Raw genomic sequence first — 61,996 nt, 5'->3', positions numbered from 1 at the left:
TTACACTTTCACGTTAGGAGATAGATGTTCTACCTTTTTAGAAAGATGTTTTATTACCTAATCGTCTTTGTTAAGAAAGTAAAAGGTTGAAGAAATAAGTTGGTGATCTTACCGTTGAGAGAGATAGATGTATGGAAGAAGTCCATGATGCTTTTGAGTAATTTTTTTCCATTGAAAGAACTTTAGGCCCCTTCGTGCACCTTGGTTCTCTGGTTTAAAAGGTGAAGTGACTTTTTAAGGTGCAAGTCGGATGGGTCTTTGGCAGAGGCTAATCGGTCTGTGGAGGGTGCTCACAAGAGGAATGATGAGATGGAAATGACTTTGAAAAAGATCCAAGAGAATAAAAAAAAATTGAGGTTGGCCTTAACAACATGCATGAGGAGAACCTTTCTCTTTGTAAGGAGCTAGAAAATCCCTACAAGATGGTTCCACTATGGCTTGGGAAGCTTTTGAGAATGCACTTCAGCGAGTGGAATACTTCTATTCAATTGGTCCTATTTCTCGATCCCAGATCCGTCTTGCCAAGTTATTAAAGGTGGGCAGGTGGTTCCTCTATATGGATAGCAAGTCATTTGCTTCCTTTTTTTTGTATGATGGCGTCGAAGTGTTTGAGTTTGGCCATTATAAAGTGTTTATGCCCTTCACCTGCAACGCACATGTATATATTTTTATTTTATCTTATTCCTTGTCTAATATGTACATGTTTTATTGTGTCATTTATGTTTGAAATTTTATATATGAATTTCGACTCTTTTTCCTTGTTTGGTGCTTGGAGTATAAACCGTGTCTGACCAAGGGTCGGTATCTCTTCACATGCCTAGTTGTAAACCTGGTTCAAGATTGATGTATTGACGGACCTACAACAGGCGCTGGAGTGGCAAGCTACCAATAGGGGGTATGCTAGTTATTTGTCATTTTGAAGTGTGTTTTCATTGTACTTGTGTGTCGATATTTTGGGGTTATGATTAATTTAGTCAAACTCTATTGGAGTTTATGACAACTCCTTGAGTTTGTGCGATCGGGCTCTGATCCTTCTGGTCGTACCTCGGACTCATCGCTACCTTTCATGATAAAAATGGAGAACACAATTTAGTAAAAAAAATATTTCTTTACTTCAATGGTTGTAGTACATTATACATGTCATGCTTTTAATTTACAATAAAAGGAAATACAAAATTTAAACATTTCTAGGTGGTACTAGCACTTCTTATTTGTTACGGGGCTGGTCTTGCATGCTTTCCTTTGAGTTAGCCACTTTTGTTTAACACTCGGATTGTCATGTTTCTCAGGTCGGAGGTTGAATGGCCATACCCTTGAGTTGATTAATCATTGAGGTTACATTGATTTTTATGGTCGTAGCTTTTCCTTCCTTTTGACCCTACTGTAAATGATGATAGTTGCGGGCTCATTATGTGCGTTAGAGTATTTTAACTTCAGATGAACCAGGGAGGCTACTATGTCAATTGTTGCTGCAAATGGCCGACCTGAGATGCAGTTGTAGACGCTTCAACACATGATGAACAGGAATTGGGAATCGACAGTTCTGGTATCCCGTCCTTGTTCTAGGCTAACCATCATCTCGATGTACCCCCAAGGATGGGTTACTGTATCATTAAAGGCTTGCAAATTTCATTCCTCGTATGGTAACAACTTCTCCTTTTTCAATCTCATCTTTTCAAAGAGGTTGTCATACTTGATATTGCAAGAGCTTCCACCATCAATCATAACTCGGGATACATCCAAAATGGTTGTAATGTAAGTATGAGAGGCAATCTAAGAGGGAGTGTAAGTTAGATTTGCTGGATTTTTCTTAATTTTATGTAAAGTTTCTTATCTTTTAATTTTGTTGAAAACAAGTGATTGAATGCAACCTTAATATGAATGTAAAGTGCATAAAATTAAAAGCATAAAGATAAATGACACATATTTCCCTTAACAATCAAGGGTACATCTAGTCCTTATACTCTTTAGAGGATTTTCTACTATGTTTAGATTCTTGTACAAGTCTCACACCAAAACCACATTACAATATTCTCACACATACATAGACACTAAACTCTATGATGAACTTTGAATCACCCAAATTTCAAGAATTTTTTCACAATCTTCAAACATTATGGCGGGCTTTGAATCACCCAAATTTCAAGAATCTTTTTCACAATCATCAAACACTATGGTGGACTTTGAATCACCACAAATCAAAAAACCTTTTTCCAACAAGTTATCACCACAATCTTGATGATTAATTTATATCACATACGCTTTGAATAATCTTGAATAAATTTGACCTTGGTTTGATTCCAATTAAAACCATTTGTTCTTCACTTTCTCAATATTATAATCCTAACTAATTTGCTTTAAGTGCTAAGAATATGAAACTTTTGAATGATTTGAAAGTTATGCACAAAATTTCAGTACTTAAAAAAAATAAACACTCGAAAAAATTATTTGAATTGATATTGTTGTGAAAAACGATACCAATAACAAAGTATAATAGGGAATTAGGGAACAGAAGAATTGGTTATAACTTCTATTCTTTTACTTTCTCTTCAAACAAGATTACAAGTTTACAAGAATAACAAATAACCTCTCTCACCCTAAATTAGGATTTGCAGCATAGCAATGATGAGAGACTAGTATGCTATTTATAATAAAACCTAACATACTAACTAATGGGCTTTTTCAGCAAGGCCCATTACACAAGCCAACTTAATAAACAAGCTAACTTAACAAATTAGGGTTTAAACACTAAAACCTAATTTAACATGCTAACAACCCTAGCATCTTCGACATCTGCATGCTAGACCCATCTTCGACTACAGCATGCACACTTCGACACCAGCATGTGAACAATCCTTCGACTTCATGCTTAACTCTGTCGAACCAAGAAACTACCCTTCGATAATACTAGAGTTCGATCCAATATCTCACAAATCTCCACCTTGGACCTAACTCTACAACGTCAAGGAACAAACTAGCTTTCTTCATGCAGCTTTATCAACTGCATACAGTGGAAAAACTTGCAACTCGGCAATGTCTTGGTGATCATATCAGCAGCATTGTCTTCAGTCGAAACCTTCAGCACTTGGACTTCTCCACGCTCGATTACTCCTCTGACGAAATGCAGCCTCACATCAATGTGCTTAGTTCGCTCATGATAGGCTGAATTCTTTGACAGGTGTATTGCACTTTGACTATCACATTTAACAGTAATACCTCGACCTCAAGTTTCAGCTCCTTCGCAAAACCTTCAAGCCACAATGCTTCTTTCACAGCTTCAGTGAGAGCAATATATTCCGCTTCAGTGGTTGATAGAGCAACAACCTTCTGAAGAGTTGCTTTCCAACTAATTGCTGTGCCAAACATAGTGAAAACATATCCAGAAATAGACTTTCTAGAATCCATACAACCTGCATAATCAGAGTCGACATATCCTTCTATTGCTGTTTTACTATCTTCACCCAAGACTCCACCATAAATTAAGACTCTGTTTAGAGATCCATTTATGTACCTTAAAATCCACTTCAATGCTTGCCAGTGAGCCTTTCCAGGATTCACCATGTACCTGCTTACAAGACTTACTGCGTATGCTATGTCGGGTCTAGTACAGACCATAGCATACATCAAAGAACCAACTATATTAGCATATGGGATGCTATTCATATAGGCTCTTTCGACATCAGTACTGGGACACTGATCAATACTCAGCTTGAATTGAGGGTTTGTTGGAGTCACAACTGGCTTCGAATTCGACATACCAAACTTTTCAAGAATCTTTCGTAGATATGCCTCTTGAGATATGCATAACTTCGACTTCTTTCTATCTCTTCGAATGTCAATTCCAAGAATCCTGGAAGCAGCTCCCAGATCCTTCATATCGAACTCCTTATTGAGTTCAGCCTTCACCCTCATCACATCTTCGACATTGTTGCTTGCTATGAGAATATCATCCACATAAAGCAACAAAATAACAAATGAATTACCAGGTCGAAATCTGAAGTAAACGCAGTGGTCGAACTGACTTCTAATGAAACTTATGCGTGCCATGAACTTGTCGAATCTCCTATTCCACTGTCGAGGAGATTGTTTCAGCCCATACAAAGATCTCTTTAACTTGCACACATAATCTTCCTTCCCCTTTTCGACATACCCTTCAGGTTGCCTCATCAGGATCGTTTCATCTAGATCACCATACAAGAACGCAGTCTTCACATCCATCTGTTCTAGTTCAAGATCGAACTGTGCCACCATGGCAAGCAACATTCGAATGGACCTATGCTTCACAACAGGAGAAAACACATCATTGAAGTCGACACCTTCTTTCTGAGTGAAACCCCTTGCAACTAGCCTTGCCTTGTATCTTTTCGACGTCACTCCTTCAATTCCTTCCTTAACTTTGAAAATCCATTTACAGCTGACTAACCTTGCCCCAACAGGTTTCTTGATCAGTTCCCAAGTATGATTATCATGAAGAGATTTCATCTCATCATCCATGGCCTTCAGCCATTCAGTCTTATTTCGACTCCTCATAACTTCCTTATAGTCTCTAGGTTCTTCGTCTAGAACCTCACTTGCAGAGATCAAGGCATAAGCTATAAGATCTGCATATCCAAGTCTTTGAGGTGGCTTGATGACTCTTCTCGACCTATCTCTCGATAATAGGTAGTCATTGTCAGTTTCCTCAACTTCAGCATCTTCTGCTTCTTCTTCGACTTCATCTGGGATATGCAATTCAGCATCAACATGCTCCACCTCAACAGGAATCTCTACCTGTTCCAGCTCTTCGTCAGATGTTTCTGTACTTCGACCAACATCATCAGTTTTCTTAAAAGCCATTTCAGCTTCATTGAAAACTACATCTCGACTGGTGATACACCTCCTGTGACCTGGCTCTAGGCACCATAGCCTATAAGCTTTGACTCCTTCAGGGTATCCCATGAACATGCATTTCAGAGCTCTAGGTTCGACCTTGTCTTGCCTAATGTGAGCATAGGCTACGCAGCCAAATACTCTCAGTTTGTCGAGATCTGGTGGATGTCCCAACCAAACTTCTTCAGGTGTCTTCATATCTAACGTTGTCGAAGGACATCTGTTTATCAGATATGTTGCTGTCGAAACAGCCTCAGCCCAGAACACCTTCTTTAACCCCGCACTAGTCAACATGCATCTGACTCTCTCCAAAATAGTTCGATTAAATCTTTCAGCCAAACCATTTTGCTGTGGAGTACCTGCAGTAGTTCTGTGCCTTGCAATACCAAAGGCAGCACAAAAACTGTCAAATGCCTCATTGCAAAATTCAAGGCCATTGTCAATTCTCAACCTCTTGACCTTCCTGCCAGTCTGATTTTCAACCAGAGTCTTCCAACTTTTGAAATTCTCAAAAGTTTCATCCCTAGTCTTCTGGATGAATACCCATAATTTTCTGGAATAATCATCTACTATGGATAGAAAATACCTTGCTCCTGAATGTGATGCACACCTTGCAGGCCCCCAAAGATCAGCATGGATGTAATCAAGGGATCCATGTGTTCTTTGTTTGCCTTTGTTGAACTTCACTCTGCAAGATTTTCCAAGTACACAGGGTTCACAAAACTTCAGCTTTTCGACTTTGTCTCCACCAAGCAGATTTTGTTTCCCTAATTCGACCAGACCCCTTTCACTGACATGGCCCAATCTCATGTGCCAGATTTCTGTCTTCGACAAAGGTTTCGTGGATACAACATTTGTCGAACCACTTACAACTTCAGCCTCAAGGGTATACAAGCCTTGTTTCTTCACGCCTCTCAAGACTTCCTTCGACCCCTTCATGACTCTTAGGATACTTTTCTCTCCTTGGAAAACATATCCTTTCTTGTCGAATTCACCAAGAGAAAGCAGATTTCTCTTCAAATCAGGAACATACCTGACTTCAGTCAACAACCTTATTGACTCATCATGGAGCTTGAATCTCACAGATCCAACACCTGCAATCTTGCAAGCCTTGTTGTTTCCCAGCAATACTGATCCACCATCTTGATCACATAATTCCTCGAACAAGTCTTTGTTTGGAGTCATGTGCCAAGTGCAACCTGAATCCATAATCCACTCTCTTCTCGAGTCACTGCTTGAAACCACAAGAACATCAGATGATTCGAAATCATCTTGAACAATGGCTGCATTGCCATTATCCTTACCTCCATGATCTTTCAGGCGTTCAGGGCACACCTTTCTTGTGTGACCCTCCTTCTTACAATGATAGCATCGAATGCCAGATGCTTCGCCATTGTAAGACTTCGACTGGCTTTTGCCCTTCTTGTCGAACTTACCATTCTTTCGCAAGAATTTTCCTTTAACGGCCAAACCTTCACCAACAGTCGAAGGTTTATGCTCCTTTCGTTCGTTCAGGTCCTTTGAATATAGGGCTGATTGAACTTCTTCAAAGGTCAGGGACTCCCTTCCTTACAAGAGAGTTTCTTTGAAGTGAGCATGTGATTGAGGCAAAGCGCACAATAGTAACAGCGCTTGATCTTCATCATCAATCTTTACATCGATATTTTCAAGATCAAGAATCAGCTTGTTGAACATATCTAACTGCTCAGCCAACACTTTGTCTTCAACCATCTTGAATGAATACAAAGCCTGCTTCAGGTAGAGTCGATTTACCAGCGATTTGGTCATATACAAACTTTCAAGTTTCGCCCATAACCCTGATGTCGTCGTCTCCTTTGATACCTGTCGTAGAACCTTATCACCAAGGCTCAACAGAATTGCGCTGTGTGCTTTCTCGATCATAGTTGTCTTCTCCGCTGCCGTTAATGCAGCATTCATGGCTGTCTCTCCCTTCAACGCTTCCAAACAACCCTGCTGAACCAGTAGGGCTTTCATCTTCAAGCGCCACAGACCGAAATCATTCACTCCAGTGAACTTTTCAATCTCATACTTTGTTGAAGGCATCTTATCCACGCTCACCGCACCAATTTGTTGTGAAAACGATACAAATAACAAAGTATAATAGGGAATTAGGGAATAGAAGAATTGGTTATAACTGCTATTCTTTTACTTTCTCTTCAAACAAGATTACAAGTTTACAAGAATAACAAATAACCTCTCTCACCCTAAATTAGGATTTGCAGCATAGCAATGATGAGAGACTAGTATGCTATTTATAATAAAACCTAACATACTAACTAATGGGCTTTTTCAGCAAGGCCCATTACACAAGCCAACTTAATAAACAAGCTAACTTAACAAATTAGGGTTTAAACACTAAAACCTAATTTAACATGCTAACAACCCTAGCATCTTCGACATCTGCATGCTAGACCCATCTTCGACTACAGCATGCACACTTCGACACCAGCATGTGAACAATCCTTCGACTTCATGCTTAACTCTGTCGAACTGTCGAACCAAGAAACTACCCTTCGATAATACTAGAGTTCGATCCAATATCTCACAGATATGAAAGTGATTTTCAAGAAAGAGGTAAGTTTTGTTTATGATGCATAGAAACTTATATACATACTAAAACACCCTTTTGAAATGATGCATAAGTTTAAAATTAAAACATGAAGCATCGCAATGAGTGGCAAACATTCCGATCGTGAGAAGAGGCACTATTTCAACCTGTTAGTCGAATATCAATAGGTTGTGGAACTTTGTTTTGAAGGTGATATGCTTTTAACAAGAACTTTAACTTTTGATGATGCCAACCAATGTCTTGTGACAAATCAATCATAAATGGTTAAGTGGATAATGATGCAAACCTAATCATTAGAATTCGATGATGACAAGTAAATGGAATATAACTAAAGTCTCATCTCAAGTTACTCAAGCCTCATCACCTGAGAGACTTAACGCCTAGCCTGAGGGACTTAGAGTCTCATTATATAAGCTTAACGAATAACCTCACCTGCGGGACTTAAAGTCTCATAAGACAGACTCAACGTATTATCTCGCTCGAAAGACTTAGAGTCTCATCAAACATGCACATATAAAAGCATCTTTTGAGGGACTTAAATAATTCTCAGAGAGGCTCCTATAAGCTTAATCTTTCTAGATATATCTCCAATCGTACAAGTTGGACTCGAGCTTTATTGAAACTATATATATGGTATTATTCAAATTGGGATGACAACGGGTAGGGTCAGATGCGGGTTTCAGACAACCCAAACTCGCACTTGAAATTACCATCCGAACGCGAACTCAAATCTAAAGGCTATTCGGGTGGACAAATAGCACTCGTGCCCACACCCGTTGGGTTCAGGTTTTTTCACCCGAACTTGAACCCGCAACAAAACACATAAAATACAACAACATTGAAATTTTCCATCAATATTACTACAACTTATATATATATATATATAGGGGCAATTATGTAATTTCAGGTCTAAGCGGGTTTGATTTCGAGTTTCGAGTGCGGGTTTCTAAACCCGCACCTAAAATATCGAGTGACACCCGAACCGAAACTCAATCAACTCCGTTTTTATCCGTTGACTCGGATTCGAGTGCGGAAAGACCCCGCCGGTTTGGGTCTGCGTATCATCCCTATATTCGAACAAACAAAAACCACATAAATGTAATTAGTTTTCGTTAAAAATTGTTTTAACATCTTAGTTTCACAAGGGTGTTGAGTGCTCTGTTATGTACTGTAACTTCATAAAAGTTATCTAAACCCCTGCCTTCCGCATATTGTTGCTGCTGAATGTGTCTCTAGTGTCTCTTTGAATCAATAGCAAATAGAAAGTGAAGCCTTATTCCACTTCAGAAATAGCAACAAGAAACACGTGTATTAATTACCAACTTCACAAAGAACCAATTATCAATGTTGCATAAAAACTAAGAGTGGTAAAAAACAAACATGAGTTAATAAAAACCAATGGCATCACGGAACTGAGATCGCACATGAATGCGCTCAACTGTAGTTAAAGTTTCATTCTGCTTTTAAAATAAAAAGTAAATTATATGCAACTTTTCTAGTAATTTCTAACGCCTCAAGATTCGATTATATTTTCAACTGTTATTATATGAATTTTTAGTTTACTATTATATTTTCTGTTTTGAGAAAGATTCGATTTAATATAATTATTTAGTAAACTTGAACCAGTGCATATTTAATATAATATTTTCCCTCAACAATGCTACTGTAGTTTACTTTAGTACAACTGTACAATGCTTCTGGTTTCTATATGATTTTATATGCAACAACTGGCTCCGCACCTGCAACAACACTAGAATCAACAATACTTTTATTCCCATGACAAAATTGCACGGTGAGATTTATCTGTTGCTTACAAGGAGTAAGCTTCAGGGAAACTATAATTTTATACATAACTACCAAATTATGCATTCGGAGAGGTTAAACAAGGGAGTAAAGAATTTTCAGCCCCTTCAGAAATAGAAACTTCAACATCTTTGTGACTAGTTTTTGTATCATCATTGTTGATTGCAGTTGGAGTATTGAAGAAGTTGGTACAGGTCTTCTGCTGCTGATCAAACATCTTTTTCAGCTGTTTGCCTTGTTCCTCAAGTCGTAATTGTAATGTTCTTTGAATCTGGAGTAAATAAACTATGAATTACTGACAGATACCACACTAACACACGAGACTGGTAATAATTTTAAAGAATAAGTTATTTGAAGGATATGTGTCAGTGTTGTGTCAAGTGTCTGTGTGACACTAACGTTTATCACATTAGACACGCACTTCATAAGAATATAGACATATGCTGCACAAATAATACAAAGTTGCTATAGAAAATGATGGTGAGAGTATATACCTCTAGTTGTTCATGAAGACGTCTTTGTGCTTCTAATTGAAGTTGAAGTGCTTCCTTAATTTGATAGCCACTGCAAATCAAGAGTATTGTAAATTTAGTACATTTATACATTCGCAACATATGAAGTCAATATGAAACTAACTAAGAAGCCTAGTGTAAAATAGTAGTTTAGGTGTTAAAAAAGCATTACGCTTTAACACCAACATGATGCAGATCTTCTGTATGGATTCTTTTGTCAGATTTCCCTGAAATAGAAAACATAACTTAGTTCAATATTGGGAGTGAATATGACAATAACAAAGAAAATAACAACATTTGAAACAATAACTTATGAATAATTGAGTTTAATAAAAAGAGATGATTTAGAAAATTTGTGATTTAGTTGTTAAAACTTCCACCATACTAGTGGATATCAACGCATTTATTCTACATAGCAACTTTCTATATTTAAATCCTATTTAACAACTCACATTATTCACTATGAATAATTTGCATTACTTAATTTAAACCTTATCAACAACTTCGGACTAAAAAACAAAGCCTAATGGAGAAACATATATCCTATCCATTTACAAACACTATAAAACAAAAACACATACTTATCATTTATGGCATGAATGCAAGTAAATTCAAACACACACAAAATATACTTGTTTTGGGCCTGCCAAAATGGTCATCGGCCGACCATCCGAATAAGAGAATGGTTGGCAATGGCTCGAATTGCTCACAGCGCACAGGGGAACTATCCTATGAAAGAGTATAAGAGATCCAAAAACAGGATACATCCAATCTTGCATCACACGCCTACAAAATAGCGGGTTGTTACAACCACCCCGTTATATAAAGGGCACGCACGCTAGTTTAAACAATTTTAAATTCATATTTCATTCACTTTTCTCCTTCAAATAGTGACTTGAGCATTTTAGTGATAATTTTGAGGTCAGTCTCTCCTCACCATGTTTGAAGTTCAAGTCCATTGTTGTCCGTTGCAACTACTGACTCTCCGATCAATTTTGGTTCCATAATGGAACAATACTAAAACTTAAAAAGAAACTAATCAAACTAAAAATTACCTGAAGTCTCTGGCATGAATTTTGCAGTTCTATATTTCTGCAAATGACTTTTCACATGAAATATGGTCAAACCTTCAGAATCCATCATCTTCAATATAGCTTTTGGTGTTGCCTCTATTATCAACAACCCAATAAAGGACTATTAGATTATTTTTAACACTTTTGCTCAATTGACAAATTTTATAAGCTATACTTACTGTCAGCGCCTCCGAGGCGATTCACACACTCAACAAACTTTTCATGAAGATCCTTTGTCCATCTAATTCTCGTTTTACTCGAGACTACATTTCCATTAGAAGAAGAGTTTCCAACAGAATTTGAGATACTTCCTGATGAAATTGTTGGAGATAACATCTCATGTTGAGAAGAGAAATTCAGTTGCTCAACTGATAAATGATATGTTCCGCGAGCAACCTACAAAAAAGATGCAATAATAAGACTATTGAATCTTCAAAGATCTAAGACAAGATAAATCATTCTTTGCGACACATATCCTCTTCAGACTCTCCATCAGTATCTCAGTCATTAGATTAATTTAACGACCGAGAGTTGCTGGAGAGGTAGAAGAGGTCGGAGAAGATTCAGTTTTCAAACGCGCTTACCATATAGTCATGATTTCCTTTGTTACAAAATGATGAGCTTCTGTTAACCGAGGCAAGATCATCGAAAAACAACTTCTGTTGTTCAAATGGAAAAGGCATGATCCTAGAAAAATTCTCACATGAAAATTTATTGTGGTTTTCTGGTAATCTAACACAATGATTACCATTCAATTGAGATTTCACCAATGCTTGCAAAGTATTTGACAACTCAAAGTTGGGATCAGATTGGTTTGATGAATTCAAAAATTGATTGTTTTCCCTTAAAGATTGACATAAAGGATACTCCAAATCATTGATCTTATGCACTTGAGTATTCAAAGATTGATTATTATCAAATTCTGCAAAACCCATGCAAGTTTCTGTTGCATAAAAAGCAGAAGTTGGTGACTCAAAACGGCTCATAATAGTGTTTGTATTAGATGGTTTTTCTTCTTCTTCTTGTTGACTACATGTTCCTATATTCCAAACCTCTCTCATATCAAAATATTGACATGAACTTGCTAAATTTAGATTTTTGGAAAATAGTTTGTGAGGAAGTAAAGAGAACTCTTTGGGAGTTTATTCTTATTAAGGAAAGAAGAAGGTTGAAATGGTGATAAGAATAATTGGATAAAATTCTCTCTCTTATATTCAAGTAAGGCTTCAAGAATAATATATGAATCTAAATGAGGTAATGCAAGGTCAATGACTAATTATTCTTGAATTAAAGATAAGCATGGACAATAATTATCAAATTGACATTAACAAAGTAAGGGTACATAGAAACAAACAAAAAGTTTTGTCTAATGTTGTCATTATGTGAAATTGAACCAAGTGAAAAAGAATCTGTGGCAAAGACAAAAAGAGATGAAAAGTTTGGGTCCATTTGGTTTTAGAAAAATATATCATTTTTCTATACTTGTACTATTTTCTTGGAATGATTTATTCTAAGGCAAGCTGGCCTATAAGAACTAAATTTCAAAGAGGTTGCAAGAAGTCATAGACTATGTAACTTTGTCCTAATATTAATCTCCTAATTTCTAATATAATTTTTATTATATTAGAAATTATGTATTCAATATTTACAAAGCTAAAAATTGTGTATTTTGAAATATAATTTTTATTTGTTGTTTTTGATCTCGTTCAAACTATAATATCTCAACATAGAATTGAAAATCGACAAGATTATAATGTCTAGTGATGCATCGATCTTAAGAGCTCTTTTTAAGTTTATAGGAGTGAAGAGGATAGTACTACAAAACAATATAACGTCCAAGTTAGTGAATGAACAAGATAAATGGTGAAATGTTTTTAAGTTTTCAAAAATGTGTATCGTGGTTCTGGGATCATGCTTCTTTATATATGGGGTGTATTACTGGAGTTTCTTTTCACCCTCATCCTTCGCTTATAATCATGATTGTCTTTGTGACAAATGCCAACATATAATTCGCTATGTCATCTGACAATCATGTGTCTATTAGTTGACGACTTTGCCTGAATCTCGTGCTTTTTTAGGGAAGGTCCATATTTTCTCTATAGGTCATAGAACCATCTACCTTTGTGATTGATACCTAAATATATATTTAACTTTCTAACCTTGTTCATTTGATGTTACCCTTGTCATAAATATATCTGCCTCTTGACCTTAAGCGGCTAAATTGAACTTTCCCTTTTGATGCTAAAACTAATTTGGACTAATTGTGTTTCAGGCATATGACTTATTAAGTTAATGGGGGTAGTTTTATTTCTCCTTCGATCTAGGTAATAAATAATTTCTTAACTTATGTTTTAGAAGATAAGTTAACATGACTCATATTTTAAAATAAAATTGCATAACGAATACACAATCATATTATAAATTTTTATAACACTTGGTATTTTAAGATAAAATACTAAAATTATGGTAAATTTAAAAATTAGAGATTATTTAATTCTCTTAAAATTTGTTAATATTGTTATGTTTATATGGGCATCAATGGTAGAGATGCCAATTTGTATCCATTAGTGGAAATCAATATGGAGAATTTCCTATTTGAGGCATAAAAAATGAGAATTTTTTCCTACGAGGACGAGAATGGGAAACAAGTCCCCTCCAAAATCATTTTGGAGACGGGGACGAAAAACATATACCCGCCCCACAAAATCTTTGCTCTGCCTAGATTACCAATATATCCTTAATTAAAATATAATTTTAAATTTATATATAGATTATTTTTTATTTCATAGAATTTATATAAAAAAAATAAAAAATATATGTATTATTAGTAAAAGAGAGATATTTAAATGATTATTTAAAAAAAAAATTAAGTTTGAAAATTTGGTGGTCATGACTCTCATGAACATATACTAAATATTAACATAATAATAGATTTATCATAGAAGATTAGTTTCTTAATTTCTTGTGGTTATTTATTTTAATTGTTTTTAATGTCTATGGATGTTTGCAGGATCCGTGGGGATATGTGGGACGGAGATGGGGAGAAAATCCCCATGTGGCGGGAGCTGAGACGAAGATGGAGAATAAATTTGAGGGTGGAGATGAAGATGTATCCTCCTCCTTGTCCCATTGATTCCATAATCAATGGTGTTGTAATTAAACATACCAATTGAGATATAAAGAAAAAATCAATTGTAATAAACACTTCCAATTAGATTTACTGGTGTTTAGGGTGTAATTTGAAGGCAAAAGTTAATCTAGTCTAAATATAAAAGAAGATGAAGAAAATCAATTAAAACCTAGAATTTTCAAAACACAAACCCACATCTCAAGTTCTTTTTCTTAAAACACTCACTGCTAGGGGCACATCAACTCTATATTCTTCTTAATTTGTTAGAATTTGAGTGAATTTGCACACTTATTTTGACAGAGTATATAGAAATCCAAAATTCCCAATTTTAAAAATCGATTTTAAGTTCTATTATTGTTTGTTATGTGTGCCTTTGTGATATTGATGTTCTTGATGTGCATCTTTGTGATGTTGGTGCTACAATTAAACTCAATGTTTTAAATTCTATCAAATGAAGTTAGTGTTCAAACATCCCATTTTCAATTAGTTGAGGACAAAAGGTAGATATGACTAAGTATATGACACAGTGGGAATTACAAAGTGTTTGCAAGCTCTAAGCCTAAAACATAACACAAGTTTGCAAGCAACAAATTTGTTAGATAAAGCTCTGGAATCCACCATAAAGAGAAAACTCTCGAATTTTATTATGATAAAATATAATCTTGACGGCCACGTCCCAAAAGTGTTTAAATATTGAAAAGAAAACTTAATGCTAAAAATATTCAAAAACAAAAAATAAAATAGAAATTGCTAAAACTGTGAAAAATATTTAAATGTCATTTTAGGGCCTAGAAAAAACTCAGATGGCTTAAAAAGCCCATATATCAAGGTAAATTTGTGAGTTATGCTTCTTAGCCGATTCTTTTTTCGGAAAGATATAATAAGAGTCATTATGACATCAGCCTCCAAACTTGCGCAAATCTTGTTAAGTCTTTTCGACGTGCGACTTCTTCTTCGATACGCCAACCAACCTTCCCACACCATTCTCCTTCACCACTGAAGAACTCAACCCCGATTTCTCTTCTTGATAAAGAGCCTAATCAACTTGATACACAAGAAACTATATACATCCACCACTATATATCTTATGAAAGCATTTGCCATGAAAACATTTGCTCAAGATAATGAAATCTTGGAACTTAAAGAAGCTTGAAAAAGTTCTCTAGGATAGATTGCAAGTGCAGAAAAAATATTTTCCAATGATTGGAACAAAGAACTTATTAGAAGCTGGATGCATACAAATCATTGAACTTTAAAAGAATGCGCACAAAGGATATGCAACAAAATATGGATAACAACAAACATTTGTTTTTCTCCAAGAATAACAGCGGCGATGATGAATCGAATTTGTCAAAATATGGAATTGTTGTAAAAAATATATTTTACCATTATGTGTAAACAATGTAATTTAAAAAAAAGAAGATTTTTCCCTTGATTTTATCAGAAATTGAGAGGAATGTCGCGCTTGGGATGTAACATAATTCATTGTATTTTTTGTATTTAAAATGTAACACATATTACCTCAATTTTGATTCATAACCGACGAGATATGTAAGTGTGTTTATTGAGTTTTTTCACCATCCTTAAACAAATCTTTATCTTCCATTTAATGAGTATCAACGCTCAAGATACTGCCATTAGTGATATGCGTGAAACCTAAAAGACATCCATTATAAAAGCATTCTGAATATCAAAAATTGATAATGAAAATTTTGAAACGTAAATAAGCTTGGTAAAGAGCAGAAAGTTATTTGGGTTTAAGGTTTATGTTCTTCAACAATCATATAACTGAATATTTATTTTATTTATCTAACCCTTTTTTTTTGTTTTATATCAGAAACAAATAAATGTAAAAGCCATAAAAAATATATTGCATCCAACATTTGATCTTCCCCGAGATTTATATTAAACGAGGATCCATCATTTATTCTTCATTGACGGTGATGATGAATCATATTCAATTTTTTTTAATATATTTTTACTTTAATAATCTATGTACACAATGTAATATTATGTATAAACAATGTAGTTTCTAAACAAATTAATTTATTGATACTATGCGTAAACAATGTAATGAGTATTTAAAAAGAAGAATTTATTTTTCCCTTTGGTTTTGGTTATAAACTGAGAGGTATGTGTCGTTAGTTTTTAAAATCCAAAAAATACAATTGATTGGGATCGAACCCATGACCATTTCAAGTATCCCCTCGGTTATTCAAAAATTGGGGGATTAAGTGGCAAGTTATTATGACGCCCTTTGTTACCTCGTCTCTATAACTGAGGTTAAATCAACTTCGCGCCCAAGGTTAAATGTGTATTTTGTAGTAGTGTATCCTTATTCCCAAAGTTGGAATCCCTGGTTGCTGTATTCTTTTCATTGTCTTCTATTATTTCAAAGTTATTCTAGGTCGAATACCTAGAGGAGATTTCTCCATTAATTTTGTCTTCAAAGCTAGACTAGATGCCTCAGCCACGGTCCATATAAAGTTGCATGTCCCTAATACATTAAGAGGGAGAACCCCAATACAATTTTGGTTGCTTATATTATCGCTTTCGTTTCGTTTAGTATTGTTTACTAAGTCTAATATATGACTGCATATCTCTGAATCAAATTTGAATCAGTTCGTTTTTAGTATGCATAATTAAGTTGTTTGTATTTAAGTTTGATCATGATGCTTTAAGGAAATTGCTTGAGTTAGTGGAACAAGAACCATATCTGTTGTTGGTTCAATTTAGGTGGAAAGGAAAATCTAAAAGTATTTTGAATATCATGAAAAATTGAGATTCTATATGCATGACTTGAATCATTTACATATCCTGACTTGAATCAAATTGAACATAGGCAAATAGAAGTTTTTCAACATCTGTGACTCGAATCACAAGTTGCACTTGATTCAAATCAAATAGATCTGGTCAGCCTTTGCCTCATTTAATTTGAATCGCACTTTCTACTTAACTCGAATCACACATCTTTTCACAAGCTGATGTCGAACCAAGATGGAGTTTTGAGTTATCTATTCCTCAAACCGAATTGGGGTTTTATATCGGCCAACCATGAACTAAATTGAGATTTATACTATGATGATCTTCAACCTACTGAATTTTTATATCGGGTTGAACTCATAAACCAATTGAGATTTTACACCAGGATGATCTCGAACCGATAAAGCTTTTAACCGGAATGAGCTCAAGAACTATTGTGGATATTTTTACTGGTTAATCTTCACGAATCAAAAAGAGAGCTTTTTAAATGATAGAGCTTACAAACTAAACGGAGAAAAATTCCCAACATGCAAACAAGATTTTTTTTCAATACCAACTTCCTAAGGAAGAATTATTTACTCAAGAGAAAATCTACTCTTGGTAAATATATAATTTTTCCCTCACCCAGAGTAATATTCCTTACTAGAATCAATAACACTCTCAAAGCACTATGTCTAAAATAAGTGAAAAATTAGAAGGATTTTTTAGAGGTGATGAGAGAAATGAAAAAGTGGAGTTTTTCTTGTTTTTTATATGTGAAAAAATGATAGATAAGCTCTCTCTTATAGGACAAGACATGGTGTAAATTTGGAAACAATCCATGTGCCAAATTAATGACCTAATCTATTTGATTAATCGATTAGGTGGTGCAAATAGTTGATTATTGTGGACAAAATGGAAGGATTAAATACAGAGTAGTTATCAATTATTAAGAGAATATCACAATTGATTATAGACTCAATTGATTATAGAAAAAGTATGTAAAATGGATATTTCTTCTTGGGTAACAATCTCATATCTTGATTCATCAAAAATAAAATTTGTATCTCCATATCCACTGCAGAAACTAATTACATTGTTGCATGAAGCAATTGCACTAAATTAATATGAATGAAGAAGATACTAAAAGAGTACAATGTCACACAAGATGTTATGACATTATACTAAGACAACATGAGTGTTGTCTTATGTTGTTGAGATTTATTTCCTTTTATATCTAATAAAAGATTTGATTTTAAAGTGTGTATTCTCTTGAAAAGATTTATTCTGAATTCGTTTTAAAAAGACTAGAATTCATATTTCTATCAATTTCAAATTTGATCTAGATCTGTTTCAATAAATATCAATCAAAATTAAGAATCAATATTATAGAGATTAAGAATTTGTGAGCTTTTTGGAATCCAACCGCTTTTACACCAAAACCCTATTGGGCCTTTAAAGTTGAACTATTATCGTTATTTAAGGAGACATTCTCTTTTGTGAAGACTCATATCTTGCATTGTTTAACTTTTCGCTTTTATTTGTTATTGAGTCTTTGTGTTTTGTTTTGTAATTGTATATTCATGGGTTATGTTTAGAAGTTATGAAAATACAGTATTTAAGTTGTAACAATGATGCATCTTTTATATATGTGAATTTTATCCATACTACATAATATATTTGGGTCTGTCCCGGGTGACATGTTGGATATATTTTTGAAATTTCTCTCACAAACACAATAATAAAGTATATTGTACAAAAACCATGTCTTGCACAAACACTATAATAAAGCATACATCTTGGATATAATGTGGATACTTTTTTTTTTCTTAACCTACTATTTTTTAGAGGGATTTTTCATGTCTACGGATATGTGACTAACACTTAATTAAATAAATATTTGTGAAAAAAAATAAGTGATGGTAAGAATAAAAAATCTACCTAAAATATTTTCACAAAGTCAACCATAAATGTATAGAATATATTTAAATTGGCGGAGCACATAATTGATTCTAGTATAATTATGTTTGATAAAATTGATTTTAATATAATTGAGTTTAGCATAATTAATATGTTTGATATATTTATTTAAAAAAATGTTGAACAATAAATTTCAGTGCAAAAATCATACAGGATCAATTCTGGAGACAAGAATTACAAATTACATCTTCAAATAAAATTAATTTTAAAGACAGAATCAATTTTACTTTTAAAAAATCAAACACCTCAAATTCACTTAGAATCAATTCTATATTTTTAAAATTGATTCTAGATGATGTAGAAGTGCAACCAAACATAGACATAGCAAAGAGAACAAGAATTTAAAGTTATTTTCTTTTAACAATGTTTATAATTTGTAGTTGATTAGTTAAGGCCAAAATGAAACTTTTAATTGATTGGTTAAGGCCAAAATGAAACTTTTATTAGTCAATTAAAGGCATAACAACTATAAATTTGTGTATTAAATTATCACAAATAATAGTTAAACTTGGAATCGATTGGTCGAGGGGGAAAATGAAAGTCATTGAATAGACCGGAATCTTTCTGGCTTATTTTTATTCAATCATGGCATGAAGACCGTCCTTTCTTGGCATTTCTTTTTAGACCTAACTAGGAGTACATTATAATATAAATATTTGCTTATTTGGAATCTACACTCTTTCTACAGCCATTGGTAACTGTTTCTAGTTGAGCAAATCAAACATAAATAAATAGCCAAATGATAAATTACAATTCTATATTTTGTTTGTGATACATGTATTCACAAGATTCTCTCTCAACCTCCCTGTTAGGGCTATATTAGTTGGTTGAAAGGGACGACTTTAAGTGACACGTGGCATTTATTCATTCCAAAATTATAGTAGAACTTTTGAACATGAAAACTATTAGAATATATATTGGAATCTCAGAAAGCTTATTGAAGGACAGTGGAGCGTAATTTGCAAATTTTAATTATACAAAATTAAATAGTAGAAACTTAATTGAGTCTTCGTAACATTGTACACTAAATAATAGTAAAGAATGATGAATGAAATTCAAAGTGTATATAATATGAAATGAGATGGACGTGCGAGCCAAAGGCATAGCCGTGACAGCTTAGAAAAGGTTGGAAAATTGCTCTGTTCTATGTTTTGAGTTTTTTAATGTCAATAAACAACAAGAGTGCACTTTTAACAATTAGCAAAAATATTATATATATATATATATATATATATATATATATATATATATATATATATATATATATTCAGATCAAATGACATCAAAGTGTCAAACTTAATAACATGACACCTTTGATATTTCTTTATCGTATATCCGTATAACAAAATTCACTGTTAAATTAAAAACTATTATTATATAGATTATGTCAATAAAATTTAACATTAATCGGAAATTATCTAACATGTCAACGAGGTGCATAAAACTAATGTCTTACAAAACTTCATGAAAACTGTTAATTTTAATAATTATATCTAACATCAAATAATTTTTCTATTGATGTGAAATTTTATAGGCGTGATCTATATGATAATAGCTTTCAATCTAACGATAGATTTTATTATACGAACTTGAGGTAATCCTGACCAATGATGTCAAATGATGATCTTCCTAAATCCTAAATTAAGTCTCGCATGTCTTACATTGACGTAGATGTGCGAGACTTAATTTTGACCTCATCGTTGAGAGTCAATGAGGACCTTCTATCTCAAAAATGGGTATGAATTGTCTTCTTTTTGTTCACTGGTTGCTAGTTTTATATAAGGTTTTTTCCCTCAAAGTCTTTTATGACCAACTTATTGGTCATGATGCTACATGTCTCCTTTTCTAACAGAAGGTAGTAAAGAGGATTTAAAGCCCATGATTCTTTATTTGATACTGGCCAATTAGGACTATTTTGGGTTATTCCTATCACGATCATATTCCGCCAAATAACCGGAACGAGATACTCGAGATGTACATAGTCCCCCAAGCGTGAGACCCAGAGGGGACGAAGCGCTTAAGCTTATTGTCATTTTAATCGCCAATAATCATGATGCAATATCTGAGATGTACATAGTCCTCCAAGCGTGAGGCTTAAATGGGTGAAGTGCTTAAGATTTATGTCGCATAACCACCAACATCTAAGAATCAATATCTAAGATTTACAATGTATGTATATACATATATCAATGAGAAAAAAATTATAAAAACACTACAGTAGTTGCATGTGACAATGGTGTTTACATGATATATAATTCCATAAACTCTGCATGTCGAAATTCAACTTGGATTGTCACATTCCATATTACTCCTAGACATTATTTTCTCATCTTATACTCTTAGTGATTTTGGAACAATAAAATAGATAAATGAGGGAGTTTGTGAAATTGTTGGTACGAGATGTTTGAGTTGAAACCAATATTAGATGCAAGCTTAAATTGAAGAATGTGAGACATGTTATTGATATTTGTCCCTACTTGGTCAAAGCCTTGGATATTGAAGGTTATCACACTCACTTTGGTAGTGGTGACATATGTAAGATCACCAAAGGATAATTAATGGTAGCAAAAGAGCAAAGTCCCATAACTCTTTACAAGATGCATGTAAAGTTATGCAAGGAGGAAGCAAATGCATGTGAAGATGCATCTAATAATATATGGCATACACGCCTTGGTCACTTGAGTGGGAAAGGACTCAACATTCTTACAAAGAAAATTTTCTTCTAATGAAAGGTACTCCTTTAAAAACTTGCACTCATTGTATTTTTGTAAGCAGCCTGTAATTTTCTTTCATAGTAATAGTCATCATATGAGGTTAATTATTCTTTGTTTAGTTCACATTGATGTTTTTATAATGGATGGTAAATCCTTAGGTGGTGCATAGTAGGTTGTTACATTTATTGACGATCTTTCTAGAAAAGTGTGGTCTTTTGTTTTGAAAACTAAAGACCATGTACTCCCTGTTTTCAAGTACTTTCATGGAAGTGTTGAAAGAGAAATAGGAAGGAAGCGGAAGTGTGTTAGAGCTAATAATGGTGGTGAGTATAGAGGTCCATTTGAAGAGTATTGCAATCCAAAGACGCCTCATCATAATGGACTTGCAAAAAGAAAGAAGTGTAAGATTAAGGATAAAATCATGTGTATGTTATCTCATGCAAATTTATTAAAAGCCTTTCGAGGGTGAAGCATAGACAAGTGCAATGGATTTGATCAATATTTATCCTTCTATTCCACTAGATGGTGATTATCCTTATAGAGTATGAACAGGGGAAAGTGTTTCTTATGGATACTTGAGAGTGTTTGGCTATATAACTATTGTTCATATTCAAAGAGATGAGAGATCCAAGCATTATAAAATATCTAAACAATATGTGTTTGTAGGTTATGGCCATGACGAGTTTCGTTATAGATTATAGGATCTAATTGACAAAAAAATATTAGAAGTTGTAATGTGATATTTCTTGAAAGCCAAACTATAGAAAATTTTGATAAAGCCGAGAAGCCAAAATATAATGTTAGAAGTTACATTGATATTGTGCCTAAACCTCCCAGTGGAAATTTTGTTGATGGAGAAGATATACATGTAGATAATGAAAATTTAACCAATGATCAAAAACAGTATCATGATGAGCAAGTTTAAAAGGCTCCACCTGAGCCACTGATTGAGCCTTAGTTGAAAAGATCTACTAGAGAGCGTCAAGTTTCTCAGAGATATCCTTTACACAAGTATGTGATTATCACTAATATCAGAGAATCAAAATACTACCAAGATGTCATTTCAAATGTTGATAAAGAAAAGTGGTTGAAGGCTATGGAAAAGAGATGAATTTATTTCATTAGAATCACACATTTGATTTGGTGAAATTGCTTGAGGGTAGAAAGCACTCAAGAATAAATAGATATATAAGATAAAGTCTTAATAGAATAAATCCCAACGAAGATACAAAGAAAGATTGGTTATGAAATGTTTTAATCACATAAATGATATTTAATTTGAAGAAAATTTCTCACACGTGGTAAATATGGAATTTATTCTATTTGTGTTGCGATTAGCAGCTAGCTTGAATCAAGAGGTTGAACAACTTGATGTGAAGACTGTCTTCCTTCATAGTGATTTGGAGGAAGAAATTTATATGGAGCAACCTGGGGGTCTCAAAGTCAAAGGTAAAGAATAGCTTGTTTATATATTGAATAAAAGTTTGTACAGTCTAAAGCAAACTCCACGAAAATGGTACAAAAAGTATGATTCTTTCATGGAAAGAAATGATTATGGTAAAACTACCGTTGATCATTGTGAGTGTGAAGAAATTCTATGATGGTGATTTTATGATTCTCTTTATATATATTGATAACATGTTGATTATTGGTCACAAACACTAAGAAAATTAAGAGCTTAAAGGAAGAGTTAAGCAATTCCTTTGAAATGAAGGACTTAAGCCATGCACAATAAATCATTGGCATGAGAATTTATCGTGAAAGGAAGAAAAATAAATTATATTTGTCTCAACATAAGTAGATTGAGAACGTGTTAGAGAGGTTTAACACGAGCAATTCAAAACATGTGAGTATTCCCCTTACAAGTCATTTCAAATTGAATTCTGAGTAATTTCCTACAAGTGATGAAGACAAAGAAGATATGAAAAATGTTCCTTAAACATATTTAGTTGGTAGTTTGATGTATGTTATGGTATGCACAATACCAAATATTGCTTAAGCTATTAGTGTCGTTAGCTGATTTCTCTCAAATTCTGGTACAAATCATTTGCAAGTAGTAAAGTGATTTCTTTGATATCTTAAAGGTACTTCTAAAGTGTGTTTATGTTTTGGGAGTGGTGAAATTGTGTTAGATGGATACACAAATGCAAATATAGCCGACGGTATTGATTTCATAAAATCTACTTTCAAATAGATGATACTTTGGCATGGGGCAGTTCTTGGCAATCTAGTTTATAAATGTGTGTTACTTTATCTATTACCATAGCTAAGTATATTGCAACAACTAAAGCATTTAAATATTTTTTGTCAATGAAAAAATTCCTACAAAATATTGGTGTTGAGCATGAGAACACTACAAGAAAAAAGGTCTACGGCCACGCTAAATTTTTCCACAACTCAAAAGCTGTGGCCACATACAAGCTTTGGCCAGGGTTTTTAAATCGTAGACATATATTTAGAAATATTGAATCCGGAGTGTGAAACTGTGGCCTTTTCATCATTTGTCACGGTTAACAAACTGCGGATAGTTTAAGCCGCAATAGTAAAACCGCGGCATTATAATTTTCACTTCAAACTGTGGCCCAAGCCCAAAAAATATATCCCGCCAGAATTTCCCTCTTTTTTTTTAGCTTTCCCTCCCTTTAATTATTTTCTTTTCTAATTTTTTTTAGATTAGATTAAAAACAAATTGGGATTTCATTTCATTCATTGGAGAAAAATAAACTCTAACGAAGAGGTGCCAAAAAGAATCCCTCAATGTCCTCTCACACTAAAGCTCTCAAAAACCTAACGATGTGGCTTATGTTTTTCACTGAAACTTGAAGGAGAAGAGCTCGACTTCCATCCTCTTTCCAACTACTCAACAAAGCAGCCACACATATACAAAATAGAAGAATGTAGTAGAAAGAGGAGAAAGAAGACTCACCGGATCTCAAACTTCCTCAAAGCTCATACTTGCACCACCGTGCGCAGCTCCGTCACCGCTGTCGAAGCAAGCGGCCGCTGCCATCGATTTGTTCGAAAGCTTCATTTCTCCAACTCTCCCGTACATTATCCTTTCCCCTGATTTCATTTCTTGCTTCCATTTTGTATTTCGGTATTGATTCGAGGTCGATTTCTGAGTTAGAACGTTTAGGGTTTCATTGCTTTCCCTTTAGATTTAGGCTTATATGTTGTTTGTTTGTCTATGTAGATTCCATATTTGGATTGAGGGTAGTGAAAGGAGTCGGGTTGTGTTCTTTTAAGGAGCTCTGTCGAGGCCGCTGCCGTAGGGCAATTTCCAGCGCGGTGGTGTCGTCTTCTCTGCGACTTATCTCTTCCAATTTCTTTCCGATTTGTTCGATTCATGTTAGTTTTCGTTCAACTTCATGTTTTATTAACCTAATTTGTTTGATTTTTACAGAGATTAAGACGGATTATAAAAGGGAAAACGAAACCCTAGTTGTGAAAAAACGATTTGCAGACATATTCTCCAATGACGCTGTCTACTACTCGGGATTTTTGGACTCTAAGATACACTACAAATTTTGAGAATGGAAGTATTGTGGTGAGTATAGTTGTTGTCACTCTAATGCATTACTATTGGGAAGATGATATTTTATTGCACTTTGTAAGGTTTGTGAAAGGTCTCTGTCTGGTTCTGGTACTGGTCCTAATGCTGTTGCGGCGTCACAATTTGTGAGGGCTGAAATGCTGGTTCCGCCATGTGAAGGTGGAGGGTGAATCATCCATATTATAGACCATCTAGACCTACAGGTTTGAGTTCTTGGCAATTAGTTAGTAATGTGTAGGATATTTTTATAAGTTCTTTTCATATAACATTAATTAACATGATTGATATTTTCACAAGGCGTGGAGTGTTCCAGAAGTGCTGCGGCCATACTATGAATCATAAAAAATGGAAGCTCGAGAGAATGACAATTTCATTAAGTATGCTAATATTAGTTCATAATGTTGGATTCTATCTCAAACTATGATGTTTTCCTTCTTTCAGACTGGATCTGGTAAGACATATACGATGGGAACGAATTATACTGAAGACATATAGAACAAGGCATTAAAATCTGCTGATTATTATTGAGTGCAAAATTCAAATTCTTTGAAAATGGGTGTGAATTGTAATTATTTTCTTTTGTCAGGATTTTTTTGTCGAGACAGAACAACATCGTCGAAGTTGACAGTTATTTGGTTTTCAAAGTAAGGATATAAATCTTGGAAAAATGGTGGAAGAGGTGAGGATTTTATCTTGGAAATGGTTACATATCAAATCTGGATCGATAGCAAATAATATTATGCAATGGTTCACGCATCCTAGAGCATGTTTGAGTTTCACTAAGGATTGATCTGCTGTATTTGTTGAGGGGAGGTTGTCTTAGTCTTGTCATAGCGGAAGCGCCGCTCTTTGTAGTTTCAGTCAGGTGCAGCAGGGAGCCTTCAGTTTGGTGCAGCAAGGTATTTGTTTTCTCATGCAGAAGTGTGATTATTGGTCGGGCAATGTGGTGTTTAAATCCTAAGGCATGCTTAGGTCATGTGGATGGCTGATTTTAATGTGGTTGATGATTAATTAGAAGTTTTGAAACCTTAACGTTTTTCTAGTGAATTTAATTTTACCATTCACTTTTGTGTAGAAATGCTTATGAACGTATTTCTCGCAAAATATATGTATATACTTTTGGAGTTGTTCTTTATCAACTAATTTTTGCTAAAGAAGCTGTGATCAAGATGGATAAACTTAGTACCGAGTTCAACTAATTTCTGCATATGAACCTATTTCTCGCAAAATAGTTATATAAAGCTAATTTATGATGATATATAGGTTTGTTTTATGAAGTTTTTTATCAATGGGGAGTTCTATAGAGGGTCTAAGAAAGTTATTGGATCAAAGGCTATGAGATAACTACTCAATTAATAAGGTATTTATTTATGAATCATAAACAGTTTTTAGTTTCTAATTTCAGCTTCATATAAGCTTTACTTATTTCCCATTGGCAGATGGCACAACTTTCATAGGATTGCACAAATCAAGATCCAAAAGGACGTCCAAGAACGAGAGTTGTTATGGTTTCACTTATGAAACTAAATTCTACTATTCATGATGGAAGAACATGGTGATGTGTTGTGTAAGAGAGGTGAGTTGAAAGTTGCGACGAGTGAACGCGGACGACCCGACTCGGTGCTTGCAGATTTCGCTGAATCAGTATCAGTTGAGGTAGGAATTTATGTGTATTGTTGTCTCTTTTCTTTTTCTATCCTAGAAAAATGTTAGCGACAACAATGATTTGAGTTTTTGGTTGAAGTCAATTGTAAATTGATGTGGTTCATATAATCTGTTACACATGGTAAGTAATAAAGTGCTTTAAGCAGCTGATCAGATCTTCAAGCAGGTGTTATGTTAAAAGCTTATGTGAAAAATATATGTGTTAAGGCTTCTGAAGCACTACTGTTTGTGAATACGTAATTTCAAATATTTATCCAAACATTTATGTTTGGCTTTTACATTAAAATTATGCATTAGTTTATCATGGTGGCTTACACCATATGTATGGCGTTACTTTAGTACAAAGTGGTGGCAATAGTGTCACTATAGTAGTATTACATAGTGAAATTTTAACAATTTGTTAGCTGCAATTGACAACATTGATATCAAGTACCCTTTTTCAACTCTATATTTGATCTATCTTTTCTTATAGCTTATAGGTTCATGTGTTGATTGCTTTGAATGTAAATTTGTGAAACTGTTATTTAATGGGCATTATGTTTATGCTTTTGGTTTTTGTCAAACCAAGGCATGTATGAGAACAACTAGGGAGAATCCTTCGAGATAGTTTATAACTATCTAATGATTTTTTGCCATACACAGTGAGCAAGGGATCAAACTCGGTTAAAAGGTTAATGGACCCAAATATCTATTGCTTCATTCACTTGTGTCAGGAATTGGTGCACCAGTTCCAGGCCAACAATTTATTGTTTCTCCTCAGTTCATACAAGGTAGCGGGATGTACATTATGTGTTGACTGTTGTGAATCGTCTTGGCCATGTATGTGAGAGGATATGTTTGTTATTATGAGTGGTAGTTGTTTGATATCTGACTTGTTTATTCTTGTTGATGCCTAGATTTGTAGGAAAATTTTCAGACTAAGGCTTGAAGTTGGGGACCATGAAGCGGATATTGAGCAACGCAGGGTAAGTAGCGTATATTATCTGAACTGGTATATGTAAATAGCTTTGCAGCTTTGAATGAAAAGTTGGAACATGGCCATTATAGTGAATCTCCAATGCAGGCATTTCAGAAGTTGATTTTTGTGTCATATATTGTTTTTGGGGAAGTATCATCTTTCCTTCTACCTTGGAAGCGTATTTTCCAGTTCACTGATTCATAGGTTTTTAATTAAATATTTCTCAGTTGGTACTTGTTGAATGTGTATTGTGATTGTTGTATTTGTATCGTACAATTAGAGTGAATAATTGTATTATCATGCACATGGGTGTTTTCCCAAGAACTAACATTGCACAACCATGCATTTTACCATGTCTGTGTCAAAAATGACTTGGATGTGGTCTCATCTCATGTCTTGTAACCTTATTCTGTTCTCTTATCATGATTATTCTAGTCTTTTGTTATGTTTTTTTAATGACTAGGTGGTAATAATATGCTCCTTTTTAGGTTGAAGTAGCTATACGTGACAATGCCCAGAGATTGTATGCATCCAAGCTGAAATTCATTGGCAGAGGTAGTTCTGCAAACGCATCTAGGCCTGTTGATCTTATTTATTTATTTTTGAAAAAACCTGTTGATCTCATTATAATGAAGTGATCAATAAACTAATTTATCAATTAATTCATTAATTCTCAAGCTGCCAATGCCATAATTTTATATGTTTGTCGTTTTTATATTTATTGTAACTGCAGCATTCTTGCTTAGATTATAAGTGCATATCCAATTATGAATTATGTAATTCTCTATATTAATTGATATTGGAAAAAAAAAGTATCTGAAAATTTTAGAATTAGTCATCCAGTATTGTTGCTCTTAAGTTCTAACCAAATATTTCTTCCCCTGTCATAATTTTAATATTTTAAACTTAGGGGTTAACATTTATACTTCACAAGCAATGTTGTGTTTCATTCTAATGACAGTCTATATATTGTGACAGAAACAGGAGGACTGGGAAAATGGTACTGCTTCTGGTGTTAAAGTTGAAAATGATTATGGACCAGTATCAAAGGGTTGGGAAATTCCCCCTTCAACATGAAGAATCCTATGTAAGAGACTACTAAGTTTGATGACTGAGATTAGTATTTAGAATAAATTTTAGGGAATCCGGTTTTAGAATAAATTTTAAGGAACCCGGCTTTGATTAGCAGTAGAAAATGAGGTGATATTTCCTATCACAGTTTTATATTCATATGTATTTTAGAATGGACTCAAGTACATTAAATGTTTATTTAATTCCAATTAGTATTTTCCTTTCATTTACACATCTTGCTATCATGATTAAAGTAATTTTTTTTCTTCTTTATTAAGAATATTAAACTGATTAACGACAAAAATAAGAAAACTAAGGGAATAAACCGTGGCAAGATAAATGGTTTAGAAAGCATAACATATAACAACGGTTTTAAATAGGTGGTCATAACCAAACCGTGGCTATATCTTGAACCAATACTGTGTCGTAAACGTTAAATTGAAACTGTGGCTTTACCATATAGCCACAGTTTTGCAGTCATGGCAAATACAAACCGCGGCCTTAATCAAGCTACCTAAACCGTGGCCTAAAAAAGCCACGGTTGTCAAAAAGGCGTGGTCTATACCAAAAAACCGTGGACTTTACTTTAGGCCACGGCCGCATACTCCACAGTTGGATTTCCGTGGCCAAACCGTGGCCTCAGCGTTACGCCACGGTTATTTTGCATATAGCCTCGGTTTCTTGGGCGTGGCAGAAGCCCTTTTTTTCTGTAGTGGAAGTTTGTGTTGTTCTGTGACAGTTAGAGTGAAACACATCATGGTAAGAACCTGGTGTTCCATTCCATGTCAAAACACATTGATGTGCATTATCATTGGATACGAGATATGTTGAATATGAAGTTGTTTTCATGGGAGATGATCCATATTAACGAGAATGGTTTAGATATTGATGACAATGACTTTACCTGTAACAAAGATGATTAATTGCATAAATAAGACAGACGTGATGAAGTTGCTAGTTCCCACTTAAGTTTTGAGGAGGAGATTTTTAGTGTGTGTTCACTCTTTAAGTGAGATCCACTATTTATTTAGAAATAGAAAAAGAGAAAGTCTTAGTTTTTATAGGCCAAGCTCGTGTTATTTTTATGTATGGTCCCAAGGTTACTATAACCTAATATAATGCCACCAAAAACAACAAAGAAAGAAAAATAACAACAATAAAGAAATAAGGGTTATATTGGTGCTATGAGAGAAGAAGAAAATTGAGTTATAAGATATTGGTGATAGATGGGTGTGGAACAAATTTTATTTATTTGAGTTACAAAATGAGTATGTTATTCCTATCACAATAGTTAATTATATTTATATAATTTTTTAGTATTCTAACCTTTACTTAGAGTTATTTTAGTATATTGTTGTTTTAGTATACTCACAATATGTAAAAGTGTTGTTGGGAGTGTGTTTACAACTTTTATTTTTTATTGGTGAAGATTTTATTTCATATTGTTAACATAAGAACTTTTGTATACTCATTATTTATATAGTGAAAAGATTTATTCGACTAGGACCTATAGTTTTTATTGTCTTACTTTGACAAAAAATTTGCATGTTAAAAATCTGGTGTCTTTTCTATTTGATTTTTCTGTTATTATTATTATTATTATTATTATTATTATTGTGCTCTAAAATTGATTTATTTGTTTTTTGTTTAAATTGCACATATTTTTTTTAAAAAAAAAATCAGCTTTAAAAAGACCAATTATTTCTTTAATAAGTTACACCATGATTCTTTTTAATATTAAAAAAAATCAGAATTCTAAAATATTTCTCATGATTCTTAATAAAAAAATTGCATGATTCTACATAAAAAAAATTATTCTTATTTATAAACAAGTTTCGATTTTTTTAAATTTCCTTTAAAAATAAAGAACACATGAGTCTACTCTTAAAAAAATGAATTTTATCATTATTATTTATAATTAGTTTAAGTAAACACTACAAAAAAGAATTTTTGATCCATAAATAGTACTATTTTAATTTTTAAACAAATTTCTCATTGTTTTCTTCAATTTTATTGAAATTTAATTTTTTTTCTATTCACTTAAATTAAAGGATAATATTAATATATTTTTAATATTCATGTTGTAAGTATTTTATATATATTTTGTTTGAATAAATATAATAGAGTGATAATACTACTGGCACAATATTATAATTATAATGCTTCATGAATCTTAGTAAAAAAATGTTTCTTCTTATTTAAAAAAATATTATTTTATTTGTTTGTTTGTAATTCAATTATTTTGTACTTATTATTTATTGTTAAAAGTTTTTTTAAAATTTTTTATGCGCCATTTAAATACAATTTCATACTTTATTTAAAAATATATTAATTTATAGAATAAAATTTCATGTAAATAAAACTAAAAAACCCAATGAAAAAATTGTTTAAAAATTAAAAGAAACTATTTTTTCATATAATATCAATTTGATTATGAATTTGTAGTAATAAATATAAATAATAGTGTTTATTAATCAAATTTTTAGTAGTATTACTTATAATTAAATACACCCGAAGAGTTATACCACGAGTTATATCCGCTGAATAATTTTATTTCGAATTTAAAAAAAAATCAACTGTTGGATTGAAACATAATATCATATAGATCATACCTATAGAGTTTGAGATTAACCTATAATGATTCACTATACCATCAAAATATTCAAAGATTAATGACAAAATGAACTTTCGTATAATGTAAATTGTGATGTAATTCAATGTCATAGTAAATCATTATAGATAATCTCAAATTGTATAGGTATGAACTATATGATAGTATGTTTCAATCCAAAGATTGATTTTTCTAAAAAATTTATTTGAAATGAAGTTACTGAGCGAGTGTAACTCATGGTGTAACTTTTCAGATGTAATTTGATTCCTCCTCATATATATATATATATATATATATATATATATATATATATAGAGAGAGAGAGAGAGAGAGAGAGAGAGAGAGAGAGAGAGAGAGAGAGAGAGAGAGAGAGAGAGAGAGAGAGAGAGAGAGAGAGAGAGAGAGAGAGAGAGAGAGAGAGAGAGAGAGAGAGAGAGAGAGAGAGAGAGAGAGAGAGAGAGGAGGGATCAAATTACACCCGGAGAGTTACACCACGAGTTACACTCGTTCAATAACTACATCTCAAAATAATATTTTTTAAATTCAACCGTTGGATTGAAACATAATATCATATAGATCATTCCTATAAAGTTTGAGCTTAATCTATAATGATTTACTATATCATCAAGATATCCAAAGATTAACGTCAAAATGAGCTTTCATATAACATTAATTTTGATGTTATTCAATGACATAGTAAATCATTATAGATTAAGCTCAAACTTTATAGGTATGATCTATATGATATTATGTTTCAATCCAACGGTTGAATTTAAAAAATATCATTTCGAGATGTAGTTATTGAACGAGTGTAACTCGTGGTGTAACTCTTCGGGTGTAATTTGATCTCTCCTCATATATATATATATATATATATATATATATATATATATATATATATATATATATATATATATATATATAGAGAGAGAGAGAGAGAGAGAGAGAGAGAGAGAGAGAGAGAGAGAGAGAGAGAGAGAGAGAGAGAGAGAGAGAGAGAGAGAGAGAGAGAGAGAGAGAGGACGTATCATATGAGAATGACATTTTTATGTGAGAATATGGGAATGAATATGAACCATTAGATCTTAAAATAAACAGTGGATATTAAGTGTCACTATTTTTTTTTCTCTTTCCTCCATAATTTTTTTTAATAATGGAGGAGAGAAAAAAAAATTTACACTTAATCACTACCATTTATTTTAAAATATAATAGTTTAGATTCATTCTCACATTCTCATATAAATTACTCATTCTCACTTGATATGTCATATATATGGGGACGACTCAAGTGAGAACACTTGGTTATTATGAGAAATGAGAACAATGAATCACGATCATTAAATTTTGATTTGTTGATTTTAATAAACTGAATTGATTTCTCTTTCTATGTTGATTTATGTTTAAATTCACTTTTAGTCCATATATTTTGATTTTTTAAACTTTTAGTTCTCTTTTAAAAAATCTAAGCCTTTTATAATGGAGTTTCAAATAAATGCATTTTATTACAATCTATTCAATTGACATATGTATATGTTGTACCCTAAAATTTGTCCTCTTTATCGATGCCATAAGTTATGAAGAACGTATATTTCGTCGTTCGAAAATTGAAGAAAAATAATAAAGAATTTTCTCGATTTTAAGAAAGTTCGGTGCGAAGATCTGTTTCTATGGTGAAAATGCAAAAATTGTAATTCTCATGTGGCAGGGGCTGTTTCGACGTTCTCTACATCTTTCGTGTTCAAGCGGAAAGCTAATTCATCAGGGAAAGTGGCGAGAATTAATTATTTATGGAATTTCTGGCTCACCGCACTACATTTTTCTGGATATTCAGAAATTCATATCTCTTGGTCAGATTACTGTTCTGGAGCGAGACCTATGCCCAAAGTTCCTTCTTGAGGTCTACCCCATTTTGTTTGTTGGGTTTGACAATGTATTCTATGAAGAAGGTTCTCAAAGTCCCAAATTACTTGAGTTTTTACAGTGAAAAACGGTGCTGAACTGCAGGTTTTCGGACGCCAAAAAATTCATATCTCACAATCTGCTCGCCTCATTCGACTCATTTTTTAACTGTAGCTTCGTCTCATTATTCTCGACATTTAATATGTTCGAACCGTCGATCTATTCTTCACCAAAAATCCCAGAAAATTACAAAAGCGCCTTGGTTTTTAAGCAAAAGTTGTGTTTTCAGGTACGCCGGGCGAAGTTAAAAAATTCATAACTTCTTCGATTTTTATTGTATGGAGTCCATTCTGGCGGCATTCTCTTCGAAATTTCATTAACTGCGATTCTTCGTCAAATACGCTCATTCAGATTTCGATCCGAAGGATGAGTTTGATCGCGTTCTTTAAGCGGTACTAACGAAAATTCTATACCGTCGCGCCAGATGAACCGACGTTTCTCGTCATTCAAACGCGCGTAACTTTTTGATCGCTCATCGTATCGAGACGATTCCCGCGGCTATGATCCACAAATTTGGTCATCTTCGCGTTGGCATTGGTTCCGTTTCCGAATTTCACGCCGAGTCACATTTCCCCAAAAACGAGCTAAAAAGAGATGCGTCGAGGGTATTTCGGGCATTTCACACTTACACCATATATTCCATTTTACTACTATTTTCATTCATTCACAATATTTCATTCTCTCTTCACAAACAAATTTCCAAAATTATCTCCTTTCTCTCTAAGATGAAACTCTCTTTCTCTCAAGAACATTCAACAACTTCATACCAAAACTCAAGAACACCACAACAACTTCAATAATCTTCAACAAATTCTTCATCAAGATTCAAAATCAAAGAACAAAACTCAAGATATTCATACCTCTCAATTCTCTATCTCTCTCTCTCTCTTCTCGCTCTCTGATTCGCACTTCGATTTCTCTTCTCTCAGATTTATTTTCCGATCAACTCTTAGCTTCGATTCGGTAAATTCTTTAACATCTCTTTACTTTATCTTGGTGAATTGATATAGGATTGTGAAATTGAAGTGTGAATGAATGAATTGAATTGATAATTGTTGTGGATACTAATTGTTGTAGTTTAAGTGTTTGTTAAAATGCTTAAGAAATAATTGACATGAAAAATCCAAAAAAAATTGAACAAACTTTGTTTGTGCTACTTGATTCAAAATAGTTGGAGTTGCTTGTTGCTTGAATTCAATTTCCAAATTAACATGATTGTGCCTAATTGTTGATGTTGCATGAGTTTGAATGATTGAATGGTGCATAATTGTTGCATTTTCCAAAATTTCATGTGTGACGTAATTGTGTCGCTTAACTTGTTTGTGCTCTAACTTTTGATTCGTAAGTTTGTTTTCCGACTTTTTTACATGGAACCATAGGTTTTGGGGCATTCTAAAGCTCTCTCCGCAAACTTTTTTCCAATTCGGACACTTTTCGGACAAGTTTGGCAGTTCTGGTTTTTTGTGCGAAAATTGGTTTTTTGGCCGAAAAGTGACCGAACCGACCATCTTTTTGAGTCCGCGCGCGTATGTAAAGCTTCATATAATTTTTATAAATCATGTCAGTTGATTTTTGGTAGTAAAGCCTCTTGATTCTATTTGTTGCATGTAGGGGTAGAAATAGGCTGGGCCGAGCTAGGCTTTGCCAAGCCTAAGTCTGGCCTGTCAAAAAAACGGAAGCCTAAGCCTGGCCTATTGTCATACCCTAATTTTGACCCCCCTGAGATGTTACACTTCCAGGTTCTTTCATTAACCCAAGACAAGTACTCAGGGCAGTCACTTGTTACTCAACTAGAGATGTGCAAGAATAAAAGAGTTCAGGCCAAGGACCAATCAGTATGGGATTAATCTATGATGCAATCACAAGGCTCAAATGATTCATTCATTCACATATGATTGATTAGACACTAGTCATCAAGACTCAGGTTTGCTCAGATCACCAGACTAGGGTTTTGAGCCCCTCAAGGAATAAAAACAGGGACCACATTTGGGAAACCCTAAAAAGCTCAAGGGCATCACTCAAAGGCTTCAGTCATCTTCAAATGATCCATATGAAAATATCCATTGGGCATTGTACTTCAATTCAAAATCAACAGTCCTCAATTTCATCTGGCCTACAAATTAGGGTTTTTGACCTAATTCACCTAGACAGTTGACTTTTAATCAGGACATGAATCCAAAACTCAAAACATAGATCAAGAGTTTCCATTACCCCAAGATAATCCATTCATAACATCCATTTGAGGAGGAGAGCTTGATTCAACACAAAAGTCCAAGATTTCATTTCATTTGGAAAAAGTCAACTGTACAGGATCACCTTTGACTTTTGAGATTTTTGGTCAAACCATAACTTTTAAGGATCAATATCGTCAATATATGATTATTGAAGTCATTTGGCCAAAGAAATTCAAGAAAATTCATCAAGGGTCAAAAAGTCAACAAAAGTCAAGAATTAGGGTTTTTAAGGGCATTTTGGGAACTCAAAATTTTACTTACACACTCAAAAATCTCCCAAAATAAAAGTTGTAGATCTTGCAAAATAAAACAACATCTTACAATGCAACTTTTTTCAAGAAATCAATCATTTAAGAGATTTGGGATTTGGAAGTTATAGGCCTTAAAAAACTTAGAAATTTTTCTAAGTATTTTAACCTAGTTTTCTTCCAACTTTAGGCCCATTTTTCATAAATTTCCCAAATGATTTTGAAGAAACTCCAAAATAATGAATTGAAGTACATGTTAAGGGCTTTCCAAAATTTTCTCAACCTTCTCCAAATTCATTTTGAGCTAGGAGTTATGATTGTTCAAAATTGGACATTTGAAGTAAAATTACAAGTCATAACCAACTTTGGTTTTGGTCATTTCTGTGCAAAGACCTGTACTAAATGGTGCATCTACACTCCAAATATATCAGAATAGATTGGAGAGAATCATTTGAATCATTTGCATCAAGATTCCAAAACATCCAAAAATCAAGGCCATGTGATTAAGTAATCATTACATTTAGGAATTTATGGCAAGTAGTGATTCATCAATTGGAATATTTCCTAAGCCAATGAGAAGCTATTCTGCAACAGAATTGTCCCCTAGGATCATACAAGATCAATGGTTGGGGAGCTAGCTCGAAAATCCATCATTACATATGTGATATTTTCAAAGTTTCTTCATGGCTAAGAAACTAAGTTAACTTCACTAAGCAAGCTCACTATATCCAAATGCTCTGCATCATTTGCCTATAAATATAAGAGCCTTCATCAGTATTGATCACACCAAAGCAACCATAACTTCTTGCTTTCTCCATTTCTCCCTCTTACTTATAGTTTTCAAAAGTTCTTTGGCAAGAAGAATCGAATTCTTCAAACCAGAGCTCTTCTTTTGAAAGTAAGCTTTCTAACATCTTAAGGAGGTTCATTGGAGTTGATCCAAGCATCTGGATCACTTCTGTAAGTGGGGGAACACCATTGTTGCTCTCATTTTGAAGCTCGGGCAGTTGGAGGTCCATAGAGTAATTCAGAAGGTGTCAAGCTAGTCCAAGCATCCAAACACATTCCTTAGGTTGTAGTGAAGCTATCCAGATGCCTGCAGCACATCTGTAACCACGGAATCACCAACCTCCATGATCACTTGAAGCTCAAATATAAAGTGTCGAGTAGATAATTTCTGAGGCATTCAAGTCACAATAAGCATTCAGATAGCATCATTGAGTCACCAGGAAGCTTCTAGGATCATCCATACAAGCCCAGGAGTTCTCCATCAGCCTCACGACCTCCATTTTCAGAGGTAAGTTTCTCAGCTCCATCTCTTTAATTCGTGTACTCTTTTTTGTTAAAACTCAATACCATTTCATTCAGCATCATCAGAGGACTAAAAACCCTCTATCATCTGTCATTTATACTTCAGTATATCCATTTAATTTAATTTTCAAATTTTAGGGTTCTTCACGTATTTTAGATAATTCAGTAGATGTAGTTAATATAAATTCATGTTAGTTACATATTTGAAATCGTGAGAGAAATTAGAACAAGTTTGGTGTTTACATCATCTGATTTGGTTGAGAATCGAGAGAGTTGGAATTTCAAATTCATGGAAGCTTGAGGTTGAAGACGAAGATGGTGGTGGCGCGCAAAAATTCAAATCCAGGGTTAAAGTTTATTTTATTTTGAGTGGTAGGCGTTTTATAAACAACTACATCGTTATAGCCCAGTGGTAAAGAGAGTTTGTTTGTGCGCGTGCATCAGGTCTGGGGTTCGAATCCCCCTCGCCCCAGACCTTTTGGATTTTATTTCTTTTTTTACACTATGCATTTGATAACCAATGTATTGCAATGGAGTCACTTCTTTGACACCAAGCGCGCGTTGGCCCAATGGTGTTGTTTTGAGTAGTTGATTGCAAGGGCGTGGGTTCAAACCATGGTGAGACCAAAACATCTTTTTATCACTATTTTCTTTAATTTTCTTCACAATTTCAACCAATTAATTCACCTATCAAATTAAATCATTTTCACTTCATTTTTCACATACTTTTCATTTAACATATCTATTTTATGAATAACCCAAAAAATCACAAAAATATTATTTATTTGATATATTTTTATTAAGTTTAAAATGATACTTATTTTAAGTATTTTAAAATACTTTAAGTATAATTTTCATTTGATTTCCAAAACTTAATCACTTGCACATATTTTTGTGATAAAACCCTAATTACTTAGGCCTTAATTAGGTATAGACTTTGTCTTTATTCTAATTAAGTTGATTATTGTCAATATTTCAAATTATTTTCAAACTTCGATTAAACGGACGGTTAAGGTTCTCATTCAACAAAACCTTACATCTCGTGTTTTCTTTTTATCATAAACAGTAAATAAAACTTTAGGGCCTCTAATAGAGTGTAAGTCTCAGCACCTTTTTCTTTTCTTAGTTTGTTTTCAAAAACTGTATTTACAAAATCTTCTTTCTGTTTTCAAAACATTCTTCTGGTATTTGGAGGGCATTATTCCCGGTGAAACTCTTCAGATACCTATGTGACCTATGTCCATCCTCACTTCTTCTGTTTTCAAAAACCTTTAACTGTTTATAATAAATATTCAACTGTTATCAATAAACAACAAAATTTCTGGTGAGGCTTTGTACATACTTCTTCAAAGGCCTCCACTCCATCCAGGTTAGGCTTTACAAGCTTTTAATTTACAGTCTTTATTTAAATTACTGTCAAATATAAACTGTATATATATTGTTTAGGACTACGTCTGAGTGTAAACCTTAGGACAGTTAAACTATATATATATATATATATATATATATATATATATATATATATATATATATATATATATATATATATATATATATTATAGGAATATGGCCTAGGATTGAGAATGTCTTCCCGGTGAAGGCTCTTTCCTAATTAGAGATCTGTAGTTCAAACCCTCAGGATGAATTATTTCCGGTGAAACATCTTGAAAAAGCCTTAGAACCCCAAAATAGGATACATCCACCCAAGAGGAATTATTCCCGGTGAAACCTCTTACCCATTTGCTTAGAGCCAAAATAAGTTCAAAACCACATAGCTTTCTCTTGTGCTATAACAAGGACCCTCGATTAGCCTCCTCTTGGGCTTTGTACAAGGACCCACAGGCTTCTTAAAAGCATATTTCCAGCTTACTCTTGAGCTTGTATACAAGGACCCATCAGGTTTCTTATAAACATAGGAACTTAGTAACATTTTAGCCTACCCTGGTGAGTTTCTTCTATTCCTTAAACCAGACTTTTAAACAAGCTAAGATTGTCTCAATCTCAGTATTGAGTACATCCTTTTGGAATGAGAGACATGGACAGTCTCTGTCACCCTTATCTTCAGTAATTCTCCTTAGCAGAGTCTAGGATCCATATTTATTTATCTTCAGTCAGTGTCAGCCTTAATCTTGGGCTTTAAACAAGAAGTCTCACATAGTTAATCTTTCTGCCATCATTCAAAAAAAACCCTGGAAAGGGTTAGCCTCCAAAAACACTCATTTAAATCCAAAACCCTGGAAAGGGTTAGCCTCCAAAATCAGTCCTTCAAAATCATAATTCCCTGGAAAGGGTTAGCTTCCAAAAATTCAACTTTTAAAAGATAAATCTCACCAGTTGAGTTCCACCTAGGTCAGTCTCAGTCAATAAAAAAACCAATTTCCCCGGTAGAGTCTACCTTAGGTCCATTACTCAAACAAATTCTCCAATAGAGTTCATCTTCAAACCTGGGTCTTTCATTCATCAATTCCTGTGTAACAAAAACACAATCCTCAACAAGAGTCAAAAATCCCCTCAGAGATAAAAGATCCCGCACTGGTAGATCTTTCACCATTTTCAAAGTCAGCCTCAACCTTGGGCTTTGTCAAAGGCACATACTCCCTTTAGAGTTAAAACCCTGTTCATAGGTATTCCCCTATTTAGAGTCAGCCACAGCCTTGGGCTTTGTACAAGGCAGATAATAGAGTCTCCCTAGTAAGTCCTTCACCATCAAGTAGCCACAACCTTGGGCTTTGAACAAGGCAGATAAAACCACATTTCCTGTGTCAAAATATTTCTAACCTTTAGGATCTTTTTCCCATAGAGTCATCCATACTCAGTTTATTTAAGAGTTCGCCACAACCTTGGGCTTTGTACAAGGCATAAAACAATGTTTTCCCTATCCAGAGTCAGCCACAACCTTGGGCTTCATACAAGTCAGCATATATATATATATATATATATATATTCCCCAATTAAGAGTCAGCCACAATTCTGGGCTTTGTACAGAACACCAAATAAAATCCATCAAAATAAACACTCTCCAACTAGAGTCAGCCTCAATTCTGGGCTTTGTACAGAACACAATACCTTTTAGTTTAAGTTAATCCTCAATGGAGTCATCTGCCAGAGTCAATAAAATCAATCAATCAAAAAGCCTCAAGCTTGGGCCTCATACAAGCCAGCTAAAGTCAAATCTTTTATACAGTAGATAGATATAGCTTATCTCTATAGAGAGATCTTTCTCCTATCTCACCACATTCAAACAAACAAACATTACATTACATTTTAATTTTAATCAGTCTCCCACTTAGGATTTTGAAAGACATGCTCTGGCAGTAAAAACCAGGCATGTGTAACTTTCCCTAATTTGGTTGAGCATCTTTCTTTCATTCAAGACGCAGTTGACTAGTATACTTGCACATAAACAAGTAAGGTCCCCCTCTTGAATGAAATGAATTCAGTTATTCTGTCACTCTTTTAATGTTTGTGGTGGAATAGTAGAAATACCTCTCTGTAAAGATAATTTCATGTCTCTTTACTGTAAACAGAGATTTAATTCAAGCTTCAACCTTGAGCTTTAAGCAAGGCACCAAAAATAATTAATTTCCCTAATTAGTTCTCCGAACTACAAAAATCTCTGACTTCCATTAGGGATATGTAGGCATGAGCTTCACAAGGAATCTCAGCGAGCTAATAAAAAACCAAAAATAGTCTGTCTGTCTTTCTTTTAAATCAATTCAATTCCTTCTCCTAACACAAAGGAGAAACTTTCCCAATAATAAGCAACAAACACAAACACATAGACACAGAGAAGGTTCCCGTAGAGTACTACGGATATGTAGGGTGCTTAAACTCTTCCCTATGTATAACCGACCCCCCGGACTCCAGAATTTCTAGTCTAGGTGAATCCCCACACTTAGCAAACTCCTAGGGTTTATTTGAGATCTTTTTCCCCTTTCCTACTCGTAGGATAATTAAAAAGTTCGTGTGATATCGTAGGAAGAACTGAAAAAAAATTCATCCCGCAACGGACGCATTCTCCTTCCAAATTTCGCGTGAAGGGTCTAGCGTGCCGTCCCCCCAAGTGAAACGGGGAGGTAAAAAAACGACACCACACCCGTAGCCTGTCATAGGCTTATTTTTTAGGTCTGAGCCTGGCCTTTTTGAATGTCTGGTTAGCCTGTTAGTCTACGTAAAAGCCTATTTGTTTTAGACATATGAATATAAGCAATTAAAGTAATGCTTAAATAGACTAACTAACTAAAACAACTTATGAGAACAATGTTCATAAGGTGTTTTCATCTTGTTTTCACAAGTTCTTCAAGATAACCAAGTTTCATTAATGTATTTTAATTCAAATTACAAACATAATATAATGATAATAAAAAAGTATTCATACTTATTTAAATAAGCCGGCCTGATAGGCTTAAAAGCCTTTTTTAGGGTATGAGGCCTAGCCTTTTTAACTAAATAGTCTTATAAAAAAGCCTAGCCTTTTTCTATTTAAAAATAATGTATGGGTTGGCCTGAGCCTATATAGGCTAGCCTGTAGGCTCCTGTTATCGGTCTGGCCTATTTCCACCCCTAGTTGCATGTGACGTTTGATTTCAACTTGTATTCATGAGTGTAGTTAACTTTAGCACTTGTGTGTTGATTTATTGCAAGTGAGAAAGAGTATTAATTGTTGAGTGATTCTAAGTGTTGTTGGTGATGAATAAGTGTGGAATTGGTTGAGAATTAGATGCTTATTTGCTTGAGTTAGTAATTGATGTTTCAATGGATGCTTAATCCTTACTTGTTGCTATGTGTTGTTGTTTTTGTTGCTTTGTGGAAAATTGGCAAAATCTTGAAAATGGTAATAATGCTACTTGTTGTGTTGGTCTTATTTCACCTTGAGTTCCATTTTGTGGTAGTTGATTGATGCATAAATTTGGAGCTATTTGTTGAGAATTTGATGCTTTGAGACTTACTTGAAATCATGTTTTGTGCTAAATTCTAACTTGCAAATTATATGTCTTTTGTGCTATTTGTCATGAACCATTTCCTTGAGTTTATGTGTGATTTTTGTGAGCTATTTGAGACTATTTTAGTAGCATTATAGTGCAGTATTTTTTGGTTGATCTATTTGTGTAGCATTTCACCATTTTTTACTCATGAAAAACATAAAAAGTGGAAGTTAATTGTTGTGTGCTTTGCATATTGGTTGGATGGTGATTCAAGGTAGTAATAGGACTTGTTAGTATGCTAAATAATGCCTTTAAATGCTGGAAATTTTCTGCTATGCCATGTTCACTTCTCTTTTTACCAATTTTGCAAATGGACGCGACACGCTGGCTTTGGCTGAAATTGTCATATCTTTTGAACCGCTTTGAATTTTTGCAAGTGTGAATAATGTTTCTTGAGTAGGATAATATTTCCGGAAATGTCTGTGGATTTAAATTTCGGTTTTGGTCGACTTTTTGTGTCAGTTTCGGTTCTGTCCCATTTTGAAAGTCATGCTTTCGGGCCGATTTAATAAAATTCGATCGCATATTTGAGTTCCTTGGCACATTTGTAGGTTATCGTGTAAATTTCGTTTAATTCCGACAAGTTTAACTTTTGACCGTTTATCCCGATTTTGATGTTTCTTTGATTCGATTGACATGTAAATAACTTCTTTAATTTTCATTTATCTTGTATTCATATTTGGTTGGTATTTGTATGTCATTTCACTCTTATATCTTGTTTGTTGCTTCTTTTTATGCTTAATAAGGTGTTTAACACCCAATTTGTGCGTTTAAAGTCATGTATTGCGTTTGTACTCGTGTTTGTTCGCTTGTGAATACTTATCGTGATGTTAGTGCATGTGTGATACGTTTGGTATGTGTTTTTGTGCCCATGTAGTTGCTGCCCCGTTTGGGGCTTATTATTCATTTCGCTTATTTTTCATCTCTTATTTCGTTATTCTTTTTCAATTTAGTTTTATAATGAATTAACGCAATTCTGATTGCGGCTTTTTGTTATCTCTAACGCGTGTGCTAGTATGCAATACATTTTGAAAGCGACTCCTGATCCATGCTCATTCATCTGTGTTCCGCATTATTTGCGGGACACGACGCTATCTTTCTTCTAATTCGCGTTCTCACTCATGAAACGTGTGTATTACTTTATACCTGTTTGTCTGGATTACTTGTTTCCCATGCAGGTGTATTGTATGTTTGTGCTCGATGTACATATCGGCGTGTGATTTACTTTCACGACGTCGGTGCTCGCTTGACTATGCGGTATATCGGATTGCTGACTTTTTGCTTGTTGCTTGATGATAGCTCGCTCGTGAAGTTTTCAGGTTTCTTATTTCTATTGTTGCTGTTTACAGATTATAATCCGTTTAGTATTGATCTCGTTTCATTTTATTTCTTTCCCGCATTTTCTCGCTTTCCGCATCATGTATAACATGATAAGTAGGACTAGGCATCCTGCATCTGGAAGTCTTTGTGGGAGGCTCTGTTTTTGTCGACGTGTTTACGTTTGTGCTTGCAGAAAGTCTTCACAAAGGCAATTGTAAATCATCGAAAAGGCAAGCAGAGAGGGTTTGCAATCAACCCCCCAACTTTCAGTCCAGTCGTTCTTATGCTCACTTTTTGCAAGTTTTGAGCTCTGAACATGTGCCAAAGATCATCGAGTCGAAGACCCCAAGAGGGTAAGTGGACGGGTTTAGCAGCCAAACCCCCACATTTCTTATAGCTTGCGTTGTTCGACATTGATGCTCGGTGTACGCACACACTGTTCCCCCCCGGATCCTTTCTTACCCCGGTGACATGATACTGCGGTCAAGGAACCCCTTTTCCCACAGTGTGACGACTTGGTTGCTGAGAGGGACTCGTTCCTCTTGTCTATGGCTTGATCTCCTTATTGCGTTTGGTCTGATGCTTGGTTGACTCAGGTGATCCGCCCCCTTGGCTATCGCGGGACCGCTTTTCTACTACCTAGCATGCGCCTTGTAGGTGTTTGCTTTACGAGCGAGACTCGTTTGTGTGATACTTTTGCTTGCATTTGTTTTCCTTATAGGTTGCTAGTTTTAGCGTAGTCATTCCCTTTGCATGCTAATTTAGGTAGAGATTACCCTTTCCTTCCCTTTGTTCTAGGTATCCTTTCATGCATTACTTAAAACACAAACCAAGTTCTTTGATTTTCTTTTCTTAAGAGCATGTTATTTCCTCTCCATTTCCAACTTAAGTCTCCAAAGGTCAAGCAGCATAGTGCAAATGTAACTGTTCACTTAAAAAAACACAAAACAAACAGAAATTAGTTAGCCAAGCTACGGTACCTCTGATTCCGCAAAACGGATACGTAGGCAGCGGGGTAGGGCCCGTGCAAGTACAACTCTTTCTTTTCCCTACATTTTGCATGCATACTAGTTCAGTTTTAGACGTAGACTTTTACACACCCATAGATTAGACTACAAGCGAGGATCCCATCGAGTACGATGGACGTGAGAGGTGCTAGTACCTTCCCCTCGCGTAACCGACTCCCTTACCCTCTTCTCTGGTTGTGAGACCATTGCACCGTGTTTCGTGGTTTGTTGGCATTCCCTTCCTTTTAGGATAAATATGTTAGTGGTGACTCTGTTGATTTTTGCGTTAGCGACAGTTTACAATCGATTAGAAGTTTGAAATATAATTGATTATAATTAAAAAAAATGAAGGACAAGATATCTAGTTGTTACACATCATTAAGGCATTGTCCTAATTAGTTAGGACTCAACTTTGAACTGAGCTAATCGATTAGATAAGTCAAAATTTTGCATATAGCTATTTTGATAATTCCCAATTTATCCAGTACGACTTCAAGATGTTTTTGAAAATATTTTCTTTGGTAAAAACAATTTGAAAAAGTATTTTAGTGTGTTTGTGCTTTAGCCATGCGCTTTTACGATAAAACCCTTATTTTTTACAAAAGGTTCACTCACTACTAATTTAGGAGGGTCTTTAGCACTTAAATAATTTGCTATATGTTTTCTCTTTTGTAGAAACTTGCTTGGGTAGCTTAATATGAGGCTTTAGTTACATTCCATTTGATTGCCATCGTCAGATAGTCAAGTCTGGAAAACCCTAATGCTTAGGTTTGCATCTTTATCCACTTAATAGTTTATGCTTGACTTGTTAGAAGACATTAGTTATCATCATCAAACGTGGATGTCCTTGTTAGAAGTATATCACCTGCAAAACTAGGTTCCACATTCTCCCCTTTTTTGATGATGACAACAAATCTCTTAGGGGAAGTAGTAAAAGAAAACAACATAGATATGTTTGGAGTAATCAAACTCCCCCTGATTTAAATAGATAGTATACCATACTCTCCTTAAGAGTATACTTCTCCTCCTTCATCAAAATCAAAAAGGCGGGTAAAGATTCATTACAAAGAATAAATATGCAAAGAAGGGGAATTTAGACATTTAGAAAAGAACAAGCAAATACTCATATTATTACTAAGAAATGCAAATTACAACAGGGAAATTTGTAGAATTTGAAATTACAAGAAGGGAAAATACTGAATTTAAAGTTTGCAAGAAAAATAGGAATAAGTGTGATTATTGTATGCCATATGTTTCATCATTCCTTGCCATGACTTTCTTCATATCTTCAGCTATGGTTTGACTGAGATTGAGGACTTTGTCTGTCTTGGTGCTATCGTTCTCAGTTGGTTCATCTTCTTCCTCTTCCTTAAACGATGAATCTTTTTCTATCTCTCCATGCTTGATGTGAACTCTAATATCTTTTAGGGCATTGTAGGTGATCCTTGAAGGTTCAAGATACACAAGAAATGGGTTTTGAATTGGGTTTCTAGATTAAAAAAAATTGTACTCAAGAACACAAACAACTAAGATTCAACAAAAGTAAAGAACACAGTTTTTTTATCCTAGTTGAGTTTTAAATAAGTTAATCCAATCCACCCGCCAAGGTAATTTTGCCTTTTCATTAGGACTTAATCTACTAATCAATGACTTGATTACAAACTCAATGAAAACATGTCAAATACTTCTTGAGAATTCTAACTCTACCCAAGTCTCTCAAGGAATATAACCAAAAGGTTAATACAAGAAGATTGTGTTTACAGGTTGCTTCTCAAAAAGTTGATACACACGTTTAATATAAAATAGATCTTCTAACAAACAAAGAATAAAAGAGATAAAGCTTTGATAAAAATGGTGTTCATCTTTGTGTGTAGTTTCTCTATTTTCCGTTTTTGGTTCTTCCATACTTTTTCCAAACTTTCAAGACCTCTTTATATAGATGAAGAATAGATTCATTAGAGGGTGGTTTTGGAATATCCTCGATATCACAACTTACATGAAGGTGCTTGATTGTACAATGGAGAGCGACACTTGCAGCATAGAGTGGGTGAGAGGATGGGATAAGTGGAAATAATGTTGGTACAATAGTACAATTTTTTCCTAATATTATGGGTAGTGGAAAGGATATTTGATTTTATATTGATCATACTATGCCGCGTATTTTTTTTATTAATCATAAACTTCTAGTCATAGGCTTCATATAAAAGTTGATGAAGCTTGAGTAGAGTTCAGAGCCTCTCTTCAGATCTTGATGAAAATAAGACTTCAGAGTTTATCTTCGGAACTTGATGATAATGAAACTTCAGAGTCTTAGGATTCAGAATCATGAGACTTCATAGGCATGAATTATCAAAGTCTTTATCTGAGTCATTTTGGATAGATTCTTTCATAAACATTGAATTGGTAATCCAAAAGCTTAACTTTCATTTAAACACGCCCTTGTATCCTTCTTTGATTCAGAGTGCATCTATAGTTCAGAGTCTGGTTCGTCAAAAATGACTTCTTCAGAGTCAGAATCTATTTATCTTTGACCTGCGCACTTAAAAAAATAATTAGAGTACAAAATTGTTCTCTATACATATTATGCTTTATTATCATCAAAACTCAAGGATAGTTGCGGAATCAAACTTTTTCTAATAATCCCCCCTTTTTGATGATGACAAATCCACATATTTTGGTGGACAATTTTTACTTGGATAACCAAATAATTTAAAACATCAGAGTGAGGTTTGTAAGCCCCCCCTGAGATTGATACTAGAAGAACTTTGATACTTCATAAAAAAAGAATATATCAAATTGCATGATCTGAAAAATTATTCAAAATCTAATTTCCTGGTTGAATAATTAACATAATTGTCTGGTTGATAAGCGTGAAAGCACCTTTCTGATTTATTGGTTAATGAGTCTCTCCAAATAAAGCACAAGTATATTTGGGATTTATCATGGAATAAAGATATATCAAAATTATATATGTTTCTCCCCCTTTGTCATCAGTCAAAAATAATAAGTTTAAACTTTTTTTTTAAAAATTGAAAGACAGTAACAAACATTCATGGGCAAAAATGAAAAACTTAGAAGCTGATTAAAATCTAAATGTGAAAATAAGACTCGGGATGGGGGTAGGAGTCTAGAAAGTATGGTAGTCAAAATGTTTTGAGTCCGAGAGTATTTTATCCTGACGATTTAGCCTAGTTCTGACTTCTTCGTTTTCCTTCTTCAACTCTTCCAAGGTCTTTAGAATTTCAGAGGGAACTGTCTCAGAAGCAGGGGGGTCAAAATAGTAATCCCAGAAGTTGTTCCAATTTCAAGCTAAAGAACTAAGTTCTGTTGAGAAAAGGTTTTAGCTACAATCTTAACTGCTGACTCAGATTCTTTCTGAATTAGAACTGGTTCTGGTGCTGGGAGCGCCAAAAACTTAGATCTATCAGTACAAATTCCATTAAATTCAAGTTAAATGCACTCACACTTTTCTCATCTTTTCATAATCCCAAGTTTAACCTTTAACCTAATTATAGATCTATATAACAGTGCATTTTCACATTAGAAAACAGTCAACAACTCACCCTTACCATTGCCAAAACTCTACCAATTTGAATCCTTAAAATTCAAGTTTCTTCACTTTGAAGAAACTTTGAATTTTCTATAATTCTTTTGAGTTCTTGAACAATTGTGTTTCCACTTTCATTAAATTTAAATTATATAACCATTACCTACATAGATAACTAACCAAAATAATTCAAATCAAGAACAAAGGATTAGTTCGATTTTGCACCCGATTTTTAAAGTTTCTCGAATCTTGAATTTGACCTTGGATTTGAGTAGAGGATGTTGATAGGACTCCAAATCAATAAAAAAAATTGAACGGGAAGCTTATTTGGACCTTGTCAAAGCTTGATCGAAGAGCCACCGCATTCACCATTGTTGCCAGAGTGAGCTTAAGCAGTTTCGTTCAAGTAAGCCTTAATCAATGTAATATGAGCGATTTCTTTGCATGGTTGAGTTTCTAAAGTTATTTTGATCATTATCCATAATTTAATTTCATGTTTTGGTGCAAATTTGAGACTTTAATTTTTTTTACTCATAAACTCGAAATTGGCAAAATCTTGTTTCTCAATTGTTTCAAGCAAACTTATATTCAATTTAAATCGGTTTTACGCGCTGATCATGAATGTATAATTAATTTTGCAATTGGATGCATATTTAAGCCGGATCAAATGCTTTTATGATTGAATTGCTCGCCACTTTTTTGCTTCAATTCTTCAAATCTATGACTTTTTTTTAAAACCAACATTTCCAAATCAAAACATTTGATCAACATCAAAGGGCATTTTCAAACCAAGACATTCAAATCAAAAGCGCTCAAAATCTTTTAATAATAAACCAGATGAAAAAGGACAAGATGGACATATGTTCTACCTTTTCCTCGAATATTTGAATACAAGTTGTATAACTTGGTCATTTGGATGCTTGTTTTTCGTTAAGGGGTTGTGACTCAATTCGTCTCACATGTTTTCAATAAACGGAATAAAAGAATGAGATGGACATAAGTTCTACCTTTTACTTTATTATTTGAATATAAGTTGTATAGCTTGTCCATTCAGATGCTTGTTTTCCATCTAAAGGACATTCAACCAATCAAACTATCTTTTTTTGCCTTAGCTCGACTCCGAAAACCTTTTCTTAAACGAATGATATTTTATCAATTTTGACGCGAAGCTCGAACTAACACTTCATGAAGGTGAGAAAAATACACAAGAAGGGGGGTTCAATTGTGTATCCGATAACTTTTGCTTTTCTAGAAACAACAGCTTCTAAATCTGACCAAGTTCAGATTCTAAGCTAGAGTAAGCAGCAACGAATCAATTATCATGTCTCCTCTATAATGAGAGTAGTCCATTCCCCTTGTCACACAAGAGCTTTTCACTATAGTTAAAACCTGATTACAAGTTGCTTAAACACACCAGATCAACACTTCTTGCTCAATCACTCTGAAAGAGACTTCCTTGCCTAAACTCACCCATCCAAGACTTCATACTCAATCACTCTAAAAGAGACTTCATTTCCTAAACACACTCGCTTAGGAATTCCTTGCTCAATCAAATCTGAAAGATACTTCCTTGCCTAAACTCACAGTTTAGAATTTCCTTGCTCAATTAATCCTGAAAGAAACTTCCTTGCCTAAACTCACAGTTCAGGATTTCCTTGCTCAAACATTCAGTCTGGGACTTTTACATATTCTAAACAAAAAATTTAGGATTACAATAATATATATATATATATATATATATATATATATATATATATATGATACACAATCAGATGTACAAATAATTCATCACACGCAAATACATTGGTTCTTGAGATTTCTAAGATATAAAAGTATAAGAAACTCTTAAGACTATGTGCAACCACAACAACTATGTACATAAGCTAAAAGAGAAAAGCAGTTTTTGTTCTCGCTTTGATTTCTTGTTGTATATTTGTGGTACTTATTTTGAATCTTTAGCTCCTTATATAGAGGGAACAAAAGAAATGTTGGAGCTTGCTTGCACAAGTATCTTTATTGGAAGAAGCGATTTCCAAGAGAGAGACGTTGGAGTTGATACGACTAGGATCTTCATCTTCTGAATAATCTCTTTGTTCATTGTGTATTTCTTAAGTAAGGCTTCCATAGGCATGCTGGAGTAGACTGGAGAAATCATGTCAAGCTGCCTTGAGCCTTATGCTAAAACCTCTAGTTGACTTTCTCCATAATTCTTGTAGTTGTTAAGATGGGCTGCTTTTGCACAGAGTACAGTCAAACAGACGTTGTACTATGTTTCAAGTAAGGCGATTGAAGTTCCATTTTGCGGTTTCAGTTAGGTTCGGTTCTGCCGTTTTCTATTGGGCTGATTTGGTTTTGAACACCTCTAGTAGTGCTCAAATAAGTCTATATCAGATATTGGGCTTATTTTGTTAGACGTTGGCCTTAGGATCTAGAGGGGGGGTGAATAGATCGTTCACAGTTTTTCGGATTTAAACAACTTTTCAGCGGAAGTGATTCTGAATCGACTCGCGTCTATTCCGAATCACTATCGAAACGATTGTATATGTGTTTAAAAACCAGTCAAAGACTTTGAGTTGAATGAAAAGAGTATATGTTGCAGAATCAAAGCGTTTCTCTTATTGAAAATCAGATTAACCTTTTGTATGATGGACAATGTTTGCAATGCAGTAAGAGTGATAGAAACAAATATACAAACACTTGGTGATAATGATCAAATTGAAGGTAATTCAATGTGTGATGGATTGTGATGTTTATGTAAGTACTTAATTCACAATCTTAACACTCGAATCGTTGATCAATTTGCTATTATAACCAAATATGAACAGAATGTAAATGAAAAGGTAAAAGTGACAAGAACACGATATTTGTTTAGGCAGTTCGTCGATCGTCCTCGCTACGACTACGTCTGCCCCCAATTCCAAATTGAAATTGGGTAATCTTTCATTAATGCTGAAAGTAGTATATACAAAGAAGATAACAAAGCGATAAACGATAAACCAATTATGTCGATCCTTTGAATCTTCTTCCCCCTTAATCTTGAGTCAGATCAAGGTTATCCAAGAGCTTCACTTTGATTCCCTTCTGCAGTGTCTTGATTCCTTGAACTCCCCGTTCCTCAATCGTTACACTCAGCCGAATCCTCAATGAACGCCTCTTGATAAAAACCCCCAAGAACCACCCGTCGTGGAGGACAAAACCCGCAGATTTTATTCACCAACAAACCCCACAGACCTTCACCCACTAGGAATCTTCAATTCCGTTCCATGGACGTTATCGAACTCATCACTAACCCGCAACGCAAGAATGATTATGTGTAATTGTGTTGGAGATGATGAAGAACGAAGATGAGAAGCGTTTGTGTATCTTTCAGTCGTTGGTATTCTCTTGAATAATGAACCTTTGATAATATATAAGATAGCTTAGCAGTTGGAGATGAGAAAAACAGAATTTTTGGCATTCTTGATCAGTTAGGTCGACCTCTTGTAGAGCTTAGGTCGACCTAGCAGTGCTTGCAGAATTTTGCTCCCAGTTAGGTCGACCTGTTGAAGGAGTAGGTCGACCAGAATCCTTTTCTGATGCGTTCTGGGGTCATTTTCTCAGATTAGGTCGACCTAGTTGTTATATAGGTCGACCTAGCAGACTGGTTGAAAGTATTTGTGGGTAAATATTTTCTGTAATATATCGTATCCACAAGGATTGGTTAATATCACTGCCGTTCTATAGTTGTTTATTTTGAGTTAGGAAATTTGGTTTGGTTTGTCTGATACTTCTAATAATATCAAAAGCAAATGATAAAATACAAGCGTTAACAATTAAAGAAAGATGTTGAGTCTTTAGGGTTCATCAACCTAATCCTATACAATTATCAATTAAATCACAATAGAATAATCCTTTGAATCATTATCTTCACTTATCCTCAAATAAGATTCCATGTCTGCAAATCAAATTAGATAACTTTTACCGGTATGAGATTCGATCTCTCCAAATCACAATAACGATAATAGTAATTAAGAACGATAATTATGAAAACCCAATTACAATTTCATCTCTGCAAATTGCAATTGAATCAATATAGTAACCTAGGGCAAAAGTTAAATCCTTTCTTTCGATCAAAGATTCAACGATAATGTTAGAATAAAAGCAAGGTTTCTTATTGATAATGAATTCAAATAATTGTTCACAGGAATTTATCAATGGTATTGTATATTCATAGGTTAACTACTACCTTAGACTCAACAAAAAGGATTTAGCTCTCCATAGACATGAAGAACAAACAAGGTTTCATGGATGGATTCATCTTCATCAAGGGAATGTCTTCAATTGATGTTGAATTCTCCGTCGGATGTTGTTTACTGTTCTGGATTAGGATTGCTCTCTGAATTTCGCTCCCAAAAGATCTCTACCAAGTTGTTTTTCTCTTGGAAGCTAGGGTTTTTTTAAATAGAAGTTTTGGGCTTTTAACGCCGAGGCCGCGGCGCGGCATCGGACTGGCGCGGCGCGCTCACAAACAGAGACTTTGGCGCGGCGCTGGCTAGAACTCCCACGGCGCGCCCTTGTCAGACTTCAACTTTTTTGCTTTGCCTTTGAGACTTCCAGCTTCCTTTCCTCTTCTTGTTCTTCTTAAGTTCCAATTCAGCTCAAAACCTGCAACAATAACACCCACAAGTGATTCGATTTGCTTTATACATGAACTAAACTTATTCAGTTCAATTCTTCATAAAAACCTCTGGATTCATCACAATTTGCATTAGTTTAGAGAAGAAATCACTTATATTAACACATGAATTTACCATTAATTTACTCCTAACAAACTCTCCCCAACTTAGAGTTTTGTTTGTCCCTAAACAAAATCACTTACCTCCAACAAAACATACCAACAGTCATGCAACAAGTTTTTTTCAAAAAGTTTTTCTCAAGTGGTTCAATACAGTAACTAAGTCAAATACTCCTCTTCTACCTGCAAACTCAGAATATACACATGAAACAAACTTTGAAAGCAAATTACCCCCAGAAGTTCAAAACACTACACAATTGTAATTGAATCAGCACTAATCACTCTCATCAAAAAGTATGATGAATAAAAGAGGGGTTAAACACTCATCCAAACAATTAAATCAACAAAGATCCATATCATACGTTCACCAAATTGTTAGCATCAAGTCGTGTGGAATCTGAGAATCAGAAGGTCTTTCTAGGGTTGTAATGCGGTTTAGATTCAAAGAAAAGAAGATAATCAAGGGTTGTTCCTACTCTAGGGAAGCATCCAATTCATAACTTCTTTCTTTTTCTCTAAAACTATAATTCTTTTACCTGTCCATCTTTTCTCATTCGTAGCTCGGTTTTTCTTTTTCACTCTTTTTTTTTTCAACAACCGTTATATTCAAACGTTGTTCTTTTTCCATAAACTCTTCTTTTTTTTTTCAAGCTACGACTTCTTTTATCTTTCACCGATTACCATAAGTACTTACTCTTCTTTTGAATGTGACTCTCCCCAACTTGGAGATCAACCTGTATTCAGATTATATGAATGCTCCCCTACTTTCTAAAAAGGTCAAAGAGAAAACACATCACCAAATTTTATGGTTGATGGTCTAAAACAAAACTTTTTATTGAGATCAAAACTCACCAGGTATTTTCCTTGGTGCATATTATGATGCTTATCTTGACCTCAGGCTCAAAGAATGGTTAGCAAAGGATCACACTCTCACAGAAGTAAATAAGTTGTACATTAGAATAGGCTAAAAGAACTCTCAGATTCAAACAATTGCCTAAATCACTTTCACAGATTTCCACAAACGATGCCACAACCGGTTTAGCATGATACGAACAAGGCAAAATAATTGATGGTCTCCTGCATATAGTAAACAATGGAAAGCTTTCCTCTCAATGGTTAAGGCTAAGCTGATCCAATAAAATAGTGTACCATAAAGAACTTCTGACAGTATTTACTAACAACCTAAATTTCATGCACACATTAAGAATTTGAGTTCAAAAATTCATACCTGCTTTGTTACTTTTATTGAAAAAGAAAGTGAAAACTTAAAAATTTTGAACATTCACTTCCTACCACTTTTCCTACATGTTGCTTCCTTGTTGATACTTCGCTTGAGATTCTCATTCTGTTGTGGAACTACTCATTCTAAACTGGGGACAAAATAACAAAAATAAAAGCATAAAATTGAAAAATGCAAAAGAGTAAATCCACCCCCAAACTTGAACTAAACATTGACCTCAATGTTTCAGAACAAGCCCGAGAGGGTTGACTCACAGAGGGTATTGCAATATCCATTGCCTCTTCCTAGCTTTCACCAGAAAGATTCCCTTATTATTTCCTGAAATAAAAATAAACAAAACAAAATAAAACATTAGAAGTGTGGGTTACCTCCCACAAAGTGCTTCGTTTAACGTCGCATGGCTCGACGGTCCATTACCCTTTGTTTTATGGAGGGTATTTCCTTTTCCAACACTCGCTACTTTGTACCTCCATACCCACAAACTCATGAAGATAAAAAACATGGATGGCTTTTCTCTTCACTTTATCTTCCCTATTCTTATCACTCTCCTTAGCCCTCTCAGGACTTTTGACATCATCATAATTTGGTTCCATTATAGAAGATATGTTAGAGACTTTTTCTTGGAGATTTTTGAGATTTTTGTTTTCTTGTGCATCTTCCGGTATACCAGTTGAATTTTTCTCATTTACCCCTGACCTGTGTTTCTTGACTCCCAGCATCTTCAAGGTTATTTCTTCATCAAATGATTTTAGCGTTAGCGTCTCCTTTTCAATGTCAAGATTACAGCGTCCTGTCGACAAAAAGGGTCTCCCAAGAAGGATCGGAGTTTCTTCATCTTCCGGGATGTCCATGATGTGGAAGTCAACAGGGAAGACAAACTTACCAACTTCTACTAGTACATCTTCCGCTACTCCATAAGATTTCTTAATAGTGTGATCGGCGAACCGTAATTGCGACTTACTTTCACTAATTTTGTCTAATTCAAGCCTTTTGAAAATGGATAACGGCATTAGACTCACACTAGAGCCAGAATCGAGAAGTACCTTTTTGAATGATATATTCTTGATAGTGCATGGTATTGCCACCGCCCCAGGGTCTCTTCTCTTAATTGGGATTTTTCTTTCTGCAGCGACTATACTACATTTTTCGATTGCCATTTTTGGTTCTCCCTCTAGTGATCTTTTTTTCACCGATACCTCCTTCATAAATTTCTTATACACAGGCACGTGTTCCAGCGCTTCAAAGAAGGGTAAATTCACTTCTAACGTTTTGAACAAGGACGTAAATTTCCGAACGTCTCTCTCTTTTGAGTCCTTCTTTGTTACTCGCAAAGGGAGGGGTGGTTTAATCACCTGTTCACCATCTTTCTTATTTTTTTCTTCAACTGGTTTCATTGGTGGTATTACAACTTCTGGCTCTTTTAGGTCCTCTCTTATTTCCAGATCTACCTCCATCGCCATAGGGTCACCTATTTCCTCTTTCTCTTTTTCCGATTCTAAACCCTTTTGACTCCTTGTTGTAACAGCATTAATTTTCTCTTGGCCTTGCGGGCTTTTCACCGTTGAGTTTTGACAGGCTCCCTGTGCCTGTAGAGTGAGCTGATGTGTTATTTGACTCACTTGAGTCTGCAGATTTTTTATTGCAGCTTCCTGGTTCTTCTGATTTATCACTGATGTTTGAATGAACTGATTCACAGTCTCCTCCAACTTGGGTTGTCCTCCTTGCTGTTGTTGTGGTGGTTGAGTGTACGGTTGGAATGCTTGTTGTTGGTGCCCTTGATTCGGTGGCCTTTGTTGGTACCCTTGATTGTTATATCTTGGTGGATAGCCTTGTTGGTATGGCTGATTTTGATATTGATTCGGTCTTTGTCCTTGGTTATTATTCATGTAATTCACTTCTTCTTCTTGCACTGGTGGACAGAATCCTGTTTGATGATCTCCCTTGCACAATTCGCACCTAGCAACTTGATATGAATTAGATACCCCGTTCAGCTCCTTGATCTGTTGTGGTAATTTAGACATTTGTTGTGTCAAAAGTTCCACTTGTGACGTTAGCAATTTGTTCTGAGCAAGCAGAGCATCACTGTTGTTCAACTCTAACATTCCGGGTTTCTTATCTCTTACTGTTCGATCATGATTGCCTTGACGATCATTCAGAGCCATTCGCTCTATTATCTGAGTAGCTTCTTCAGGTGTTTTGGACATGAGAGAACCACCAGCTGTGGCGTCCAAAAGTGTCTTGTTTGTGGCTGTGAGACCGTTACGGAACATATGGATTTGATCGATGTCTGTAAAGTCGTGTCCTTTGCACTTTCTCAACATAGCTTTATACCTTTCCCATGCTTCATTTAAAGATTCATTACTACCTTGAGAAAATACTGCTATTGCTGTTTTTGCTTCGAAGAATCGGTTTTGAGAGTAAAACCTTTCCAGAAACTTTTCTTCCAATGTGTTCCAATTAGTCATCACTGCTTCGGGTTGATCCAGATACCAATCTTTTGCCTTAGATAACAAAGAGTGTGGGAACAACCTTTTAAATAGTGCTTCCTCATCAGCTTGAGCGACACCCGTAGTACCTGCTAACTCATAGAATCGAGTAAGATGCGTGTACGGGTCTTCATGGTCCAATCCGGCGAAAGGACTTGCACAAATCAATTGTATGATACCGGTCTTCAGTTCTGTCGGTCGCCCGTTGGCGGCAGTTCTAGCGAACTGAGGATTGAGTCTTGGACTATTAGCACATGGACCATTAGCAGCCATGTTGACAATAGTAGGTTGTATAAAAACTTCCGGTTCTTCCTCCGTGAATAGTTCGTGAAAGAAGAATCCTTCTTGCGACTCGTCAATGGTTTCAAGTTGTTGTGACGATGTCGCGGTTGCGTTGTCTCTTGCTTTTGCTATGTTTGCTCTTCTTCGTGCTTTGCTATTTAACCTCCTAGCGGTCCTTTCGATCTCGGGATCAAAAAGAAGTTGATCGCTAGAAACTTTGCTGCGCATACACGATCTTCTGCAAAACTAGCAAACACGTGAAACAACCAAATCGAGAAAATAAAAATTAAAACTCAAAATAAGAACTATTGCAATGCGTGCAATATTGACACCAATCCCCGGCAACGGCGCCAATTTGTTGAAAGTATTTGTGGGTAAATATTTTCTGTAATATATCGTATCCACAGGGATTGGTTAATATCACGGCCGTTCTATAGTTGTTTATTTTGAGTTAGGAAATTTGGTTTGGTTTGTCTGATACTTCTAATAATATCAAAAGCAAATGATAAAATACAAGCGTTAACAATTAAAGAAAGATGTTGAGTCTTTAGGGTTCATCAACCTAATCCTATACAATTATCAATTAAATCACAATAGAATAATCCTTTGAATCATTATCTTCACTTATCCTCAAATAAGATTCCATGTCTGCAAATCAAATTAGATAACTTTTACCGGTATGAGATTCGATCTCTCCAAATCACAATAACGATAATAGTAATTAAGAACGATAATTATGAAAACCCAAATACAATTCCATCTCTGCAAATTGCAATTGAATCAATATAGTAACCTAGGGCAAAAGTTAAATCCTTTCTTTCGATCAAAGATTCAACGATAATGTAAGAATAAAAGCAAGGTTTCTTATTGATAATGAATTCAAATAATTGTTCACAGGAATTTATCAATGGTATTGTATATTCATAGGTTAACTACTACCTTAGACTCAACAAAAAGGATTTAGCTCTCCATAGACATGAAGAACAAACAAGGTTTCATGGATGGATTCATCTTCATCAAGGGAATGTCTTCAATTGATGTTGAATTCTCCGTCGGATGTTATTTACTGTTCTGGATTAGGATTGCTCTCTGAATTTCGCTCCCAAAAGATCTCTACCAAGTTGTTTTTCTCTTGGAAGCTAGGGCTTTTTTAAATAGAAGTTTTGGGCTTTTAACGCCGAGGCCGCGGCGCGGCATCGGACTGGCGCGGCGCGCTCACAAACAGAGACTTTGGCGCGGCGCTGGCTAGAACTCCCGCGGCGCGCCCTTGTCAGACTTCAACTTTTTTGCTTTGCCTTTGAGACTTCCAGCTTCCTTTCCTCTTCTTGTTCTTCTTAAGTTCCAATTCAGCTCAAAACCTGCAACAATAACACCCACAAGTGATTCGATTTGCTTTATACATGAACTAAACTTATTCAGTTCAATTCTTCATAAAAACCTCTGGATTCATCACAATTTGCATTAGTTTAGAGAAGAAATCACTTATATTAACACATGAATTTACCATTAATTTACTCCTAACAACTGATATGAAGATTTCTTTATTTTACGTCGACCTAAATGGTCTGTGAGTCGACCTAGCAGCAGTATATGGCTTTTTCTTCATTTTAGGTCGACCTGGGTTGACAGTAGGTCGACCTAACTGCTGATTTTCTGCATTTTTCTTATTCAGCTTGTGTTGAGTCGGCCTTTATGCATAGTAGATCATCCTGTGCTTTCATGGGTGATTAAATGCTTTGCTTTTCCGATTCCTCCTTGTTGTTTGGATGCTCATTTGAGTTTGCCATAAATCAAAAACATCTTAGAGTGTAATCTTGTATTCACATACTCCCCCTTTTTGATGATGGCAAACCAATAGTCAACAGCTTTGGTAGTAAGTGACACAGACTCAACAAGGCTCCCCCGTACATCCAGCATCTATTTCTCAACCAAGCAATCTCTCCACAAAGCTCCCCCGTACACTCAGCATCTATTGTATCTATCTCCCCCTTTGACAACATCAAAAAGAGAAATAAAGAAAACAGAGTAGAAGAGTAACAAGAGAAATAAAGAATACCGGTAGTCATAGAGATAGATAACATGTAAATGGTGAAATCATAAGAATTAAACATGTTTTAAAGAGAACCAACAACATACATAGTAGTTCAAGAGATTAATAACAGAAAACAGAGAGTACTACATCATATACTGTTTTTAACAAAAAAAAGCTTAATGACATGAAATGCAATGAAATGATGATATGATAGACAATATGTTCTAACGCCTGCCCCTTCTTCCTCTTCCTCTTTGAAATGTATGAGGTCGATCTTCTTCAACCTGTTCCAACAAATCCAGCACAAACATGTTAAGAGTGTTGAAGCTTTGGCTTATGTTAGCATGGCGATGCAATGCCGTTTCCTCAAACTGATTCTGCCTCAATACGGAGTTGGATGCAAATGTCTCAAAATCGTTCTTTTGTTCCTGAACCAAGCCGTACAACGATTGATATTGACGTTGTTGTTCCTCATATCTATCTTGTTGAAGCTGCTGCATTGTTTGAAATTGAAGCTGTTGAGTTTCAAAGTTCTGTTGTTGTTGAAGTTGCATAGCTTCAAGCATAGATATTATGTTGGATTGATCAGGAGGAGGTGGAGCTGTGTATCCCCAAGGGATATCCTCTTGTTGTGGCGGAACATATCTCCAATTTGCATCCATGTCCTGAGCTGCGTCTTCCATGGTATGATCCTCATCATTTGCTATTTCTTGATCATTTCCTTCTTCTTCATTTTCTGCAGTGTGACCAAATTCTGTAGGATCATCATAGTTGTAGATGATTCTTTCGGTCCCCTTTTGAATGAGATAATAGGTTCCCCTATTTGGATCCCAATGATATCCCATGAGGGTTAAGGTTGTTTGGGAAAAGTCCTGGTTCTGTTTCATGTTAATGTATGATAATCCATCGAGCTTCATGCCGAAATGGTTCACAATTGTTTGTATGATCGAGCCATAGCAAAGAGCAGTAGTCTTCTGCTTTACTTCCTCAAACTTAGCAGTTAGAAAGTGTGGCCAGTGCACACGTGTTCTGTTTTGGATCAAGCACATCAACACAATTTCATTTCTTTCAATTCTGGAAAATCCGCCTGCTCGTGGTCGAATGACTCTTGAGATGACCCAATTTAGAAGTCTAGGGTCTCTCTTCAGGTGACCGGCTGTTATTGTTTCATTAGGTTTGTCAAAGACGGAAGGATCTTTGAGGATAGACTTCATGTAGGCCACATGATCATAGATTCCCGGTACGTCCCCGTCTTCTATACGTAATTCATCGCCTACAATGTTGAGACCAAAGATACTAATCCAAGCACGTTTGTCAACGATATGAGATCTTGACCCCATCTTAAACCTAAAATTACAGCCTGCCTCTCTTGTGAACCCTGCATAGAATGCCCTAACAGTGTTCTCACAGTATAGTGTGGCACATTCCAAAAGGGGATGAACATTTTGATGCTCAATAAGACTCACAACTTCAGGAATATGCATATTTTTAGCAACATGTTGATTGAAGATATACTGCTTCACTACCTTCCTTTTCATTTGCCATTTTTCAAAATTATCTCTACAATCAGGGTGAACAAGGGCTACAGCACTTACCGGTTGTGAGGATGATCCAGATGCAACTTCCATTCCCTTTCTTGATTTTGGAGGCATAGTTGTTGATGATTTTGTGTGAGAAGGATGATTTTGAACAGTTTTGAGTTTGAGGAGTTAGGGTTAGCCGTACCAAATGTGATGAGAATGAAAGGGAATGCAAGAGTGGAATGTTTTGAATGAATGAGAATGGGTCGGGTCGACCTAACAGACCCAAATTTGGAAAACTTAACGCAGTAGGTCGACCTAAAGTGTGGCTGGGTCGACCTAACAGAAGTAACATGAAAACCGACCAATTTAGGTCGACCTAAATCATGAGTAGGTCGACGCAACTGGGCCTTTTTAGTTTCTGAAAAGAAGATTCTTCTGTAGGTCGACTCAAATACAGAGTAGGTCGACCTAAGTTCCCTTAAATGATGAAAATGCCTTAGAAATGTTTCTATATGATGTATTTTTGCTTTGTCATTTGCTTGAATGCTCAAACATTGTATGTTATGAATGAAAATGATGAACACATATACACATGTAATTGAGAAGAGTAGATAAGAACACATGAAGTCACTGTAAGCATGTTAATTGATAGCATATTATAGTATCAATAGAATTTTTGGAAGTGAACAATAGGCATGTTACCGCTTTCTCAATATGTAGGTGTTTTGTCATCATTGTGTGGAATCCTCTTGTCAGTGTGCCACACTCCTAGATTTGAAGATGCTTTGTCTTAATAGAATGTTTCATAACTGATTGCTTGATTTTGCGAAAAACTCATCTAGTCTCGATTACTTGATGTTCTCCCGGATGCGGGACAGGGTCCCAAACATTATTCTGCTTAGAATAGGTTTAAATCTTCTTGCGATGCAATTTGCCAATTGCACATCGAGTAATGAGTCTTTTGTGTTTTTCGGGTTAACTTGTATTTGTGATGTATTTTATACATTTGTGATGGCCAGGTCACCTACATCTCCTTTGCCAAGTATGGTTCTTCAATCTGTCTTTATAGGTGACATACCAATAGTGGTATGTCTTCCTTTATGTGTCTTGAGCACCAGCTGTCAAGGAACCACCACCTTTCGGCGATGTCAAGACAATTTTCCTGCAAAATTAATTTAGAGTGGAAGGTCCCCAATCTTCATTGGGTCCTGGATGGTGAGTACAGACATTGTTGCACTTAGGCAACCATTGAAATACTCCTTTAGGAACTAAAATTCTCCTAAATTTGCATTTTTCAATGGTATGTCCCTTTTTGCAACAATAATGACAGGTAATATGATGAGAATATGGAGTTTTGCTAGTTGATACTTTTGGTACAAAAGTGTATTTACTATATAAAGGAGTATACGATCTTTTGAACTTATTTGGATCAACCGCAAAAGTCACTTTTGGTTGTAGAGCCTTGTCTAACTTGGCTTTTAGATCTCTTACTTCTTTTTGCCAAATGTGACATGTCTCACAACCAAACCATGATGTAGGATCTATTTCAACTTTATCCTTTTGAATGTTTAGCATAGATTGTTTTAAAGCTTCCATATCCTTTTCGGTTTTCTCAACTTTTGATTCAAGATATGAAAATATTTTCTTATTTGAGGCCAAAAGTTTGAAAGCTTTAATTGCATCTCTATGTAATTCTTCAAAAGCAAGTTTTAGTTGAGAATGAGATACCTTATCTACGAGTTCAGGTTTAAGATGACTTACAGCTTTCTTTTTCTTG

The 61,996-nt window shown here is 34.7% G+C and overlaps 2 protein-coding genes and 1 long non-coding RNA gene across 4 annotated transcripts; 2 read left to right on the top strand and 1 right to left on the bottom strand.

Moving 5' to 3' along the window:
• Positions 1–8,766: 8,766 nt before the first annotated feature.
• On the bottom strand, positions 8,767–12,070 carry LOC131612687 (myb family transcription factor PHL5-like). Its single transcript, XM_058884451.1, has 6 exons — positions 11,432–12,070; positions 11,027–11,243; positions 10,830–10,943; positions 9,947–10,001; positions 9,757–9,826; positions 8,767–9,533 (listed from the first exon to the last, which is right to left on the bottom strand). The coding sequence occupies exons 1-6, from the start codon at positions 11,906–11,908 to the stop codon at positions 9,321–9,323; spliced, it is 1,146 nt and encodes a 381-aa protein (XP_058740434.1). The 5' UTR covers positions 11,909–12,070; the 3' UTR covers positions 8,767–9,320.
• A 12,077-nt stretch (positions 12,071–24,147) lies between these two features.
• On the top strand, positions 24,148–25,068 carry LOC131612686 (uncharacterized). The gene is made up of 3 exons (XR_009287451.1): positions 24,148–24,459; positions 24,607–24,701; positions 24,817–25,068. It is a non-coding gene; the product is annotated as an uncharacterized LOC131612686 (long non-coding RNA).
• A 193-nt stretch (positions 25,069–25,261) lies between these two features.
• On the top strand, positions 25,262–28,832 carry LOC131612685 (protein TIC110, chloroplastic-like). Of its 2 annotated transcripts, XR_009287450.1 has the most exons (7): positions 25,262–25,343; positions 25,553–25,865; positions 26,406–26,622; positions 27,274–27,401; positions 27,528–27,596; positions 28,078–28,144; positions 28,568–28,832. XR_009287450.1 is itself a non-coding variant. In XM_058884450.1 (6 exons), the coding sequence occupies exons 3-6, from the start codon at positions 27,306–27,308 to the stop codon at positions 28,606–28,608; spliced, it is 273 nt and encodes a 90-aa protein (XP_058740433.1). In that variant the 5' UTR covers positions 25,268–25,865; positions 26,406–26,622; positions 27,274–27,305; the 3' UTR covers positions 28,609–28,832. The 2 variants fall into 2 exon arrangements, 1 of the variants encoding a protein (XP_058740433.1); XM_058884450.1 differs by having other exon boundaries at positions 25,268–25,865.
• Positions 28,833–61,996: the final 33,164 nt, after the last annotated feature.

Source organism: Vicia villosa, linkage group LG6 (genome assembly GCF_029867415.1).
Source record: "Vicia villosa cultivar HV-30 ecotype Madison, WI linkage group LG6, Vvil1.0, whole genome shotgun sequence".
Classification (NCBI taxonomy): Eukaryota; Viridiplantae; Streptophyta; class Magnoliopsida; order Fabales; family Fabaceae; genus Vicia; species Vicia villosa.
This window is presented reverse-complemented; position numbering and strand designations above follow the sequence as displayed.

Excerpts from the sequence above, each read along its gene's own strand:
- LOC131612687 (XM_058884451.1), bottom strand. The coding sequence starts at position 11,908 with ATGAGAGAGGTTTGGAATATAGGAACATGTAGTCAACAAGAAGAAGAA. Across the intron at positions 10,002-10,829 it reads ATTCATGCCAGAGACTTCAG|GGAAATCTGACAAAAGAATC; the intron begins GTAATTTTTAGT and ends TTTCTATTTCAG. Across the intron at positions 9,827-9,946 it reads CATCATGTTGGTGTTAAAGC|TGGCTATCAAATTAAGGAAG; the intron begins GTAATGCTTTTT and ends CTTGATTTGCAG.
- LOC131612685 (XM_058884450.1), top strand. The coding sequence starts at position 27,306 with ATGGACCCAAATATCTATTGCTTCATTCACTTGTGTCAGGAATTGGTG. Across the intron at positions 27,402-27,527 it reads TTCTCCTCAGTTCATACAAG|ATTTGTAGGAAAATTTTCAG; the intron begins GTAGCGGGATGT and ends GTTGATGCCTAG. Across the intron at positions 28,145-28,567 it reads GCTGAAATTCATTGGCAGAG|AAACAGGAGGACTGGGAAAA; the intron begins GTAGTTCTGCAA and ends ATATTGTGACAG.